The 72,089-nt window shown below is 41.2% G+C and overlaps 1 protein-coding gene across 1 annotated transcript; it reads left to right on the forward strand.

The window, feature by feature from the left end:
* The first annotated feature begins 14,358 nt into the window (after nucleotides 1–14,358).
* Nucleotides 14,359–28,186, forward strand: PCDH10 (protocadherin 10). Its single transcript, XM_086611982.1, has 4 exons — nucleotides 14,359–16,962; nucleotides 18,602–18,660; nucleotides 19,230–19,336; nucleotides 27,831–28,186. The coding sequence occupies exons 1-4, from the start codon at nucleotides 14,359–14,361 to the stop codon at nucleotides 28,184–28,186; spliced, it is 3,126 nt and encodes a 1,041-aa protein (XP_086468108.1).
* The last annotated feature ends 43,903 nt before the right edge of the window (nucleotides 28,187–72,089 follow it).

Here is a 72,089-nt window from a genome sequence, read left to right on the forward strand (position 1 = left end):
CCCTTCCATTCTGTAAAAACTTTAAATTCTCTCCCCACCCCAAATTGTTTAAGGGCTTTCACTTCTGGTTTATATCAGATAGGCTAAAGCTCTAGCTTTCTGTTTTGCTTAATCCTAATTAAACTTCTGGCCCACATACAAATGATGCCTTCTACCTCTGTGGCAGCTTTTGCTTTTGACTAACCTAGAAATACTCATTTTCCTATATATTTTGTTCTAAAGGAAGTTGTCTTTAAAGATGAGCAACTTTGCTCTTCAAACACTTAATCAGTGAATCCCATGCAGAGATGTAATCTGCTTTCATACAGCCCTCCCTGCATCAATCCAGGATGAGGGGTTTTGTACTACCTACCAACCAGAAGACTATTTAACCACGATAGGACATAAATATTCAGATTACAAAACAAATAAATGAATTGAGAAGATTAAAACAGAAAACAAAAACCAAGGTGGAAAATTAATCCTGATGTAAAGCCAGCTAGTTAAACTGTATTCTTGCTGTATAGCCACCATTAGCCAACCCCTGCAGTTTCCAGATGTTTATTACAGGATATGCCTGGACAAATCTTCTTTCATAAAAGCTCTTTGACACAAAGACATTAAACTTTAAGTACCTCAACACAAAAGCAGACCTTTTAAAGGGGATTTACTTGAACTTTTTATATACAAAAACAGCTGGAAAGGGAATAGAATGACAATGAAGTAAAACAATACTTGCAGACAACCAGTTAGTAAATCTCCATCTTCTTCTCCTCTAGGCACAAAAGCAAACTCCATGCACCATCAGCACCGCGTACACAATAGTCCTATTAAGCTCACCATTTTCTAGAAGATTAAGGGCCTGACCAAAAGAACACTGAAATCGCTGGAAATCTCGCTATTTGCTTGAACAACTTTGGATCTGGTCCATACTGACTCCATAAGAATAACTGCTCATAACAACCCAGCTTAAAGCTGTAAGAAAACAACTCTGGTTATAACCTCCATAAAAATACAATAAAAAGGAACACATGCTTTCTTTCGATTTACTTCGCTTTCCGTAATTTTTAAAATGGAAACTTCCAGCATTTTGCTCCACAATATAATCCAATTCATTTGGTCGAGGAAGCGAAAGGAAAATACAAGGCATAGAAGTTTGGTTCTCTATTCTGAGATGAATCATTATTCACAGTGAAAATGCCTACTATTTTATTCCTCAGTTTGATGCCGAACCAAAAATTATTTGCCAAAAACTGGGAGGACAGTGGGACATAACTTTTTCTTTCTAGAAAATGCTCTCCGTATTGTTGGTTCCAGGGTCCTGGTTTTGCATTTCTTCCATGTCCCAACTACCTACGGGGTTTTCATCACCATTCCACGTGTTCATTAAATGCAAGGTCAGACTTCTGTAACCGACAGTTTTACTCCCACTTGTATGTATGCGTGTGAGTGCATGTATATATATTGTAGAGCAAGGCCAAAAGATGAATATAGCATCAAATGATAAAAACAAGGAATACGATTCCAAAACATTTTAACTAAAATTTATGCTGGTTGGATACCGACCATTCCTAATTTCAGGCAAGGCTTCTACTGTTTGCAGTGGATGCCAGAGAAAATACGTTTCTATTGTTCCTATAAGAGAAAAAAGAAGAAAACAACAACTAAAACCCCCATGATCAAAGAACGGTTGTCCACTCGCTGACAAACACACACAGATTTGCAGGACAAGAAGCTGTGTCTACAAGCAGGATCTCATCTTACTCCAATTAAAAAGTCTGCATCAAAAACTCCTGTGATTTAAGGGGGACTAGAACAGATGCCAAAGTTATGATGCTCTTATACCCAGAAAGGTTAAACCATTCTGTAAATTTTTTTCTACCACTCTCACAAACTGAAAGCTGCTATTGCCTAATGCCACATTTGGCAACCAGATGGTGCTGAGGAAATCTCTATTCTAATTTTACAGGTATTTTAATAAATTTTTGCTAGGCTCTTTAGATCACTAATATATGATTAGCATCTTCTATACATGAGTAGATAGATCACATGTATGCTATCTGATCACCCAGCAATAACAAGCTGTATCAGGTTAAAGTTAATCAGAAAATCACAATCCTAGTAAATTAGACAAATCAAGCAATACAGAACATCTACCAACTTCTTCCAAGTCAAGACAGATGCTACCTATGACCCAGCATGCTGCGGACAGGCAGTAAACCTTGCCACCACAAAATTAACTTCTCTATTCTGAAGACATTTCAATAAGCCAAACGTGTTTATAACAGGCTGTATTCTGGTCAGGGCCCCAGCATTTTTGATGCAGCCCTGGAAGCTCTAACACTGCATTTTTCATACTGCCAAACCACACCAAGTTCCTACAAAAAGTTCCCAAACTTCTGCTGTTAAGATGCCCAAAGCAGATACTTCTACTTCTGTCTCATTTCAGTAAACAAGCTTACAGAAAACCCCCTCGGATTAGACTCATGTACAGTAATGAAGTCTAATTCCTGTATAGGACCTTCTTAGTCACGGATCTAAGTCGTTTTTTTCATAGGGGAGAAATAATATTATGCCCATTATACATATAGAAAGACTGAGGCATGGAAAAGTAAAGAGTTCTTCCAGATCGCCACCACTAGCAAAGCAAGAGCACAGTCCTGTCTTCTGACTTTGGTACTACATTGAATGGCAATTTTTGCCATTCCCTAAAAGCACATAAGCTCTGGAAATTGTTTTATTACAGCAATCGCCTCTAGAAATTTTCAGAACCAAATTATTACCCAGAAAGCTCATTTTGGCAGGAAAAAAATACAGTTAGATACAAATTTTTTTTCTAGCCCCATTTTTTGTGATTTCTCAGAACAGAATACCAATTAGGTATTATCCTCCCTCTTCCCACAGAGGCCACAACACAAGGCGGTTATTTATTACCTACTGAAAATTCTAAAAAGGGGCATTAAAATTTACAGTTTTATATATACAGTTCTGTAGATAAAGGACTTCTGATGATGCTATAATTTTCTGAATTCTGGTCAAGGATTTTCAGTTAATATTCTTCAATACTGCCCTGTAAGCCTATAGTTACATTGCAAAATCAATGTATACAACTATTATTTGGCTTTTCTATCTTTGCTTGCAATAAGAACTGCATTTCTGCAGCTATTTATTGGCACTTTGGTGATGCCGTAAAGGCTATTTCTTCCCTCCTAATTGTGCTTTTGTTCCTTTCTGTGCTGAGCAAAATATGGCAAAGGGTCAAAAGCATGTACCCTTTCTTTCCAGCAAATTGAACATTATAAACTAGTTTCCTGGGCACCTCGGGATTCTTAGAAACTACAGAGAGGCGGAAACGGTGGGACACAAGTGCACCACGGATCCCTACTGCCCAGCATTGCAGCAGCATGGGAGAGTGGCAGACAACATTTTACCATGTTCTTCTAAAAGAGGCTTTCCTAATTAAAGCCAATAGTAGGCCACAAGCAGTAACACCAATAAGCTGTTCCAAAGTATTCCCATTCTGCTCTTGATACTGCCTTTTACAGGAAGCGGCAATCCCCTTTCACCAAGTTTGCCCCAATTACAGGGAAATCTATGAGAACCACTGAAAACCAGCAAACTCCCGAGTGCTTTTCAAAGCTAAGAAAATCCAAGCCTTCCTCCAAGACTTCTATCATCTTCCCACTCTACCCTAAATCACATTTACATGACTCATTCTTCCATTTTACACTTCCCACAACTTAAGTCCTTCCTGTCTTGTCTTCCTTTCCCTCCATTTTCCTGCAAAATCTCCTCACTGTCATGCTTAGCTCACACGGAGTTATCACAGTGCCTGTGTTATATTTTATCTCCACTAAATTGATTACTCCTTGAAGTCAGCTCTCTGTCTTCTGGAGAGAGACACTCCTCTCGTGACCACTCAGCAGCGTGGATCACTACCCAACGGGACGCTGCATCGCTACGTTTATTTGTTCATAAGCAGAGCTCCTCTTTTTGCATTACATCGCTTTTTTGCAATCCAGCTGCTGCCTCCCACAGCTGCCAGGATTTGCCGGACCATCCCTTCGAAGCAGCAGTTGGCTGCAGCTCTCTGGGAGCGCCAGGCACAGCAGGGATGCAGAAAGGCTGCTGCTGGGGAAGGGATGCTCTCCCTCCCCGCGGCAGCGGGGCCTCGCGCCGGTTCTCGGCAGCCACCGAGGCCATCCAGCTCCATCACGGCGGGGTGACCCTGACAGTCACGGGGGCAATATTTTGCTGTCTTCAGTGGTGGTGTTGATCAGCCTCTCCCGAGAGCCTGGAAGCACCTTGAATTCAAAGGCATTGCCTCTTGCTAGAGGCAGGATCGGTTCTGTATTGGCCGTTGCTCCCGCCGAACTCGATCGCAGCTGCATTCCCCTCTCCCCCCACACACACATCTCGCAGTACTGTCATTTCTTTCCAAGCTCAACATCAAGGTTCATGTAATTACATATGTATATGTATATACATATGCATATGATTGTGTATGCATGTGTTACTTCAGAAAGATTTGCATAGTAAAGCCTGCAAAATGAGAAACCACCAGTATTAAAGGAAGCAAGTGTGATTCAGCAGCTTGTTGCGGGCATGTTAGAAGACAGTCACATGTGGCTGCAGACTTCTTTAGGGCATATGGTGCCAACCTTCCACTTCCTATAAAATTGTAGTCACCTCCGGAGCTGCTTGCATCGTACCCAAGTACTTCGCAAGTCTTCACCCATTCATGTCAAAATATACTCGGCAGTACTGTTACAGCCCTTCCTAAAACGGAGGAACTGGGGCGTATGTTACATATGTTGACACACAATAGCATTTAGAATCCAACACACTTGACTACAAGATCTTTCTTTTCCTTCCTCATACATTGCATGCTGTAACAGAAGCTGAAGTCCTGCAGGTACTGACCCGCTCCGGTTCAACAGCAGCAGCACTGCTCGTTGTGTATGCTGATCAAACAGCAAAAGCCTTCTTGGAAAAGCTCTTCTTTCAGAATAAAAATCTGGTACCATTTGAGTCCCTCGTTGCAATGAACAAGTTGCAGGACTGATGGGCAGCAGAGAGGGATCCCTTAGGAACGGATCACCACAACATACAGGCTCCTTAGGAGCAACAACACGAGCAACTTCCAAATCAAACATTTCTTGACTATGCAACTTGCATACTTCTTTAATAATTTCTTCCAAAGTTTTGCTGAGTGAGGCATACCATCCCTGTCCCCCATAGCTGCAAGATCCTGCTGATCAGAGCAACCTTGCAGCTGTGTGAGGCAGTGGCTGCGGGGCCCGTACAGCCCCCGGAGATCCTCAGCTTAGCACCGACTTCTGTTGAGAGAGACAACCTTTTGTTTTGATTTCTTAATTGAAAAACTGTAATTGTAGCAACACCAGGCCCCAACCTGCATAACGAATTGAGTGTGGACCTTTGAGATCTATAGCACAGACTACTCCTACTTTACCTAATTAAGTAACAGCTAGCAGTTGTGAGCTTTGCCATACGCATATGTAAAGCCTGCTGAAAAAAAGGGGAAGGGGAACTCCAACAGCTTTTGTTGTTATTAGGCTGTAGGAACTTAGGAAGCTGCTGGAAAGTCTGGTAGAGTATTTAGCTTTGCAGTTATAGTCTGATTGCTTTTGCTTTTAAGTCTAAGTGCTTTCTAAAATTTTTTCTCTTACCCTTTGTTTTGCTGCACTTACACTTTTAGTCATCTCTTTATACTTCAGTTCTTGTGACCTCCTTTTTCTGCTGTTCTATGTGTTGTTCTATGTGTACACTTTTTTTCTACTTTCTCCTGCTTCTCTACCACCAGTGGGAGTAGTAAGTATATAGATGATAAGTGTACACATGCTTTGAATCTATATCCAGCTCTACAGAAGAGCCTGCAGAACCCTGGAAATAATTATTCTGAGAAAAATGGTGTTCATCCTCCACAGCAATTGTGTGGAATATATGAACTTGCACAGTTTCTGTCATGCAGTCCAGCCACTGAGCAGGAGTTGTGAGAGGAGATGTCTTGTACAGATTTTTCAAGGACCAACTTATAAATTTCTAAGAGTGTGTAAGCTGAGGGTTTTTAAGGACTTCTCACTCTGGTGTTTCCTTCTGAGAATGGCAAAAAGTGCTCTTGAGACTTCCATCTGCTGAAGTCACTCTTCCAAAATGTGGAGGTGGTTAAAATTTCTGAATTGAACGTTGCAATATTCTCAGTATAGATAAAATAATGTGTTTTCCTTGATTATTGCCTCATAAATGGCTAAATTGCTTTCCAACTGGAACTTCTTCAATACTCAAACTGAGATGGGTTACACTGCAAAAAAGCTGGCACTAGCCAGCTGCAATGTGAGGAGAAAAAGCACCAGCACCTGAGTATAGAGTCTTTTCACATGAAGACTCAGAAAAATACAGTCTTAACTACCGGTAGTGAAAGTAGCTGCACCTAGAATAGTTATCAAAAAATTAGCTGTGCACTCTCTTCCCAAGTGACTACATAATTATAACATTGTTTTTCTCATCTTTCTCCTTTCCCTTCCTAGTCGGTGCTATTGTTATCTGTTGTGTAGTTGGTATGATGACTCAGATGATAGAATCACGCTGGAGATTATATGTCTATGGAACATCGAGGCCTAAGAATGTAAATTCTTCTGGGCAAAAAATCTAGGGTGGGTTTTTGTATTTATTCTTCCAAGCACTACACATACAGTATTATGAGGATAAGAATAAAAGTTTTATTGTTTTTAACTACTGCTTTCAAGCTGAACCTCAAAACAAGTTATGCTTTAGTTCAAGGCTTGAACTCGCTGTTGAAAAGAAAAGCAACAGAGCAATTTTCTTTATCTTGAGTAACTACATCTACCTATGGCTTTGAGTGTATAATGAGAAGCTTAACAGAGTCTAGAGCAACTGGAGTTTTCCACTGCAGTTTTGTCCTCGTTTGCTCTAGTAATCATTCAAGCTTAGCAGCATTTGTTAAATTCAGATACAGGTCAACTGTATTTCGATGAAGTTCAAAGAAATGGGTGCAGTTGATTGAGCCAGATCATAAAAAAGAAACTTATCCAGAAAATAGTGGCTTGATGATGCCTGTCTTGATAAATGTGATAATATTTTGCTTCTCAGCTGATGCAATACCAGGTTTCTATCTATGGAGTAAACTATCTTTCTGAAAACCTTAGTTAAATGATTAGTAACCTGCCTTATTAAAAAGTATTTTGTCAAGAAGTATCTTCTGTGAGGTAAGTTAGACGCAGATGTCATCTCTCTTCTGCCTGTAAACAGATGAGTTAAAAGGAATATGTCGTTTTGACCCATTACCTTGTGTAAAGTAATTTCTGTTGGTTTATCCGTCTGCTATCCTAAGTGTGGAGTTCAAGACTGTCAGATTTGTCACTAATTAATAGATTGGAACAACAGGACATGAGGCAAGCTTATAGGAATCGAGCCCAAGGTATGTATGGTGAATGTAAAGCCATGCATACAGAAGTGAGTGTTTCGAAGTGCCTGGGATGTTGGGTGCTTCAGTGTGGATGCTAAAAAAAGCCTGGTTGCTAGAAAATGTTGAGAGCTTAACTGGGGAAAAATAGAGTATTCTGACATTTGTCTCAGTGCAGACTTGAATCAGATGAATACACAAGTCATTAAAACAAGCTGGGATTCTTTTTTTTTTTTTTTGCAATAAACATTATGATGCTCAGAAAGCCGGAGGAGGTGGGATAATGACAATGGACTGCACCAATCTGCCACTTCACATGGAGCAGCCTCTTGCTGCTTGAGTGGTCTTCCTGAAGATCCATATGAATGTTTAGGGGCAAGGAAAAGGAGGCAGAAGCTGGCCTTAAGAAACCCCTGTAGGATGCATCCACTGTAATTCTGTTCTGGACTGTGGTGCATTCCCTGCAATTCTTATTCAGCAAGACTCCCAGCACCTTCTGGAGAGGCTACATCATATCTGATCACCAGTGCAGTACAGAGCATGTAATGAAGTAATACTTTATCTTCATTTATTAAAACAGCTGTCTAAGGCCATAAATACAACGAGTTGTTTTTATCACCAGGAGTCCTCCCATAAGCATGAAGATGATGATTAACATCGTATCTCCAGTTCTGCTTGCATTTGCAACCTCGCGGCAGATGCTTGGCTCCAGTGTTGTTTAAAACCCATCAGAAAACGTCTTGATCACTGGTGACCTCTGCAAGAACTTTGGTGGCTGCTACATCGATCTGACCCAAGGAGTGCTCCTCAGGCAAACACGAAGGCAGGCTTTTTTTTTTTTATTGATTAGCCAAATGGTCTAGCCTTCCTGTTTTGTCTCCTCGTTGGCAATTAAGAGCTGAATCCATTGAGGGAGTGGTGGCAGTGAACCTTTCCCTCTGACACAAATAACCTTAATCAGGCCTCTCAGTTAATTTCTGAAATTGTGCTGTATCGACCCCTGTTTGAAGCAGGATTTTCATCCCACGGCTCTATCAGTAAAACATACACATCTTCCTGTTAGCAAAGCAGGCTTTTTCTACTGGTGACATCTTTTACTTCTTATTTACAATCCTAATCACATCATTGATTCCAGTAATCTTTCCTGCACTAAGAGCTGTTATTAATTCTCTCAAAGGAGAACCTGGATGGGCTTTGTTGTGTGGGGTTTGTTTTTTTTTTTAAAACCTAGATAATTAAAATTAAACCAAGTAATGACAATCTAGGAGGGGGTAGAAGTCCAATGCTCAATGTGTTTTTAACATCCAGACAGTAAAGAAGCCACAATGTTCTCAGCCTAAAACTAAGACTGATGTCTAAAACAGAACTGGAAAATCGTTTTGGATAGTCAACTAAACAATAGGGATGAGCTTTCTCCAGCCAAAGCTATGATCGTCCAGGTTAGGAAAGTGATTGTTTAATCCAAAACACAGCATTCGGGCATTTCCTTATTTGTCAGACTCCTTTTGTGCCCGAACAATGGAAATATTTCACTTGGGTAATGAGAAATAAAGCATATTCTCACCTCTTCCCCAGTAATCACTGATTTAACGCCCCAGATGAATCCTTTATCTCCATCTTCCCCATCTCTGTTTTATACTTTTTCATGAAAGGCCAAGACTTGTTTGTCCTTCCTAATGTCGAGTGATGTTTTAGACTAGGAACCATTAAAATAATGGGGAATGTTCATAGTTTATGTCACTATGACTTCATCACTGCTCTGTGATGAAGGGCAAAAGAACTTGGTTTCGGGAGAGGGGAAGCCCTGGCCTTGGGGCACTAAAGCAGGCTGAATCTGGGGCTAAGCTCCCTCCCTGCCTGACAGCTCTTCTTCCCCTTATGCACGTGCACTCCATTTTTTGTGTCGATTCACTCTCTCAGTGAGCATGAGTTAAATGCAAAGTTTTTTATCTTTAAGAAAATCTGTGATATTTGGCAAACGGAAATGCTAAGGAAGTTCTGGTTGAGCAGGAGCGTTATTTATCATATGTTCTCCTTGCTGGAAAATGCCCGTTTGTATTTGGGGGTGCCAAAGAGGCACGGAAGGATTTTGGCAAGCAGGAAAGGTTTGACTTACCCAGGTGCCATCCCTGTCAGCACGGTGGATTTACAAACCTGATGTCATCTATTTACATTTCTAAATCGCAGCATGGAGCGAAAGGCAGCGATACGAAAGATTAGCCTTTATTTCGCGAAGTAACTGCCAAATTAAATGATGACAGATGGAAAATCTAAAAGCCACGGTGTCAGGGGTCCGACGGTAGCCCTCTGCTTTAGCAAGAGGTAAATACATAAACCTCAGCTGGTGCCTGCAGAAGATACGCGTCCGGTTTAAAGACAGCCCTCAGAGTTTTTATTTAATCGATACCCCCTATCGAAGGGAGAGGCGTACGGCACTAGAACTAAACCAGTGTTATTAGAAAATGACATACTGCACATTAGGATGTGTAATTCATGTCGCCTTCATTTGCTCAGACCGTCGCGAAAATCCATAAATCATTTTCTCGTTCATGTATCGCCCAAGTGCAATTTGTCACTCCGCATTAGAGGGCTGCCGCGCCTCCCGCCGCTTTTAATCCGCCGCTCGGGCTCCAACGCGGCGCGGAGCCGGCGGAGGAACCCGCCGCTGCCTGCGGCCGCCTCACCCAACATGGAGACCCGGCTGCGCTCGGAAACGCGGCGCAGGGGCGGGATGCGATCGCACCGCCGCGCTGCGGGACCCCCGCCGGGCCGCCCCGGGGCTGCGCCGTGCGGAGGGAGGGAGGGAGGCGGCTCCCCCTGCGCCTATACATGTATAGGAATATATATGTATGTTCCCGCGTGGTCACTGCCCCCAGCATCAGGCTTGACAAAAGCGTCGCGTGGGTGCGGCGCCTGGAGCGCGCGTGGGAAGCGCCCCGACACCGCGGCGGCGACAGCCCGGACCCCCGCCTCCCCCCTTACCTCCTGCACCCGGGGGTGGGCTCCGTCACGGCCCCGGGCGAGCGGGCGGGCCCCCCGCTGCGTCCCAGGTTCCCCGGGTTTCGCCCGTGGCGCCCGGGCTGGGCGCTTTCCTCGAAGGCAAAGAGAGAGCGCCGGTCGCGGGGCTCCGGCGGCGGGGAGGGTTTGGAGACGGGCCGCCTCGGTCACGGTAAATCAATCACTGGAAGCGACCGTTTGTCTAACGGCGGGTTAACGCACCGGCCCGTGCACCGGCGAGCCGGAAGGGCACAAACTCTTCGTGTTTTCTGTGCGCGAAGTTAGGGGCAGCAACGCCGCGAGCTGCCCACCCGCAGCCGACTCCCCGCGGCAGCCGGGGGTTTTTCCTGGCGAAATCCGTTTTATTGGAAAACACCCACCGAAACCGACCCGCCGGCTCTACTTAAGAGCTGCTATAGGCGCTGGGAGGTGGGCGCGGGGGAAGGACAAGATGGGAGTCGGGGCGGCATTTCCCTGCCTGCCTGCCGCGCCGGCGGGCAGCACCGGCGGCTCCCCCGCACACACGCACGGTTGCTGCTTTCCTGCCTTTGCCGCTCCCGCGGCGAGGCAGCGCCGTGTGCCGCTAGACCGGACTTCAAAGCGGCCGCAGCCGCACAGCCGCTTACGGACGTGAGCGCGGTAACGGGAGAGCTGCGGGCGGCGCGCTCGGCCCGCCGGCGGCGAAAGGGGTGGATGTGCGGGAGCGGGGAGGAAGGAGAAGGGTGCTCGGGGCCGGGAGGCGCCGAGCGCTGGGGCGCCGTAGCGGGGACGAAAGCTCCGGTCTCCCGGCGGAGCGGAGGCGCCGCCGGGACGCAGTGTGCCGCTGCCGCCGCTGGGGGGCGCCCACCGCCCGCGATTGCGGCCGCTGGCGGGGGGCGGGGCGGGGGCCGCCGCGGGCTCCCGGGGGCGCCGCCGCCGCCGGCGTCGAGGGGGGGGGGAGGCAGCTCCGGGCGCGGAGCGGAGCGGCGGCTGCCGCCACGCTGGACGCCGAGTCCGCTGTCCGGAGGCGTCGCCGCTGGCGGCCCGAAGCGCAGCGCGGCTGTGCCCCGCGGGAGCCCCGGAGGCGGCGCCCGCAGCCGGGTGCGCCGTAACCCGCTTCGCGGGGGCCCTTTGACAAACGGCCGCCCCGGCAGAGGCCCTCGGCGTGACGCCGAGATCGGTTTGGCCGCGGCGGCGTGAGCTTGGCTGCGTCCCCGCCTCATCTCACGGCGGCCGGGTGGCCCCGGGCCCCCCCTCCCCGGGGAGGGCGAGGGCAGGGGCGGGCGGGTAGGAGCGCACAGGGCGGCGAAGGTGTTGGCGATACAGTCACAAGTTTGGAAAAGTGAAGTCCCCCGTTTCCGCAACGGAAGGCTCATCTGAGCGCGTAGTTTATTGAAATGTATGGAAAGGAGCCACTGCTCACTGACGGATTAAAGACGGGCTCAAAGCAGAAGCGGCTCATATCTGCTCTACAGAATCAATAAAGTAACATTTGGCATGAAAAAAAAAAAAAGAATTACAGATGCTTAAGCCTTTTTATTCGTACTGTCTTCATTTTGTAAAGTTACGGACGTGGATCTTCTGTTGTAAAAAGCCCGCGGGCAGCACGGGACACGGGCGCACCGAGGGGTTACACCGGGGAACACCCGTCTCGGAATTCGCCCCTCGGGGCTCAGCCCCGCTCCTCGGTGCCGGCGAAGCTTCACACGCACACGCATCGATCGAAAACGTGTCAGTCGAGCGCCTGACGTGCTATAGACACTATTGGTAAAATCGACTTTATTGAGCACAGAGCTGTCTTCTCGCTGGCTGAGGGAAAGGGGGGAGGAAAATGTCCTGCTGCCGTGTGAGGCACGGCGGTGCCCGGCGTGGGGTACTGAAATCTGCGACAAGTCGCAAGCCCGAGTCCCGGCAGCGGCAGCGAACGCCGGCTCTGAGCCCTCGGTGCAGCAGAGCAGCCTCTGAGCCTCCAGCGCCGTTGCCGGCGTCGGCAGCGTGGCCAGCACGGGTCCAGCGGGCACCGGCACCCGCCATCGGAGCGCTTCGCTTGAAAAGAAGCAAATCGGTGGCTGTGAGCCTCGGCTGATTCTTTCTTGCTGCCTATCCCCCACCCCAGAGACGCCCTTCCGCCTCCCCAGGTACCCAGTGACACAATACACGCCCGGTTTCCCTCTTGCCTCGTGCCCGTGGAAATTCCACAGTCTATATAAATGGGGGGGGGGGGGGGGAAATGGGTGCAGGCTCATGATACTTTAAATTGGCTGGAGCTGGAAACACTGTACAGACGTATGATGGAAAGTTGCACCTTCTCCACCGTCCAACAAACTAATTAGCTACGGCAGCCCATGGGGGGGAGGGGGGGGGCGGAAATAAACATCTCAAGTTTCCCCTTGTTTATGCCGTTTCTAAAAACGTTACTGCGGCCGGCCCGGGGTAGGAAACTTCGTAGCGGGTGGAAACTCCCTCTCCAAGGAGAGGGTTGCTTATGATTACCCGTGCGTGCGCGCTGATGACGAGCGGTGATCTCCCTACCCAGCGGCTGCGGCGGGGGAACAGCCGCTCCGGGAGGCAGGGAGGGAGGCAGGGAGGGAGGCAGGGAGGGAGGCAGGGAGGGAGGCAGGGAGGGAGGCAGGGAGGGAGGCAGGGAGGGCCTCGGGAGCTGCAGGGTTAGCCGCTCTGCCTGCCTGCCTGCCTGCGCGCCCGCCTGCCTGCCTGCCTGCCTGCGCGCCCGCCTGCCTGCGCGCTACCCCGCGCTCCCATCCGTGACGCAGCTTGCTTGACGTGCGGCGCGGCCAATGAGGTGCCGCCCCCGGGGGCGTTGCTGCCGGCTGATTGGTTGGCAGGAGCCGAGCGCTGCGCAAAAACAGAAAAGCCGAGCGCTGCCGGCTCAGAAACGGCCGGCAGAGATCAGAGGAGCCGGGAGCGGAGCCGGGACGGGAGGCGAGCGGCGGCGGCGGCAGCAGCAGCAAGCAGAGACAGACACAGAGAGAGAGAGAGAGAGAGAGGGGCTAGACGCAAAAGCAGCAAGAGAGGAAAAAAAACTGATCAGCACATCCATAAAAAGCAGAGTGATGATGATGATGAACATAATAATAGCAATAAAAGAAGAAAATGAAAGACTGTTGATAGAAGAGAGAAAAATCTAAAATCTTTAAATAAAAAAAAAAAAGGAAATCCCAGAGAAATCAGAGAATGAAAGTTTTGGGTAGCAAAGCTGTTCTCTTCCTTTTTTGATATGAAATCTTTCTGCGGGTTATGATTTTTTTTCTTTTTAATTTCGCGTTTTTCTGCCTTTTTCTCGCATCTAAAGAGGGCATGTCCATCGGCTTTTCCAGCAGCATCTACCCCTCCAGCTCCCACCAGGAAGACAAACCGAGGACAATCTTGAAATATAAAAATTTCCTCCTTGGGATTTGCTGCTGCTGCTGCCTCCGCCGCCACTGCTGCTGCCGCGGTGCAGTGCCAAGACTCTCGGAATAAATAAAAGCGGGCTACTGTGTATCTCTAGATACAGCCAGCTAATAGCTATTATTAGTTGGCCATTTATTTCGAAGATCACAGATGAAGCGGGGACGCCTGTCTTCTTCATTTGGTCAGCGTGTGAAACAATAATACCCGTAACAAAAAGGAGGGAGATGGGGGAGAAAAAAAATCCTAACATGAATCAGAAGAAATAATACCTAGCACCCCCCTCTAAATCAACCTCTCCCCCCCTCCCCTTTCCTTCCCCCTCCCCCGATCCGTCTCTCTCTCTCTCTCTCTCCACACGCTCGCAGGCGCGGACACACACACACAGGCGCGCACACATACAGACACACACACACACACAGACAGACACGCACAGGCACACACACTGTACTGTGTATTTTCGGAGGAGGAGGAGGTGGTGGTGGTGGTGGCTTTTGGAAGAGGAGGAAGAGGTGGTGTTGGGGAGGGGGGATCTCTTTCCCCGTTTGGAGATGATTGTGCTATTCCTCTTTGCCTTGCTCTGGATGGTGGAGGGGGCCCTTTGCCAGCTCCATTACACGGTGCAGGAAGAGCAGGAGCATGGCACGTTCGTGGGGAATATCGCCGAGGACCTGGGCTTGGACATTACAAAACTTTCGGCTCGCCGCTTCCAGACGGCGCCCAACTCCCGCAGCCCTTACCTGGAGCTCAACCTGGAAACCGGGGTGCTCTACGTGAATGAGAAGATCGACCGGGAGCAGATCTGCAAGCAGAGCCCCTCCTGCCTGCTGCACCTGGAGGTCTTCCTGGAGAACCCCCTCGAGCTGTTCCGGGTGGAGATCGAGGTGCTGGACATCAACGACAACCCGCCGTCCTTCCCGGAGCCCGACCTCACCGTGGAGATCTCGGAGAGCGCCACGCCGGGCACCCGCTTCCCCCTGGAGAGCGCCTTCGACCCCGACGTGGGCACCAACTCGCTGCGCACCTACGAGATCACCCCCAACAGCTACTTCTCCCTCGACGTGCAGACGCAGGGGGACGGCAACCGCTTCGCCGAGCTGGTGCTAGACAAGCCCCTGGACCGGGAGCAGCAAGCGGTGCACCGCTACGTGCTGACCGCGGTGGACGGCGGGCAGCCCCAGCAGCGCACCGGCACCGCCCTGCTCACCATCAGGGTGCTGGACTCCAACGACAACGTCCCCGCCTTCGAGCAGCCCGTCTACACCGTGTCGCTGCCAGAGAACTCGCCGCCGGGCACCCTGGTGCTGCAGCTCAACGCCACCGACCCGGACGAGGGCCAAAACGGCGAAGTGATCTACTCCTTCAGCAGCCACATCTCGGCCCGCGCCCGGGAGCTCTTCGGCATCGCGCCGCGCACCGGGCGGCTGGAGGTGAGCGGCGAGCTGGACTACGAGGAGAGCAGCGTGTACCAGGTGTACGTGCAAGCCAAGGACCTGGGGCCCAACGCCGTGCCGGCGCACTGCAAGGTGCTGGTGCGGGTGCTGGACGCCAACGACAACGCGCCCGAGATCAGCTTCTCCACCGTCAAGGAGGCGGTGAGCGAGGCGGCGGCGCCGGGCACCGTGGTGGCCCTCTTCAGCGTCTCGGACCGCGACTCGGAGGAGAACGGGCAGGTGCAGTGCGAGCTGCTGCAGGGCGACGCGCCCTTCCGCCTCAAGAGCTCCTTCAAGAACTACTACACCATCGTCACCGAGGGGCCGCTGGACCGCGAGCAGCCGGGCGGCGACGCCTACACCCTCACCGTGGTGGCCCGGGACCGCGGCGAGCCGCCGCTGAGCACCAGCAAGTCCATCCAGGTGCGGGTGAGCGACGTGAACGACAACGCGCCGCGCTTCAGCCAGCCCGTCTACCAGGTCTACGTGAGCGAGAACAACGTGCCCGGCGCCTACATCTACGCCGTCAGCGCCACCGACCGGGACCAGGGCGCCAACGCCCAGCTCGCCTACTCCATCCTGGAGAGCCAGATCCAGGGCATGTCCGTCTTCACCTACGTCTCCATCAACTCCGAGAACGGCTTCCTCTACGCCCTCCGCTCCTTCGACTACGAGCAGCTCAAGGAGTTCAGCTTCCAGGTGGAGGCCCGCGACGCCGGCGAGGAGCCGCAGCCGCTGGCCGGCAACGCCACGGTCAACATCGTCGTGGTGGACCAGAACGACAACGCCCCCGCCATCGTCAGCCCCCTGCCCGGCCGCAACGGCACCCCGGCGCGGGAGGCGCTGCCCCGCGGCGCCGAGCCGGGCTACCTGGTGAGCCGGGTGGCGGCGGTGGACGCCGACGACGGCGAGAACGCCCGCCTCACCTACAGCATCGTGCGGGGCAACGAGGCCAGCCTCTTCCGCATGGACTGGCGCACCGGGGAGCTGCGGACGGCCCGCAGGGTGCCGGCCAAGCGCGACCCTCAGCGCCCCTACGAGCTGGTCATCGAGGTGCGCGACCACGGGCAGCCGCCGCTCTCCTCCACCGCCGCCATCCAGGTGGTGCTGGTGGACGGCGCGGCCGAGCGGCCCGGCGGCGGCGGCGGCGGCGGCCTGGGCGCGGGGGCGGGCGCGGGGAGCGGCGGCGGCGGCTCCGGCGAGCATCGCCCCAGCCGCTCCGGGGGGGACACCTCGCTCGACCTCACCCTCATCCTCATCATCGCCCTGGGCTCCGTCTCCTTCATCTTCCTGCTGGCCATGATCGTCCTGGCCGTGCGCTGCCAGAAGGAGAAGAAGCTCAACATCTACACCTGCCTGGCCAGCGACTGCTGCCTGGGCTGCTGCTGCTGCTGCCCGTGCTGCAGCCGCCAGGCGCGGGCCCGCAAGAAGAAGCTCAGCAAGTCGGACATCATGCTGGTGCAGAGCTCCAACGTGCCCAGCAACCCGGCGCAGGTGCCGGTGGAGGAGTCGGGCAGCTTCGGCTCCCACCACCACAACCAGAACTACTGCTACCAGGTCTGCCTCACCCCCGAGTCCGCCAAGACCGACTTGATGTTCCTCAAGCCCTGCAGCCCTTCCCGCAGCACCGACGCCGAGCACAACCCCTGCGGGGCCATCGTCACCGGCTACGCCGACCAGCAGCCCGACATCATCTCCAACGGCAGCATTTTGTCCAGCGAGGTAAGGCCCGGGCGCCCGCCACCCCCTTCCCCCCCCCGCCACCCCCTTTTCCCTCGGCTCCGCGCCCCGGGCCGTTGGGCGGCCGCTGCGGACCGGCCGTGCCCCGCCGCTGCACTGCGGGCTTTCCCCAAGCCCCGCGTCGCTTTCCCGTTGTCTCCCGAAGCTCCCGCCCCTCCTTTCCCAGCGGGGAAGGCGCTCGGCTTTCCCCTTCGGCCGCCTTTTCCTTTTAAGTCGTTCGCCCGCCGCCTCTCCCCTCCTTGGCCTCTAATATTTGGGAGGCTTCAGCGGCAGGTGAGGGAGAGGTGGCCGGTTCCCTCTCGCCCGGCCGCAGAAACTGTTGCAGCCAAGTGTCCCGTCCCGTCCCGTCCCGTCCCGTCCCGTCCCGTCCCGTCCCGTCCCGTCCCTTCTCCCCTGTTGCCTCTGGAGGAAGCTTTCCCGGCCGGGCAGCATCGGGATGCACAGATCCTCCTGAGCTGCTGGCTGCGAAGCGGATCGCCTGTGGTTTGGGGAGGGAGCGGAGGGGGGATCCTGCTTTTCGGAGAGTCCCTGCAGCTGGCAGTAACGATGTGAGGCGTAATCGCAGCGTTTTCTGAAGCAACATTTTACAACTGTGTCTTTTTTCTTCTTGGAATCTGTGCATGTGCAAGTAAGGCTTTGGGGGAACCCCCCTCTGGGACTGTGACAATCTCTACAGTTAGCGGGAACTTTAATTAATTTGTGAATTAGGGTTTATTAATTGACTTTTCTTTACTCTGAGCAGCTCTTCATAACCCAAAGCTTGAGTTCGCAAAGGAAAGCATCAAGAAAGAGCCTCCATGAAATTACAAGCTGAGACTTAACGTCTCCCCCTGTTAAACATGTTGCCTATATTGCGTTATCTAATGTGTAGAGAATTTCTATCAAAGCACATGCCATGCCATAATACTCCCCTGTTAATCATGTTCTACTGGGTTAGCTCATACACGCTCTCAGTGCCTCTCTGCCTGTGCACTAATGAAAACAACATGTTCTCTCTTAACATGAATACTGAAACCTGGATACTGTCTGGCCTGGCAAAGGTGGCTTGAATAATAGTACTTTCTAAAGCGTTAAATTTTGCAGTAAAATTTCTAATATTGGCTTGTAAGATTGACCTTTCCTCAAAACGCCTGCAAAACTCTGTCTTCTGTTGCCTTTTTAAGAACTCGAGGGTTATCTCAATGTATTTTCTTCCTTAGGGTGCAGTAACTGTACTGTGTCCCCTTGCTTTTACACACTGGAATGAAAAACAGGCTGAAAACTCGATTACAATAAGTTTTTTTTTCCTCAGACTAAGTAGTACACAACTCTAGAAATAGTTCTGTGGGCTTTTGTAGGACTCCTTGTGATGCTCAACAGCGTGCACAGTGAGAAAACGTGTCAGAATCTCATCACAAGACATTCAGGGAAAAAAAAATCCCTCATGCCTTCCCATCTGTGCGAATAAGAATAAGAGCTGTTTTTTTTTCCCATACATTCTAGAAATAGATTGTGTAGGCCTCCTTGCAGCTCAACATTACCATTTATAGTGAATATGGTGAGCTGCTCTGGTGTATTTTCTGATGCTGGTTACAGAAATATCAAGAGTTAAAATATTTCCCAATATTTTCTTTTGTTTTAGACAAAACATCAGCGTGCTGAGCTCAGTTATCTAGTTGACAGACCCCGACGAGTAAACAGGTATGAGCTCCTTAGCCTCGCTTTCGTAATGCATGCTTCAGCAAGTGTGAATGGGGTACAGAAACGTGTGTACTGCAGATGTAAAATAGTAGTAAAGCAATAGGAAATTGATTGTATGTAGATGTATTAAACACTGTCAACTAAATGAGTTTGAATTACGACTTTTCTGAACTGGTTTCAAAACCAACTGAAAAGAGAACAAAATCTTGTTTTGTGTTAGTCTAAAATGTACTTTAAATACGTATGAATGTTTATGTAGGATCTTCCACAAAACACTGGTCTCTCTGAGATAAAATTTAGCTATCTAGCCTAAGTAAACGCTTACAAATCATTTATACCAGTTACATGAAAACCAAGTGGAGTAATAATGCCTGCTGTCCATTCCTGCCAGACTACCAAGGTCTGAAAATGCCAGTTTTGTTTATGGTGGACAGAGCACCTCTGCAGAAGCAGTGCAGCAGGCAGGAGTGGGTGAATGCAGCACCGTGTTTGGCCATGTGATGGCAGAAGAATGTTTTATGAGTTCCTCTTTCATGTTTATTCTAATGTAAAGATGTTTCTGTGTCTAGTTCTGCATTCCAGGAAGCAGACATAGTAAGCTCTAAGGACAGTGGTCATGGAGACAGTGAGCAAGGAGACAGTGATCATGATGCCACTAATCGAGGTCAATCCTCTGGTAAGTCTGATAAGAGAATGGAAATAGTAGATCTTTTAAGTGAGGAGACTAGAAAGAACAGTTACTTACAGGAATATGATACAAGAGTGGCATTAATAGTGTGAGCATATTGTATGGGAGGCTGGGTTTAAGGCAGCTTGCTACTACAGTTACCTGGGCAAGGAGGCAATTTTGAACCCTTTTAATTCACGGGGCAGAGATTATTTTATTTATTTGGTTGGGGGAGTTGATACGTTTTTCTGCATCGTTTGCTGTCACAAAACTTCCTGCACATTAAACCAAAGTTGTTGGTATGTCTTATAGTGCATTTTTTTCAACAGCAGATTTGCAGAATTTCAAAGCATTAGGCAATTTTGTTTAGTAGGCACTTCAGCTGGCATGGCAGTGTGAAGTGCAGGGGGAGTTCCCAAGGGAAAGAATGAACCCAGTGATTGAATGACAGCCAGACTGGGAGGATTTTTGCTGAGGATCAGTGGAGACACACAGGGTGCTCTGAATATATAATACCTTAGTGGTTTTTTTTTGAGGATTGTTTTTTAATTCAAATTGAGGCACCATATAGTGTAAGTGATCTCCATGTTAATAAAGCTGAGGTACTCTTAAGTACATTTCTTTCAGTCCTGACAAAGGAAAGAAATGCTTTAAAAGACTATGATTTGGATCACCTAGAAAATACATGCATTGCAGTGCCATTCCCATGTGTACAGCTTACTGTCTTTGCTCTCATACTGTCAGTTTTCTTCTGAAAGGGACGTTTGTTTAGAGCCTATGCATTAGAATTCATTCTCACCCTCGCGCTGCATTTTAGCCACAAACGCTTGTGCTTTCTTCCCTGCCACATTCCTCCAAAGGTCTGATATGTCTTGATTCAATGCAGTGATTTCTTCCCCCTTGTTTCCTCCATGCCTTAACATGTATAAGGAATTGCTTACCCATGTGTCATACAAAATACTGCCAGAGTCCCCCCAGTCATCCGTTTTTTCCCCCTGACCCCTGCCTTAGAAGACACCAGGGCGAGGAACTCAGTACTGTCATAGCAGTGCTGCCTCACCCGCGTGCTCTGTTAACGTCCTCTATTTTCCGGCTGCTGTAGTCACTGTGCCCTTAACGATGGGAAACCCAGGCTCCGGGGGAAGAGGAGCTGCTACAGGGCCCCTTTATGTTGCTGCAAGTCATTAATATGCAGACCTAATGAGACTCGAGAAGAGCCAAGAGTCTCCGGAGCTCCCTGCTTCTTGCAGGGCTTCATGCTAAGTGAACAGAGTGTCTATTTTGTGTCTGGGAACCTGACAACAAACCAGGTCTTGCCAGAAGTTTACATCGGAACACAGAGCCTCTTTCATTTTTGGCCTATATATGGCGTATGATTTATTGTTGTTTTAAAAAGCCATGTATTTAGCCTCCCCCCACCCTTTCTTTCGCACTGTTTCTGATGCAGCAATCAGTGCTACCGAGTTATAAAAAGCTCCCTCTCCTCCTGCCCTCCCTGCATTCCATTTTTTTTTCCTTTTACGCATTTTACTGCAGCAGTCATCTCAATGAACATTTCAATCAGCTTAGTCCCTCAACATAATGAACCATAATAACCAAACAGGAGAGAAAAGAATAAACATCTGCAGAAAGGGCTGATGTTTGACTGATGGTGGGAATATAATCATATAGTTGCACATCAACTGAAAGCTATTTTCTTTTAGATGCATTCAGTGCTGTTATTGTTGTGCCTCTGCTCTTTATTCTTTCTCTCCATTTTAAAAGTAGTCTATCTCAGATATGAACACTGGAACTACTGTCAAACTTGGCCTTAGTCCTGAGCTGGGTAAATTCTTCATTTTCATAATTTCTATTTTATCAAACTCGGGGGAAAAAAAAAATCTATTCTATACTTTCAAAATAAGTTCAAATCATTTAAGAATCTGATGTGATTTATGAACTTCTGTGTCTTCAGTAGTGATTACATATGAAGCAATGAAAGCTGACAATTAGGTTTGGTCTACTCACAATTAACAGTTTGAACTGAGACCTCAAATATACAGAACTTCCAATTTAATATATTGGTGCTGTGATTTGAGAATAATTTGCATGCACGTTTTTTAAAACGCTAGTTCCAAATAGATATTTAAATACAAACCTCTGTAGAAACCACTTTAATCTTCTACATATGTATAAAATAGTTTTCCTGTAAGTTTTGGGCTGAATCCTGCTGCCATGATGCAAAGAACGTGCCCCTTGACCTCAGTGATGACAAGATATTTTGATATGAAAACTTCACTTTTGGTGATGAATTTTATGAAGGGGGAAAAAAAGGGGAGAATAAATCTTGTTTGATCTTGAATGGCTAGAAGAAATATCTGAGGGAATGCCTTCTCAGTTTTTCAGTCGTTCTGGGGCTCTATAATAAATTCTTTCTAAATTATTGAAGGAAAGCACACTGGTTGATTACATGGCAGAAGTTTGGGCTTTTTCCAGATGTTACCTGATACCATGCAGTTTCTTATTTGTTTTCAAAAGCATTGTATTTGCATTCAAAAATATTTAGTAGATCATTCACATTGACAAATGAAACTCACTCCCTACCAGTTTTAGTCAGCAGCATGTTCTTTCTGCTCACAAAACATCTTTTTACTGTTCTGTACATGGCTTCTGTTGCTGTCACCAGTGAACAGTCCTGTGGCACACAAGTAGCTATTCTGTAGTAGTCCATTGCTAGCCAAGCTGACCGTCAAAAGTCATGGTCCGTTATTAATTAGGAAAGGAAACATGCAAGATGAAAATCTGTCACTATGTCATAGATTTATCCTGCACAATTATTTAGTGAAAATTCTGAACGAAGCTGTTCTATGTATCATAAAATGTTTTATTATGGTTTGAAATAACTCTACTTCACTTTTTCACAAAATATATTTTCTTCATAGTGATTTAATCATGCTTTCCAATGTGCTGGAATGTATGTAAGGGATTCATATTGTTCCCATTAAAGTATCACCTGAATGCCTTGTAATTATCCACATTCTTATCTACCTTAACATCCATGAAGTACAAAAGTAGTGTCATCTGCACTTAGCAGGGAATGGCAAGTACTGGGATACTCAAGAGCCTAATTTTTATGGATTGGGTAGTCATTTCATTCTGAGCTTTTTGGAAAATGACTTTTCAAAGATGAAGAAGCGCAAGAAGCTTTTGGCAAACAGAGAAGGGGTTTCTCAACCCCCAAGTGCGTGATCTAATTCCTTGTGCCCTTCCTTGTCTGAAAATTGTTGAGGCAAAAGCTGCTCTTTGCTGTAGAACAAACGCAACTGATAGAACACTACTACCTTTTATTAACACACTGTATTTCAATCATGTTCTGTAGGAGTAATTTCTAAGCATGAGGTTAGTTTATTTCCCATGGTTGATTAAATTCTTGGCCTCCCTTGTGAAATTGCCGACTTGGGTGCCAATTAATACTCTGCATGTCTATACGTTTAAATTCTGTGATTAGACACCTGTCCTGTAAGATTTGGACTCATGCCATCAACTTATTTCGTATGGTTGCTCACTGGCTCCTCAGCTTTCTGAAGCTGAACATGCACAGTTCTTTGCAGTATTACCTTTGTTTCAGCTTTCTCACTGAATTGGCATGATCTCTCAGGTGCAGTTCAGGAAGGAATATCCAAGATGTGAAGCTCAGTAAATGTCCTGTCATGTATATACTATAAAATGCATCGTCTTTTTTGTTACAAAAAGCATTACTGGACAGTATGCACTGGTGACCAGTTGAGATCTAAAATTAGGCTTCCACTAGTGGACTTCATGAAGGGAATTGCTAGGGGTCTAACAGAAAGGCACAGGGTGAAACACTGCCTCACCCCTTTTCGGTACAGATTAGGTGAACCCCAAAAGAGTTAGTATGTGTTATTGCAGAAGAGCTATGGTATTTGAGTGTTTGTAAGGAGAAGATTTGAGAAGTCACAAGAAGAATGTTAGTGATAAAGGGACAGAGAAAACCAGTATTTCTTCTGAGCCTGTGCAGAGTGACAGCTAAATCCTGTTTTGAAGATCACTTGGGCTAAGAGTCTATCTCGGATAAAGTGAGAGTGAACATGAAAATGACTTAGAAAAGTGCTTTGACTCAAGCTGAGGGCATTTTCTTTTTCTTTTTTTTCTCTCCTTTCCTTGGGCTGCGTGCTTAATAATGTTCACATCTCAATGGTCCACATAGAGCTTTGAAGTTGAGATTTGGAAGAGCTGAATTTTGAAGATGCTTGAGTCTTTATTCATGTTCTCAGGCAGATGAAGTCAGTTTCATCCAAGGCAGCACACCAATTACTTAGCAAGAAAGAATCATAATAGCTCTGTTTCATAAAGTCCAATTCTTCAGTAGATAGTCTTCTACAAAGGAGGTTAACATTATTATCCTTATTTACTGACACAAAACATGAATCATAGGGAAATGAGTAACTTGCTCAAGGATAATCTAACCAAATGGATAGTTGTTCTGGTAGTGGAGCTCTGAAAAACAGGCCTGGTTCTCTACGTCATGCCTGTCTCACATCTAACTAGTTTTTTAAGAAAAACTACCATGGAAGAAATGGAAAATGCTATTTGCTATTTAGTTCCAAGTAAAAGCCAAAGTTATGAAAAAATTACACATGTTGGGGGAAAAAAAGCCCTTTCAATAGCAATACTACAAAAATACTTTGTCAACATTTAATTTGTATTTTTGCTTTTTATTGCATCATTTACTCAGTAATTCATATGAACGTGTTCACTCATCGCTCTGCAGGCTTGGTGTATGGTTCTTTTCCCTTAATTAAATTAAGAAATAATATATTATTTAGAAATGGTTTTAGGCCTAATTCTTTCTTTGATCTTAACTGTCTTTCAAACCAATTAGAATTCATGCACGTATAAATTTTTATTTTCTCCTTTTGAAATGTGAAAAGGAAACAAATTGCCAACGAATATGCTTCAGAAATGCAACACTACCAAGTATCTGATTCAAAGCACCTGAGTTCAGGAAATTCAGATGCAGATATCAGACTTAATATTTAACTCCTTTCCTGGTTTTTGGTTTCCTTTGAGGGACGAGTGGGGACCTGTTTTCCTTCAAAATCTGCAAAGTTAAGGTTGTGTAAGACCTTATATTGCCCTCTGAGCTGTCTAGTAAAAAGGCTTGAGCACATAGGAATGAACAAGTGGCCTTTGCCATGAGCTATTATATGTATGCTGTATTTGGAATAGTGCAATGCTTATCTTTTTCCAGCACTTCAGTGCACTATACTATCTATTTGCATCCACAAAGGACATTTGAAATTCATAATTCAGAGTCACCTTTAAAATCTCAGTTTATCTGGATGCAAGGTCTAATATGATAACTAAATGAAAAATATAAAGCATTTTCCTTTAATGTGGATTTGCAATTATGATGGATAGTTTAGTTCTGAAGGATCATATATATAACCAAATTTATGAGGGAGATGAGATGGAAGTGTTATACTGCTGAACATTTCTTTTTGATATAAATCAAGAACAGGATTCTTGGTGTATGAAGGAGTTCTGTGCTGAATGTCGTACTTTGTTTACCATGATATATCCTTCCTTCTTGGAAAATAGCAAATGGCCTTACCTCCATCCCCACTTTTAATGTTTTCCAATTAGAAACAGAGAATTCTATACCATGACCCACGGGAAAAAGGTGGAGGAAGAATAGCCAGTATTCATGTCATAATCAGGGTAAACATACATAGGTGCCCAGGGATTTCAAAATCAGACTGCTAATTTGAATTTATTTTCTGTCAAATTACTAAAACTGTGGGAACTGAGGGCTTGTTTCTGCACCCATTGAACTCTTAAGGAATGTTGCCATTGATTCAAGTAGGGACAATACCCAGCCCAGGCCTCTCTGAACATTTTGTTCCCGTCCTAAACAAGCATTTACATTCTAGCTGTGTGTTCCAGCAGCATCTATTAAAATTCAGATGTATATGTAGATACTGTTGGGGTTTTTTTTGCAAGTTCTCATCTTCAAGGGGGGAAAAGTTTATCATACAAGCTTAGATTATATATATATATATATGTATATATATCTCCTACATTGATTACTTTGTTTATTCAAGATCCTGATTTATAGTGGCTATAACATCTCTTTTATAATAAGCTGTTATATAATGCTATTCAGTGCACTGCAGTAGACAAGCAGTATTCAACAGGGAACTAAAAAAATAATATTTGGATAGAGATATTTTGCAGTTTAGCAGCTGATATGAAAACAAAATAGTAAAATGGAGGGTAATTTTCCAGGGGAAATAATAAAAATCCATGAAGGGAAAAAAAGGGTCCGTCTTTGAATATATATCTTAAAACCAATATTATTATAATATCTTCCTCCCCACTGACTAAAGAATATAACTTAGTATTTATTTGGAAGTTTTTCTTCCTCCTACTGTCAGGAAACATTGAATGAATATGGTCACTGATACCCTATTAGCAAAATGTAACTGCAATCATTTTCCTGTTAAACGTAGGGTTATTTGTTGTTTACATGTAACTTTGCTAGGAAGTCTGAAAATTGAAATAACCATTTTGTGTTAATTGTCACTTAAATCCTCTGAATGGCAAAAAGTTAGATTCCTGAAATATGTCTTTTCTTGCGTAAGACATATTTTTGTGCAGCCGTTTCAATACATAAGATACACACATGGTTTTATAGACGTTGTTGTATGTTAATTTCTTGCTGGCGAGCCTGCATCTAAATCTTTCTTTTCAGTCTTTGATAGCTACTACCACCATGGAATTTAGAACAATACGATTTGTACGCCTTGCCTGATCTTCATCTGATTCCTTAATCATATCTGCAGTTCACGTTTGCATTCTTCAACAGTTCACTGATCAGTAATTTATTTTCAGAGTCTGCATGCCAATTATCAATGCGAGGTTCTAATCGAAACTGGACCTAGCATTGTATATTACTTAATTTAAAATTAAAAAGTCATTATAAAGTGAGATTAATCTGGAATAAAAAGCTTTTTTTCTTTCTTCATATTTTTCCTTTCTAAGTGACTGCCTTTAGTGCTGGAACACTTGTTGATAGCTCAGAAAGATTCTTGCTTGCTGAAGAGATTGTTTTTTGCAGTGTGAGATATCCCATAAATATTACTAATATAGTTAGTATTGAACAAATTATGGTTCAAAACAGTGGTAGAATTCTTAATACTAATCCTCACATTGGAGATCAAGCTAATCCAGTTCTTTACAATGTTGGCTGGTGAATGAGCTACATTACATGAATCTTATTACAGCTGTTCAAAATTTTTTCCTGTTTCTCTTGCAGGTAGTGTCATTTTTTGTAATTCTAATGCAATGCTTGTAAATGCGATGTTTATAACAGATTTAGTTCAATTTTGACATACACCTATTCCAAGACACTCCGTTCTCTTTATAAATACAAGAAAAAGATCTTTCTTTACTGTTCTGTTTTTCTGTACGATGTTGAACATCAACTTGGAGACGCTGCTATTTATTTTCTTCTATGCCTGTGATTTCATACACTATTCCTCCCAAAACAAGTATAATCCAACAACTTAGTGACTCACAGTCAGGAAATATTCTTTTGGAAGGCTGATCTGAAGGCAGTCAATAGAAGCATAGCTTGTCGTTTGAAAATCTTAATAGCATTAAAGGATTTGTAAGCAAACAGTTCCGTGTTGGCAGGGACAAGTGTTTGCTTATATAGGGGAAGCATTAACAATTTTGTCAATAGTATCCACAGCCATGTCACACGGGATATGGCTACCTTCGTACCACTAATTACAGTAATTTATTATAGGATTCTGTCCCATTACTTGGATGACTTGATGATAGTAAGGAACGCTGCAATAGCGCTGGAAACTTTCTCTGAAAGAATGATGTAACGATTGATTAAATAAGCCATCCTGATCACTTGAAAGCTGGATTCCTACTTTGTAAGATCTGCTTTTAATATCAATAGGCTCTATCTGTATACTAATGTATGCACAGATAGTTCCTTTATAGGACTCATTAATATTTCATTTTCATAAACGATTTAGTGATTCCTCAATCAAGACATTTCATTTCTTTGGTCAGAGACACATTTACGTAGAAACAATTCCTTCATGTTCTTAAACAAGTATTTTCAACTGGTGAACCACAGACATCATGCTACAAGTGGAAGTGAACTTTATTTGAACAGGTTCTAAACAGTGAGATCTGCAAGTGATTTTGTGAGATAGAACTACCAGTACCCTTCTTCTTGTGACATTTTTGTGTATGTGTGACATTCTGGCATTTAGTTATGCTTACTAAATGGTGTCTGTGACTTCGGAAGACTGGACAACCAGATTTTTTTTTGTTGAGGATATGAAAGTTGTGGAAGAAGTTCTTATGACATTTCTCTTTCCACTTCTCTCTTTTCTCGGCATAATCTTTCTTATCTGTCAGCAGCTGTTCATGATGCTGAAGCTTGTATCTGTAGTTTCTTTTTCTCTCATGCTTGCAGGCATGGATCTCTTCTCCAATTGCACGGAGGAATGTAAAGCACTGGGCCACTCAGATCGGTGCTGGATGCCTTCCTTTGTTCCATCTGATGGACGCCAAGCTGCAGATTACCGCAGCAATCTGCACGTACCTGGCATGGACTCCGTTCCAGACACTGAAGTGTTTGAAACACCAGAAGCCCAGCCGGGGGCAGAAAGGTCCTTCTCCACCTTCGGCAAAGAGAAGGCCCTTCACAACACTCTGGAGAGGAAGGAGTTGGATGGACTGCTGTCTAATACACGAGCGCCTTACAAACCACCATATTTGAGTAAGTACTATTCAAAAAGCTGTATGAAAGCGTTCCCTTTGAGGGAATAAAAATTAGCTCTTTCTGCTATTCATAGTAGGAATAATACAGACACAATCTTAGGAGCAGTGGGGGAAAATGGCTTCTCTTGGATTCGGGCACCGCTGAAGAAGGCATTGTTCAATGCTTTTAAAACAGACAAAACCTTGATTGTTTTCAGTGTGACATGACTGTCAACAACAAAAGTATCAGCTGATATTAGTGGAGGAGTTGTTCAGTTTTGTTTTCTGATGCTGGATTATTTTCAAAGTTTTCTTGGATAGATGACAATGACATTGACGTTGCCAGGCTAACATTTTTTAAGGCTAAAATAAAGTCAAGAGAACTGTCTTAGGAGCCTCTTTTTATGGTTGAGCAGTATCTTGTGAATAAATAGTATGTGTATTATTTTGAAGTAACTATTTACGTAGTTAACATTAAGGGTTAGGAAGGAAGAAACAAAACTTTTTGCCTTCAGTCTGATCATCTTTTAGTCTACAGGGTATTGACTTTTGTCAATGCTCCTTCGTGCCTTCTGTCTTGTTCCAAAATCTTGCCTCTTTCTTTAGTCACTTTTTGACTATGGTTAGGTGACATGAAAGACTGTGATAGATCTCAAAAAGACCTTCATAATTCCTTTTGGAGTCTGAGTCTGTAGAACCCTTGAGTAACACTTTGATCTAATATGTCTTTTCATTCTATTTAGCAGCCTTCTGTGTTTTATTAGAGACTGTAATCTCCTTGACTTCGAGAGTTTGTGATGGTTATCTCATCCAAATAAGCCAAAGACATTAACATTGCAATACCGATCCTTTTTAAAGCAACAAAAGTCTTTAGGACAGCAGATCAGAGTGAAAAAAAGAATCTCATTGTATGGTATTAATTTATTTATTTTTATAAAGCATTTAGTTGTTCTGAAAGGTGCTATGATGGCAGTCCTGGCGTGTGGAGATCTTTGCTACAGATCATCCTCCGCACAGAGTGCTCAGTTCTCCCTTCTTAATTAGTTGTCCAGGTATTTCAGTCCTTCAGAGAGGTCTTTTTGCCACTTCACTCTTTAGATTTACTTTACTGAAAGCTTCTAAATTTGGATGCCAATTCTGATATGTGAAAGCAATTCCTAAAAACCTGTCCTGAGACAATCAGCTTCTTTAGTGTAGGCTAAAATGTCAGGTGTCAATCATCCGGTCATACTCTAAAGATCAATGTGAAATTTCACTTAGCTATGACCTAATGACTCATGACTCTGTCATTTCCTAACTGGTCTTCCATCATTTACCTCTAAGAAAAATTCCTTGCTGCTAAGCTGTAATCTATCAGTACTAATTTCATCTCTATCACTTCAGTTAAAAGTTCGAGTTTTGTAGCACTGATGGTCTAATCACAACAGAGTTCTGATGCAGTATGTGCATTACAATGATGATTATATCTGGTGACACCACAATGGGAGTTCTGTTCTGTTTTGTTCTAGGCCTGGGAGTTCTATTTCAAATAACCATGAAATATGTATTTTATGGAAAGTTTAGGGATTTTAAATTTTGTTCAGCTAACATAAGTAGTATTGTTGAAAGATGTGTTTACATATAGACATTGGTTCACACCAACGTTTTAAGTGTTGGAAGTAAACAATATAAATGATTGGCATTACATAATCCACACTTGAGAATCCAGATTTAATTTTGCTTTTATTCTTTGAGCCTCAAAGCTAAAACTGCTACAAAACAAGAGTAATGTTTCTCTGTTTTATTTTCCCTTATTTAATATTTTCTTTAGTAAAATTTTAGATTGTAATTGTTTAGCAAGTAACAGAAGCAAAGAAAAGCAAGTGAGCACAATAGTTGTAGCAATGGGTAAATAGTTAATTATTAATAATGTATTCAATGAATAAGGCAAGAGGAATGCATAAGAGGAAGTTGATTCAGGAAGGAAATTTAGTTGAGCCACTGGGTAGTTGCAATTGTAATAAAATGAAATTCAGCTTCTTAACAAAGAAGATATATCAAAATCAGTTTGCCAGTAGAACGATTTTTTTAAAAGAAGTGATTAAAATGTATGAAACAGAACCTTCATATTCAGCAAAAATACTGTATAAAAAGTTGCAGCATGTATGAAAACGGCTATATGAAAAATCAGTAGCAAAGAAGAAAAAGTATATTGCAGAATACAAAAGCTGTTTGAACTAGAAAAGTCTTAAGAAAGATTCTTAAGCAAAATGATCAGAAAAGTCCCTAAGTTCTAGCAGGTAAACTTTAGGATAGTAATTAGTGAAGATAAGAAGGACATCTTAGAGCAAATAGCGAAAGGCATGCAAATAAATATAAACAATTTTTAAAATGTCAAGTGTAGTAACCTAGGAGATAATAGGTGAGTCTCTTGAGCTGCAGTTAGTGAGGACAAAAATGTTGCAGAGATTCTGAACTGTTTCTTTGCATTTGTATTTACTAGAGGAGGGACAGAGAATGACAGACAGGTATATTTAGGAAGCCACTCATCCCAGGTAACCGTTTCAAATAAATGTGCAAGACCGAAGAGGATGTTGTTGAAAAATTGACTAAAACAAATAGGAAGAAGTCAGAGGATGATGTGTTTCTTTAAACATCAGTTTCTAACAAAAGCTAGTAACAAAAGAATGTCAGAAGTTGTGTTTATCAATAAAAAAGGTACTAGAAAATCTTGTAAATTAGAGACCAGTGAGAAACCTTAGCATAGGACGTAAAATTGTAACTCGAGGGCTTAAGGAATAAGGTCGCTGGTACCTGCTCAGGCAAACTGTACAGAAAGATTGTCAATCTGTTAGAATTTTGGTAGGGTTTGTGAGAAATTAATCAATATAGTGTACTGGAACTGTCAAAAAAACTCTTTAGCATAGCTTCTGTGTAGTTGAAGAAGCTACTAAAGCAAGCGTTGTCACAGAGCAAAGCATTTCCAGACTCTCTGTGCCTAAGAGAAAAAAATCATAAGGATAAATGGAACATTTTAGCAGAAGCAGAGTTCCCAAGTGTCTATCAGACATCCGTGGAGTTTAAAAAAATTAATTATCTGGAAACGGAAATGAGAAAAAGGGAGCGGTATCTGCAGATGTCATAAAATGGTTAAGGTCAATCAAGTCTCTAATAGACCCACATTGCGCAGTGAAGCGTGGTCCAGAAAACTCAAGTCTGCTTCTGACCTAGCTCACTCTGGAATTGAAAGCTGCACAGCAGCATCAGCATGGTGGAACCACCGAGCAAATGTAGTCGCTTAAGCTGTGCCGTTAGCGCAATAGCTACAAAAGTAAACTGGTGGCTCTACGTGGAGCTTTCACTGTGCCATAGGGGCGTATCTGCTCAAGTTTGTGTCTGCTTGGTGAGTCCTGCACTGTCTTCCAACGGGTACGTTCCATGCAGAACCTTAGAAAAGATAAATGAGGAAGACAATGTATATTATTAACTCTTCTTGAGAAAAAAGACCATGGAATAATTCCCTGAAAGTGTCCCCCAATGTACAAAGCCAGAAAGAAGGAAATAAAATGCCAGATTGTAAGAAGGAATTGAATTGAAAATACGCTTAAAAAGTATTACAAAACCCTTACACAAAGCATACCGCTATGTTGCTCTAGCCAGTCTATTCATTCCACAGAAAACATAGCATAACGGCAAAAATACTGCAAGTATTTCTATGCAAAGTCATATCAAAAGCTTAGTACTAATTAATTTAGACAAGCTGTGACAGGGACATGAAGTAGACAGGAGACTGCCTGGAAACAGAGAAGGTAAGCTGGGCGCTTTCGTTTGCCGTTCTCAATAACAAGAGAGCAGCAAGGCAGCAAAACAATCGGAGGGCAACCAGGTCATGAACTGATAAGATCATACACGTTCGATAAAATGGTACCCATTTGACACAAAATAATACAGTAATCTGTCAAACTTATTATCATGGGGTATGATTGAAACCAAAGGCTTAATAGTGGGGATTTGGGTGTTTGCTGCTTTGTCGTTGGAGGTTTAGGTCATTGCATGGCTAACTGAAAACAGCAGCAGCTATATTGCAAATTATAATGTAGAAAAAGATATAAATCCTCATACTTGAAAGGGTTCTTTTATGTCCCATTATCAAATTTTCACCTTACTGATGTAAGCCATTGGACTAATTTGTACACCAACTTCTATATAAACATACACATTCCATATATTGTTCTGAGCAGAATACACCAAAAGTAGATCTCTTTGTACTCAAATAGTGTGTTTTGAAGAATGTATTTTTTACGTGTTTTAAGTATTTATTATGAATACATGGGATCAAAAAATCATAAGAGTTTTGAAAACAGTTTTCTCATAGAGTGACTCCAGGATTCTTCTAACTTGCGTGTTCTTCTTACTGTGTAATTTACACTTATTTCTGCTTATTCATCCATGTGATTTGAACACTGCCGTTCTGCAAACAGTTAAGAAATTTTCATAATTGCTTGAACATTCCTAAAATGTGAAAGAGATTCTGAACCTAACTGGAGAAAATAAAGTGAGTGAAATAACACTGGTGAGGAAAAGCAAATGTAGTTTTTGAACAATTTCTATAGTTTTAAAATAGATTCTAACCATTTTTATATAATGTTTCATTCCGTGGTGGTTATATTACCTGTTATTTTTATAAATATTTTTACGGTAGTGACCAAAAACCCTAATGCAAGTTTCAAACTCTGTTATACCAGATTCTGTAGGATATTTAACATAGACTATCTTCACAATGAATACCTGGTCAATCTGATTCTGATCTATTTCTAATGCTTTGGACCAGGTCCTGGGATGGTAGCAGTGGGAATAGCACCATTACATCCATCTCAGTAGTGTTTTGGTCTGTAATTGATGATAAGAAGTAGCATTATTTTTTTTTTTTCTGTAATTGTGGATCATTCTAGATGTGCATTTTTTCATGATACTTTAGAACTTTCCTGAAGTTGCCCACTGACAGTGATAGAATACTTTTTTCTTCCTATTAAGAGATTAGGTTTTTTTTTATATGTGAAAACAGTCCAATATTGCCATAATACCTTAACTTTCTATGAAGAAAAGCTTGTTTTGCTCTAAGAAAATGACTTTTGCATAGCTTAAACTGCTTTGGAAGAAGGTTAAAATAAACTACATAAAGGCACAATTTACCACACAGAATAACTGTTTATACAAGGAGACATTCTGGAATAGTAATTGTGTTCTAAAGTAGCCCCCTAATTAGCTCTGCAATATTTTCTACATACACGCAAGCATCTTCATCTTCACTGATGAAACTGTATCTTTATCATGGTAATTATTGCCAACACCATCAACATATTTTATGTATGAATCAGGATTTTATCATGTTTGGTATGACATATACAGAGAGAGAATAAAAATGCTGGTCTCTTCTCTGAAGAGCTGGCTGCCTAAGCAAGGTGAATTGGAAGGGAAAAAAATCCCTTTCTTTGGCTAACTGGTTTGTTTTGTGTCACATGGTTACTAAACATTGGCACTACCTTTGATAGGTGCCCATAGGTCTAGGCTTGCAGAGTCAAATGATTTGCATTTTGACCTGTTTCTGTCACTCAAAAAATTTAAAGGTAAGCTTGTCCTCCTTCCTGTGCCTCTGTTTCTCAGCCTGGATAACCATTGACTCACTCTGCAGTGGAGGTACAAGGAAAGTTTGTGCACAGTCAGGGAATTTGGGCTTGGATGTGAGCACAAGTCCCTGTGTTTATGTGAAAGTATAGATCTAGTCCAAGGTTCTCCGAAATATTTGTCACCTGCTTAACTTGACCTATCCAAGTCAAGTACGTTTACAAATAAAATTAAAAAGCTTTCAAAAGTCTTTGCACAGTTGAATGTTTAGGAATTGGACCATCAATTTATTCCAAATAATCTGCCACAGAGCTAGCACAAAGAACGGTTTAAATTACAATCATTATCCATCTCCCTGAATTAGATTAGAACAAATGACCTAGAGGAGAAAAATGTTTGTGTCTTTATACCAGGACAAGAAGTGTCTCACAATCCTTTGATTATTTTTCAAAGGAATAAAAAAGGTGCTTGTAAATATTTTTTGAGTATTTTGATCTAGTTAGGATCATAAAAGACTATTTCTGCATGGCAGGATGTGTAACACAACATGTTCTGCTGATGTTTAACACAGATATATGAAATGATGTTTTAAGCAAGTGGTCTTTACTGTTTTGGAAAAGCTTCCAAAAAAAAAAAGGAGGACATTACAATTTTGTATATTTAGGATGATGGAAGAAGAATTTCCTTTGGTTTTTTGTTTAGTTCCATCTCATTTCTGGAAATTATTTATGTAGTTTTATCACAGCTGTGATAGACATTATAGCATTACATTTGCATAAGCATAAATAACAGCTATTTTGAATGGGACACTTGAGTAATTTTTAAAAATGAGACCTGTCTACATTTTTGCTTTTAAAATGAGCCTACTTGATTTCTAATACAAATCAAGTAAACTTGTGAGCTGTCTGATCCCTTTATTAATCCTTTTTAACTGAATTTGTGATTTTCACACACTCTTGAAATAAAAATGCACAGAAGTAAAACTGAACAGACTAGCACCAATAAGTTGCAGGTACATACTACAGTTCTTGGGGTAAGAAGAAAGAAAACATTGCCATGTTGGATTAAAAAAAAAAAAAAAGTTGCTTTGAAATGCAATTTTTATTGGTGTGAATAAACAAATGATGTGTGCATAGTAAAAGAGTTGCTCCTCTGTGAATAGTAGAGTTCTGTGCTCAAAAAGAATGTTAAAATTGTATCTTTCAACTTTAAATCTGATCTGCATAGCTGAATATCCTGTGTATCCTGTCACAGAGAGTGGAACTCTTCACTTATATTCAGGAATTTATCTCTGGGACAGGATACAGTTCTCATTTCTGCACAAACAAGAATGACTTTGTACCTGCAAAATTGCTCAGCAAAATTGCTCAGCAAAAACGGAGGCTGAGTTGAAAAGCCAACATCTAATAATGCTAAGAAACCTAACTGAATACTTTTGTAAAAAGTCATATAGAGCATTCCCATTTTTGCTGTATCTGAAATGCTGAGAGATTTATTCACTTATACCTCAAGTTTGCCACATCACTTGCATCATCTCTGTTAGGTAAATAAAGCTTAGCAAAAAAACCCCAAACCTGACATAAAACTTAACCAGGTAATACTAACTAAAATAAAATAAAGGGAGAGCAAGACTATGATGTATTTTTACTCATTATTGTAGGTACTCGATGATCTTGAGTAAACCACTTATGATGATTCGCTGTTCCATGATTATTGCATAACTTCTGAAAGGTATTTTTATCTTACGTTCATGACTGGTTTGCATTCTTCATCTGAACGTATTCCTCTTGCAGCTGTCGCTCAAAGGGAAGATCACTTCCAGAGTATTACTGCAATAATAGAAAGGAAGTGGATAATTCAGAAAGCAAAATTAGAAAGGAATATATAAATATGCAAAGATAACTTGGCTATAGCCCAATAAATACCTATAAATTACGTTATTTTTTATGAAAAAAATAAATATAAGAAAAATGAACAAGCTTTCTTCTTTTAATTTTAAAGCCAAGTGTTAGCTGTTGTATTTAAATACTCTTTGCTTGAATCTCTTTATGTAACTGTGATCTTGGATAGAATTAACAGTACCCTGTACTGTATTAAAAAAGTACCCGTTATTAGGTTTACATAGTATCTTTTATCTTAGGTGACTCTAAAGCTCTTTGCAAGTACAGTGCAGGAAAATAATTGAAAAAGTGAAAAAAACTTGAGTTACATTTATTTGAAAGAAAATTATATTTTTAGCTTGTCTTAAAAATATATCATTGCCACTACTTCTTTTCCTCTAGTAGCTGTAAAAGTCTGTATTTGCCAGTTCTGACTGGAACACATAGAAGTCTTGTGTATCTAACTATCTCAGACTGGTGCTGTATTTATTAATTTATGTCAGTTTTGAGAGTGCTTATGTCTGCTGTGAATATACCATCTTTTATTTTTAAATAAGGAAATATGATTTTCTGGATTCCTAACAGTGGAATATGAAAAAAAAAAACACCAAAAAAAAACCCAGCAGAAAGATTGCTTGAAACTTTAGGAATAATTTTTGAGAATATTGTGTTATGTTGTGCTGGTTTAAAATTCAAAAATGCCTCTTATGCTATAAATTTAAATTCTGTGAAAAAAGTAGCTTAGCCACTTGGAGACACGAGTCTCTTTGGAAGGCAGTAAGATGTTTGCAGTGAAAATTTTCAAAGGCACTAAAGTTATTTATTTTTCATAGGCAAATTCTATTCATTTTGAGTAAATGCTGGTCTTAAATGTACAAACCTCCTTATTGTGACAGTCAGATGCTGGAGAACTGAATGTGTGCCTCGTCTTGGGTCTATGCACAGCAAAGTCTTTTCCTCTCTGCCTGCCTCTATCTGAGGAACTCCTTGGCCTGCACAGCAGAGGAAATTACTCGTTTCTGGCTTTTTCGCTGCACACAATAAGTTTGACTTTCCACTGTTACTTCCACTGCTTTAGTTTTCAAGGGCTTCACTTCTTTTTTTTTTCTTGGCCAAAAGAGGAAAAATAGGGAAAACCGTTTAAAGAATGCAACAAATAGCCAGTAAGAGAAGGAGCTGCATCTATTTATCGTGTTTGGACAAGCTCACTATAGGGATTGGTGTTGCTATTTATCCGGCAAGCCTGTAAACAGCTCTATTTGTGCACCAGCCACCGAGAATCCACAGTTTCATGCTAGCAGTAGGATGACTGCTGCTGGGAAGTAGCTGTCAATATATTTAATTTGTTTTAGAAACATAGTATGGTGAAGTCAGAAGAGTGAAAAATGATGTATTTGGTACCTCCTTGTAAGAAAAGAAGTAGGAGATACAGACAATTAGAATATATTTTTTAACTTCAGTACTTAATAAATTGTTGGAAGAACTGAATACAATGATAGCAATCAATTTGGATTCACTGAAAATCCAAACTCTCCTAAAGCAATTGAATTTTGTTCTTTGATAGGCTAATGGTCTTTATTGGTTGAAGAAAATATTGTGGACATGGGCAAGCAAATCTTCAGAACTTGCTTCCTCCTGCCTGAAAATTATGTGCATGTTTGAGTTGCAAGAATAAATCTGCATTTCTTGCATACACGTCAATCTATTTCATATGTGTAAATGATGTTATTTTACATGACATTTTCACAGGTTATCAGGAGTAATGTGGATTAGAAAGACATAAAAATGGATGCAGAGTAGCTTCACCAAAGAAGTTACGGGGATGACAGACTCCTGTTTTAACAAGTGACCTGAGTCCTCGCACTTTATCTTTTCACCTCCTGCATCATGGCTGCATTCAGCACTGGAAAAGGATTCATTATGAAACTGCTGAATGCAACCTTTCTTTATTCATAAGGAATTTTATAGATGCTGATATTGTGGATTCATCTTATGTCAGAGTAAAATTCTGTCACTTTGTGACTTTTTTAGTTGCCTACTTGTGCTTTAATTTGACATCCATCTATTCTCAACTGGGATTTAAATGACAATTGAATGTAGCCGCACACAGCTGTGGGTCTTGATAGGAACTGAGATCTAAAAAAGTTCTTGCTCACAAATGAGATGCAGTAATAACTTTTATTCTGCTCTACTTGAGATAAAGTGCTGTGTGCTTTGTACTTGCAATATTCTTTATGTCCAATATGGCTACATTGCTTCTAATTAATTAAACAGGATCCTTTCCAGCACTGGAATGTTACGGTCTGTACTTACGCTCTCTGGCAAGCCTTTAGCCTGTGACAACTAGCTTTCTTCCTTAACAAGTCCTGGATACAGTGCAGGTGTCCGAACATAGGCCAGGGACCATTCCTGAAGGCAGATTGAATACAATCACACTATATGGCCCCCATATATTGCTTAATAGGGCTGAGAAATTTTAATAACGTGGATATAAATCATTCTGTTCTGGTAGTCTTAAGTGACAAAGAATGGTCACGGGCCAGTTTCATTCTTGGATAGGAACCGAGCTAATATACCTTTTGGAGTGAGAGAAGTTTTGAAAGGATTGTGCTAAGTTTATATGACACACTTCAGTATGTTATCTTGGTAAACTGGGAAAGACTCTTTGAAATCTGAGTGTATGTTACTTGTGAAAAAACGTGTTACATACTGTGCTTTAGAAATGGAAAATAAAATGGTCACAAAAGAGAAGGGGCATTCCTGGCAGATCCTAATGCCACCTAATCCTGCCAGGAGAGAGGGGTGATAGAAAAAATGTTATGACAAAGATGAATTGGATAGGAATACACAGTGTGATGCTGATGTAAAACTATGATGCATGTTACTGTGTGTAATAACAAGTACATTTAATTATATCAGGCCAAATCCAGCATGATTAATTTAGGCACCTCTGAAGGCCACCAAACTGTGACTTATACATGTCTGCTTCTCCCTTGAATCTATAGGGAGCTTAGACACTTAAGAGCAATTTAGGAGGAATGGTTCGTATCCTTCCTCTTCTCCCCGGGGCACTGAAAATCTTAAGTCACGTTGTAGCCAGCGTTTAGTGTGTTCTGCATTGGTTAACTCTCAAACTGACAGGTTCATTTTCAGGCTTGTCAGCTTAAAGAGATGTATATTGTAGATTTTAGAAGAGTGCAATAAAATGTTGAATTGTGAAAAAAAAAAAAAGCAAAACCACATGGAGGAAGAATAAAAGAAGATTGAGGAGAAGAAATAATTGTTACATACAAATACATACACATTTTTTATAAAAAAAGAAAGGAATCGAATATTGGTGTTACTAAGGATAGTACCAGAATTATTAGTTTACAGTGAATTGGGAAGAATGTGAATTTGCTACTAGAACATTTATGCAATTAGAATAAGTTGCTGATGGAGGATTTGGAAATATTCTTAGGGAATATGCTCTATGCTAAGTTTGACATACATCAGGAATAACTTAGGAGTTATTTAATTGGTTTTATTGCAGTACATAATTACAAGAACTCTAGCAAAATTAAACAATCTGTGATTTTCTGCATATAACAGTGATGTCATGTATTATCTTCAGTGTTTTCAGGTAGATAATACTGTTATAATAGTACAGAAAGACAAAAATGCTTTCTTCTGCTCGCTGTATCTTGTGGGAAAACTGTCTTTGGTATTTTTATGGTACATTATAGAATATAGCTTAGCACTGTCTGTGCTGAATAGTAGTAACTAAAAAGCAGCGTTCCTGTAGTAAATAATAGCAACCAGAGATAAATCAAATCTGACGTGTACTATGCCACTGGGCTGTTGCTGGCAGTGAAAAAAAAAAAATGTCAGCGTTTAGAACAGAAAATCAAATACACATAAAAGTATCTTATGTGCCAGAGAACATTTATGACAAAATCCAGGACTTGATTCAAAAGAAAATCCTTCTTAATTGTATATTTAATGTAAAGCACATGTTGATTAAGGTCAGTGCTTAAACTTAAGCCTATGCTGGAGGATAGCCCTAAACAAAGAGAAATCTTATCTGGTGCTTACATGATCTGGGACTTGGATGCTTGTTCTTAAGAACTCAAATACTTTTTTTTTTCCACCAGAGGATCAGCTAAGTCCAGGTAGAATATAAAACTCAGAGCACTCAACAGCACCAGAGAAACATTATTTCAGTGACTGTCATGATGTGTCAACATTGGTTTCAGGTATCCCACTTGCCATATGAAAATATTTACCAAGGCATGTCCCAAACATCACAAATATCTTTTAAGTATGTATTTTCTGATCTTGATATGAAGCTAACAGAAGTGGCAATACGTGTCAGTCATCAGTCAGAAATTTGGTCAATAAACTTTTTTCAAAAAAGGATGAAAATCTGTTTAACTTGTTGATACTGAATTCAACACTATGTTCAAATTTGAAAAGTGGCACTTTTGTACTGAAGTGCGAAGGACAAGCCTCTTTTCCCCCTTTCATGGAGTAGGTAATGCTGTTTTTCATGTTCACTAGGTTATGGTGCATCCAGTGTCCACCACTATCAAATTTTGACTTGGCTGGGAGTCACTGTTTCTTGAACTGATTTAAATGAATATAGACATGGAAATGTATGCACTTAATGCAAGACAAAAGGAAAGGACAATATATATGGTTACATTGTTTGCTTTATACAAAAGATAGCTTTTTGGAATAATCATTTTTGTTCCAGAAGTAAAGATGTATTTTCAAAGGAAGGAAAGATTTTAATGGTCTGTGGTTTTGGTTTTTTTTATTTAGCTAAAAGCAAGTCTGTTTCCAGAAAAGATTCAGTGCAACAATTACAAACTTTTGCATTTTGGCCTACTTTATTTATTCACAGCCTGGAGACCTAATGCTCAATTATTATTTTTTTTTGTTTCTCATGAAATCTGGGTGATTGTACCCATCAGTCCAAATGCTGTTGGTGTATTTTAGAAACAATATTTATATTTTGGGTTTTGCAGATCCCCGAAAGAACATTTCAGTCATACAAAATTCCATGGCTATTAGGGACAAATTCTGCCTTGGTGCAACTTACATGTTCACATGCAGGAGCTTCTCCTGCCTTCCCTATCTTGTCAAATGTCAGAAATGGCCAGACAGAATGTGGTCTCATTCTTACCTAACTCCCTTGGTGGCCTTCAGGGGTCTTCAGAAATAGACATAAGCACATAAACAATGGCCACCACAGCCAACTGACTCACTGACATTAGGGGAGAGTTGGCCTCTTTTATTATTTTTTTTTTAAAGTACAACAGTAAGTATGTTTCATCTTTCTTTTTTCAACTATTTGATACAATGCAGAGTTAATAAAACCACATTAAATGTGTAAAATGTACCATGGGCAGCTGAAATGCAAGCTATTTTGTCCAAGTGTGCTCTACAGATTACATAGATTTGAAGCACAAAATCTCTTGACTAAAGCCTTGAAAGAAAAGAAAAAAAAATCCCTTAAACTAATTAATGAGGAAAAGATATGAGAAAAATATTATTTTCATATTTGTGTACTAAAGTTTATCGGACTGGATAAGACAATCTCTTTTTGTAATGCCATTAGTGGAATTTTAATAAAATATTTTTAGCAATGCTTTAAAGAATTTCTCTAAGTAATAGCTCGTTAAAAAAAACAAAAAGACTTTATGGATTGCAAAAGATACTGACTTGACACCTGCAATGACTGGAATACTTTTTTATCCACAGAACATGGGTGGCAGCAGAGTAATCCCCATCCTACATCCCCCAGCCCCAGCCCCAGCCGTGTGTCTCACCCTTTGCCTGGATACACCACTACAAAGGGTGAGGGAGCTATTGTAGTTTACTCTGCATTCCCATTCACTCGTTGACCTCTTTCCAAAAACATAGTTGCTGATAGCTGAACTAGAGCTCCAGGTTAACTGAAACCGCCAGGTTATTTCGTACAGAACACCTTCTACCACTGCTTCAATCCTGGTCTCTATTCAGTTGGGCTGAGTTAAAACAAGAACGCTGAATTTGCAGTCTGTTGGTTGGCACCAGAATTATCCGTTCCCAGCTCTGTCCAAAGCTAATGGGACTTAGGGAAGGGCAATATTTCATCTGCTACAGTTAACGTATAGACTGTAAAGCAAACCGTAAAAATATAAAAAGAGTTAAAATGAATAATGCAAATTTAAAACTAACATTGCCATAATGTGTATGAGGTAATTAACTCCTTTTTACCTTATTGTTCACTGCAAGTGAGAGGCATTCCCTGTAAAGCCTGAAGAGCTGGGCTGTTTCTGAGTGGAATGTAGGAGACTGCAGCCTCCCGTAATCTCTGTATCAGTTGCCGTGTTGCGTGGGGACCACCTGATGGCCATGAACATGGCATGGTGAGGCATTTGCTTTTTACAGGGGACCCACAAGAGACAACATAATGCATTGAGTGCTTGCATAGAAGCCCGTATCTGAAAGCCCATCTGAAGGAAAATATTACTTGGATATTATGCTAAATTGCAGAATTGGGATCTGAAATAGCAAGATGACAGTTTACGTCCTGGCTTTTCCCCTTGTTCTCCTGTTGCATAGCTTGCTTTGATTTAAAAGAGAGTTTTTTAAGTTCTAATGTCTTTCTCCTAAGTGGAGGAAGATCAGCATCATTTCTTTAACAGCAGCAGCACGCCTGACATTTGATACTCTTTGGAGATTTTATTATCCAGGGGTTCGTTTGGATCTTTAGACTGTTGCTACTTGGGGAGACTCTGCAGTCATTCCGTTACAGCAGATATAATGCTGTGGGAGTTTATGGAGCTCTTAAATATAGTATAGAGTGAAAGTGATGATAGTTACAAAAGGTATAGGATGTATTTTCCTTTGCTGCTTGGGTTGCCAGCTGTGGAGGGACGCAGTGGGCCTTCTCTCCGCCCTAGCTGGATTAGCTAGCAATGCTAAGCAGGAGAACATTTTTATTCAGAGTTTGAAGGTCTTCCAAGTACAGGCAATCCCTTCCAGGGTTTGCCAAAAGAGGAAATGTATATGACTGTACTCATGGCTGTAAAGTAGTACTCTGACATCGAGTTTGGATGATTCACAACAGGGTGAAAGGAAGATTTATTAAAGAGAATACAGCTTTACAGTATTTCCTGTTCATTTCTGATTCATAAGCTAGAAATAATCACCGCATACGTTATTTTCTCTTTTCTGTTTCTTACGTTAGTGTCTTTCATTTCTTTTTCTGTTCATCTACCACTGATGTCTTTACATGTCTTCTCTCGTCAGTCTGCACAGAATTAGCTCGCTGTGAATGGGAGCTAACTTACAGTACACACTTACTGATGTGTTCTGAGGAACAAATGCATCTCAATACATTTCTGCTGATTTTTATTTCCAATTTTTATTGCAATTCCATACAAATTTTATGCATTAAACGCTCTTACTGTAACACTTAAAATCTTGGTTAAGGTCTTTGGGGAAGGATCAATACTCAGTACAGCACAAATTGTGTACCCTAAGAATTTTAATTGGAATACTTGTGATTCATAATCATCTTGGTCACCTCAAACACTATTAGAATGTATGTACAAATAGTATAATTACATTAACGGAATTATGAAATTGCTTGTTATTAAAACCCTCTTTCTAACTAGTACCTGTACAAACACAGACTTGAAGCTTCCCTGTGCACTAGTTTGAGAGTTCGGAACAGGAGATCTAATAGGGATCAAAGAGAGAGCTGTGATCTCAGAGGAGATATTAGGCACCAGAAATTTTGGTGTTCTTGTTCCAGCTCTTACACTGACTCTGATACTTCCATTTCTATAGCACTTGCCATCTCTGGATCTCAAAGTGGATTATAAAGAATAGTGATTTAAACCTTCCTGCACCTCTAGGAGATAGGTAAGCAATATTATTCCCATTTTACAGATGGAGAAATTGTGACACAGAGAGGCTTAGTGTTTCTTGCTAAAGTTTATTTATGAACACACATGCATGCACACACACAGAGCCAGAAACAGATGTCAGAACTTTCATTGCCTTCTGTTTTAAGCAAAGTCCATCCTCCTTTCCATTTAACCTCTCTGATTTATATTCCCCATCTGTAAAAAGACGGAAACTGGTATAGACATGGAGAAATTTGCTTGCACATTATTTTCTATGCAAATACAGAAAAAAAAAGTTGCCTTTGAAATTCAACGCATTTGATGTGTTGACAGAGGCTATTTTAGGATTTGGGACAAGGATTTTTGTAAGCAGGGAGAGTTGCAGGTGTTTTGCACCCTAATATGTAATATTTAGTTCTTGCTATAAAATGGCCCTATTGCTTTATAATATAAGTGTATTAACTGAAGTTCAAAAATTAAAAAATGCACTCATTTACATGGCAAAGGACTAGACACAGCCAGTAACTCAATTCTTGTATTATTTGAAAGAATATTGTAAACGTATTTTGCTGTGTATCTCAAGTGCCACATCAAGACCACCAATGCACTGTGTCAGACAGGAGTAGAAGGACAGTGAAAGCACCAGTTGCCCCAGCTACATATCTGTATAGTTTTCTCCCATGAAAGTCCTACTGTGTCTGTCAGTACAAAAGAATTGAAATTGTTAGTGAACTTCTGGAAAAAAGTTTTGAAGATCACATCTAAATCTTGTTATTACTATTATTGGAATGATTGTTTCTTGTAGTATTAAAAAAGATATTTTAAAAGATGTCTAGAAACGTGATTGGTCTGATCATGCACTGCACCAAAACGTTGTGAAGATTCTGATCTCATTAGTCTTAATCACAATGTTAAAAAGATATCTTGCAGAAGCTTTTAAAAATCCTTTCTAATTCTACTACTAATTTGCTACAGAATTGAAACATCCCAAACATAATACATTAGATGTTTTAATGTTAATAACACATCTGGCAATTGTCTATATGTTGAAGATATGGGTTAGAGATAAATGTTTTTCACTTTTTTCTGCGTGCATCCTATGGCAACGAGCAGGCTAGATTAGACACTCATACAACACCCATGTTAGCATTTTCCTCTAAGTAATCTAAGTTCCCTGTGATACAGTATATACATTTCATATGTTTACTCGTGAATATATATAGTGAATAAGTATGGCTAAGGTATATATTTATGTTAAATGGAACGGAGACTGGATGTGTTTGTGTGTCACCATGCAAGCATCAACACGTATATATGGATGGCTTGATTCAAAGATTCATTCTAAAGTTAAGATTCCTTTTTGTTTTAGTTGTAACACTTCATGCACAGAAATACACTGAATTTCAGGTAGGGGTTTAGTTGATTTGGAGCTAAGGTAAAACCTGATTTTATCATTACAAGCTTTACTAAACAATAATGATGATGAGGATGATGATGATAATAAGAATAATACTTCAGCAAGGGAGTTAGTTCCTTGTCTCAACTTCATGTGTGACAGCTCAGAATTTAACCCAGGGTCTTTCTGAATGCTCGTACGAATCATTTGTTACCTTTGCTCCCAATTACAGTTAAAATAGCCTGTGTCTTGAGGTAAGAGAGCTACCACAGCTGGTGGATTAGGATATGGGTTTGCTAATGCATTGACCTTCTTCATCTATGTAACAGAGTTAATTTCCAGCCTGACAGTAAATGCTGAAATTTGAATTGTAGCACTAATGCACCATTTTTTTGTCTCTGTCAAACCAGACTAAAGGGTCATTTGGTGATGAGGATAATGGTTCACCTTGAAACAGAAGGAAAACAGGCTTCTGAATCTTTGGGAGATTCTAGATCTTGCTTCAAATAACAAGCTGAACTAGGAAAAAATAGGCTTGAAAATTTCAGTAATATTGAACCTGCAAGTCTGACTATTTGCCTTGTTCTTATACTGATTCTGTATAGGCACATTGGAATGCTTGCCATGACATGTTAGACAGAATAATAAAACAGCATGTGAAGTTTGGTTTTCAGGCTATCAAGCCTCAGAAAGACTTTTCTCTGAGAAGTGAATCAACATTAAACTGTTTGCTACAATGGGAATTTTAAACGACAGTATGTGACAAGTTTTGATTGTTTCTCTACACTCTAGAAATACTAAACCTAAGAACTGTTGGAGACTGATTTATTTTTTTTTTTCTCTCAGAAGTGTTTTTCTTTCTTTCCTGCAGCACGGAAAAGGATATGCTAGTCACTTCTACAGGACTTACCTGAAGCAGCATGATTTGCACAAAAGCCGACCAACAAAAAGCATCAACTTTCAACTTCATTATCTTGGCCATCCAGTTCTGTGTAACTGAAGGATTTGTGTGCTGTTGGAGACATCATGGCCAACAATAGGACCTAATTGCTCTCAGCAGGCCTGAGAAATGAGTTGAAATGTGTAGAACTGTAGAAACTTCAGAGGCAACTGATCTTGCCTCTCTGATCAGTGTGTGCCTGTTTACAGCACTATATATCTTTCTCTCTCCAAAATGTCACTGAGCCCTTTAGATGTTTATATTCACCACAAGAAGCCAATCGTACAGATAAAAGAAATGTGCATTATAAATGCAATATCACTGTTTTAAACTTGACTGTTTTATATTATTTTTGTGTGATCAAGTGTTCCCCAAACTATTCCAACTTTACAAGAGAGATTGTGATCATGTTCTTTTCACCTGTGGGTCGTAAAAATGTTGTTAATCTGAAGACCCACAAAATTATCAAAGACATTCTGTAGTTTATACACCGTGTTGCAAAGTGTTTACTGTACTATTTCAAAGCTTCTAAATAAATATAAAATATATATATATTATATTATATATAATTTTCCGAAAAACGTGGTACAACTTAGTTGATTTTTAAATGGGTCCATAAAGTCTACACCATACACTAAAGCGAGAAGGTAATTCAGGGTTCCTAACATATCCTTGCTAAAAACAAAAGTAAAATAAACCTTTAATAGTACTTCCCCAATATTCATATTTTGGTCAATCCTGTTTTTCTTGTTTGAAAAAAAAAAAAAAGCTGTTAAGCAACAACATTTTGTCTAAAAGTTGTAATGAATTTTCAATGCCAAAGATGCAGCTGTCAATATTACCAGAATAAGCGCTATGTACTATCAGAGGTATAAATCACTCTCCATTATTTTGATTATATTTCTATGGTTTTTAATTTGGAATCACAAAATCTTTTATAAGGCTCTATAAACTCACCTGTATATGTTGTTAAAAAGAACACTGGGTGTCTGTACATTTTGCAATGTAAGATATAATGTAAGTGAAGTTAAGTATTTTAAGAAAATCATCCCAAGCTCATAAGTATGCATACATACATACATACATATGCACCCACAAACACACACACATCTCTCTTTGACATAGTTTTGTGAAACTATACAAATATATTGCCTAAAAATATTTCTCTTGTGGCTAGGAATAGTTGTTGATAGAATTCAAATTATCAAGGCAAAGTATATGCCAAACTATTGACTCTTTTATCACAAAGGAGGTTCGCAATTAGGAACATGGCACATTCTCAGCTGACCCTTCTCCCGCTGGAGTTAGAAAGGGGTTGGCTTTCTTTGTCGGGAAAAGGATTAAGCCCTTGCGTATAACCTTTATGTTCTGTAATAATTCTGTGGTCTGAACTGGTATCTTAGAACGTTTCTTTTCTATGAAATATTGAAAAAGTTAAACTTTCAAAGGTAAAGTTTAAAATTACTTTCATGTCCATGGAGTTTAAGTACCGTTTACTAAATGTAAAAATCTAGTAAAATGGTTTTTTCTTTTTTTTTCTTTTTGTATTGTGTTTTTTTCCCCACTATATCTTAATACGTCAAATACTGAAAACAAATGAGAGAACACTGTGTTATCAACCAATGTCTAGCCTAATTTGAACAAAGTCCTAGCGATAATTCAGTATTAAGTAAGACAAGAGAAAACCTCTCGTTAATTGCAGTGGAATTTGGATCATATTCTTACTTAGGAATTCTGATATCCCCACCAATACTGTCACTGGATGAATGTGTGAGAACCTGAATTTAACCACTACTATGTCATAACAGAGTTTGGGTTTCTTCCTTTTTTTTTTTTTTTGTTTTGTTTGTCTGTTTCTTTGTTTATAAGGACAGTTTCTATTAGATAGAAGTATGTCAATCATCTGTGTGGAAACCATCCTGCTATGGATCCAAACAAGATTCCTGATCAATTTGCAAGAGCTCTTTGTACAAACAGCTACTGGACCGAGCCCTGAAGTTATTAATTTAATACTCCAACAAAAGATGTCCTTATTAAACACTTCTAATGCGGACATCTGCACATTTGTGTAACTGCAAAATATTTTGTGGAATCCTTTTTAAAATGTCTATATTATACAAAAATTAATCAAAAAAAGCACCAACAATAGCTATTGATTTGAGCAAACACTACAGTGAAATGTTTCTCTTGCTGTAGGTAGCAGGTCTTTGAGTCACCTACACGCTTTGTTAATTTTATGAAGAAAAGCAATGAAATTTGTGACAAACATTTCATTTAAAGATATTACATTCTTGTTTCTGCTTTTAAAGCAAGAAAGCCCTTGCCAGTCTTAGAACTCTTTTTTTTGTTTATTTCCAAAGATCTCTTTAATATTAGACGTATACTGTAAATTAAGGTTGTTTTCAGTCTTTGGGAGGAAAAGGAAATGTCTTTCCTCTCTATTTCCTGGACAGTTGGAGTGTTTTTATTTAATGAAACTGTCTTCACGTTTTGCATGCCATTTTTTCTGAAAAACTGAACCATATCATACCGTCATTCATTTCCATAACTGAACTCTTTCCATGAACAGTGTATGTGATATAAATACTCATTCATTTTCTTTTTTTTTTTTTAATGGTAAATAATGTAAAGATTTGTCCCTGTATGCACAGAAATCCTTCTGAGTTCATTGGGAGAGTCCCAGAGGGAATCATGATAGGATGCAGAACTGTTGAGGAAAAGGAATTTTTTAAGTACTACAGCCTGGGCTCCCAAGATATTCAAAGATGTAGCTTTTGCTGATTTCCCTAGCTCACTGTGAATTTCAGTATGATAACCTTCGACAACACAAGCTTTAGGACACATTAAAAACCAGTACATAGCTGCTGTGTCCCATGAGAAGTGCTGAGAAGCATATTTGGCAGTTAAGAGGCTCAATTTCTCCCTTGTTTCTTTGTTTTAGTGGGGAAGATACCTGTTGCATCCAGCCAACTCCCATTGAAATTGACTTGTTCAACATCTCCCATAAATTTCATCATGCTACTAGGTGCCTATCTGCAGTGATAGGTATGTAAATGCCTTTAAACATCAGCTTTTGTATTTGCCTCCTTCAAGCGTATGTGATGCAAATGTGATTTGCATATTGGATGCAAAAGTAAACTGAAGTAGTCAGAAAATGTTTAGATTGGATATTAAGGGGGGAACAGCTGTACCCAGAAGCTGGGATAGGGAAAGGTTCAGAAATCTCCTTCATTAAATGTTTTCAGAAATAGTTCAGAAAATACCTGTCAGGGATGATATAAGTGTACTTAAACTTGCCTCAGAGAAAAAGCATGGACTAGCCTCTCAGTCTCAGTGTTCTGTAATGTTCCTCGTAGGGCGTGCTAAGCTTTGGAGGATGTGATCTGTACACAGCTGTAGGGATAAGAATGTTCTATCCTTCAATTAGGTATCAGAAGCAATATTTAATGTTTAAATTTACAATTTATGAGCATAATAGAACAAGCTGTCTATGTGAAGAACTGTCTTTGGAGTAAATTAGTGTTCTAACACAGAAGACAGGCTCTCATAAAGGATAAGAAAACTGAAACAGATCTGTAAATCTTTCTTTTTTTTTTTTTTTATTCCTGATTTAGATATGTAGCAATGGCTTGCTAAGGAGCTTGCCTATTCAATTTCTTCAAAACCAGAATCTAGTTTCTTCCAGATGGATTCTTCCGAAATTTAGAAATACTAAACTACTTCACTACTTGAAATAAAATTCCAATTATTTGATGCAAGTTTTTGCTAAGCTGCCTATTGAGAGAAAGAAAAAAAAAAAAAAGAGGTAGTTCCATTAATATATTCTCAGCTGATTTGAACAACATGTAGTAATTTTTCATCCGTATTGTTGCAAAATTAAGTGGAATGACAATGCACAGATAAATAGAATTTGTAAAGATTATGCTTCCTGCGCTATAGTCACTATATATGTGTGTGGGGAGGTATGTGTGTGTGTGTATATAACTGTAGTTCAAAATCTGGTAAATTGCCACTGGATTTTTTCTCGCAGGATTACGCTCCTATCAGTAAATGCAAACAGAAGGGTAGAAACATATTTATGACACTACAAAGTTAGACTTGTTCCTTAGTGTAGAATGGAGTTTTGCATTCAAGATTTGGATTCAGCCCCTTCTTCATGCATTATACCCACAACCAGGCGCACATTTCAGTACTTGACTTTCCAAATTTTACCTGCTCATAGTAGGCTTTTTTTAAGTATTTATTTTTTTAAGTACTATCATTCCTCAGGGTAAAGGGTGGATAAATAGATAGTCTTCCTAGGCTGATAAATTGTCATTGCAATTTTGCAAAGCTGTTAACTATTTGTATGTCTTATATGGAGAAAGCTGATCATATCCTGCCTTTGTTCCATGTTCAAGTCTCGAGTTTTATGGCAGTGGGACTTTTGAATTAAAATCTATACACAGGCGTAGGGCCCAAAATAAGCATCTTTGCTATACGTTTAGGTACTGCGATTTGATTGCAAAACATTGGCATCAGATGTCTATACAGAATAGAAAGTTGTTTATTCTATTTGAAGTAATGTAAACGACAGCCAGTAAGACTTTGTTATAGTATTCTGCTATGAGAAATTCTGAAACTGTGAGTTAAATCCATTGCACTGATCCCTACAATCAGAGCTCAAATTCTTCTTAAAGAGCTCCTTCGTTTTATTTTGTCTCTAATCTGGTAATCTGTCTTGGTATGAAATGGATACATATATATAAACAAATACACAAATCCATTAAAATCCATTGTTGAGCATCTGTGTTTTTGTAGATATCCTCATATGTAAGAAATGAGCAAGGACTAACTTGGACAGCTTTCTTGAATTGAAATTGTTTTTGAATTTGTATTTGTTAATAAAGTTCATGATACTGACAGACATCAGGAAAAATGAAATCTATGTGGGTGTAGTTCTCCAGAAGGCAAATGCTTCATTTAGGACGCATCCTGTCAAAAAATGTATCCAAGTGAGTGCTGGAAATCTTGCTGAGTCACGATGAACCATACTGTGCTAAAGCTTTCTTGTTCGCTGTGTCAGCAGTGATTAAAGTGTCTTCTGGATGGTAACCGCTTTAGTCAGTCAGAAGATATCAAAAATGGCAAACAGGATTCGGATAAACTTTACCATTCTTACTGAAGAGAGCCGCAGGCGAATAGGTGCATATGTACTCGAATATTTATGTATATCATACAATACGGAAAATTCAGTTAATGCAAACAATTAATGAAACTATACTTCCAAATGCATGCACTTCAAAGATTAAAGTTCATCTGATGCTCAACTTAAAAGCATATTTTGGATAACTCATCTTTGAGTTTCACTAACAGTGAAGAGTAACGTGTTGTGTAACAAAGCCTTATGACGACACGATAAAGGGAGTGTAACCAAACCAAAATCAAGTTTTAGAAGTCTTGGATCCAAACATTCAGGCTGCAAAACTGAACAGTACTTTATATGCATCAGAGCCTAATTCCATTAAAGGCAATGGCCCAAGCTACAGTGCTTTGAAGGAGAGCACAAGGAAGTTTTCACTTCTTTCTTTATGCGCATGCATTTTTAAGCAAGAGCAGCCTACAATAAAATTCTTTGACACCAGAAAAAGGGAAATTTCACCAGCTCTGCTTTTAACAAGCTGCACAATCAGGTTTGGAAATTTGGACATGGCTATGTATCAACTTAAACAGACATGTTTCTAACCATTTTATCTCAAAACAAAAAACCACAACAAGTTAAATGATATCACTGTTCAGATTTTCCAAGAAGACAAAGACATAAATGCAGTCCTGAAAAGATATATTCATGTTTTTACTATGCAGAAAGGCAGAGAATTAAAAATTCATTGGAGCAGTGTTTCTACATTGCCATAGCTGCGTGGCTGAAAACGTGAGCAAAGAAAATACCAACCTCAACAATGAATGTTTTGTAAAGTTTTGCTTTGGAAGGTAACAAACTAAGCACTTTGTCTCCCTGCAGACCTAAACTGAAACACATTTCCTATAATCTTTTCCGGTCAAACCTTTACTTGGAGTTTAAAAGCAGTCCTCTGAAGGGTATGCATGTTCACCTCAGTGTGTGTGGAGTATTCTCATTTGACGAGAATAAAACAGAAAAAAGACTTAGATGAAGTCTGATGTCAAAATTACCTAGTAATTCCATCCCCATCCCCACAGCTTTTCCAGATAGGTATCAGAATGTTTAAGGCAGAAACTTTATGGGATGCTTACGGAAGAGCAGTGGTGTGGCACTGTTCCACTATGAAGAAGAAAAAGAGAGAAAAAGAGAGAGAACATTCTCTGCTTTTCCTAGTCTCACAGATGACATTAATTGGTACTTAAATAGTGCTTTGTTCAGGAACATAAATATCATGAAAGAGAAAGATTTCACCACGAGAGCAATATATTTGTTGTGGCTTATGCTATCTGCAAAAAAATGATGAATGCAAGCAAACATTCTCCTGCTCAAACCCCTGAAGATGAGGCTAAATGATGCCCTTGGAGCTCACGGCCGTTCAGTTTTTTGTAAGAGGCTTGGTTTGATTTGTATTCTGACTGTCAACAAAGAAAGAGAAGAGAGACAGAGTGCTGGAAGTAAAAGATAGTTAATTAATATAATCTAGGGAGAAAATGCAATATACCTTGTAATGATATCATTAAACCTCACTGAGCTTCTGGAAATGATCTGTTAAAAACTAAACAAACAAACAAGCCCCCTCAAATAAAAAAATAAATCTGCTCCTTGACACTCCAAGTACATATTTAAATTAGATCTATCACAGCTAAGTTGAAAAATAATACCATGTGAAGCAACACAGTCTTTCTTACACCTGTTTCCAGGGGACAGCCCTGGCATCCAGCACCTCCCTGGGATCACAGATGGGCTGATACAGCTGTTGGCCCACGAGTGGTGGTCAGGATCAGGCCCAGTGCAGGGGACCATGGTCAGACATGGCCCTGGGACAGCTGGGCTGGGGTGGGCCCTGGCCACGGCCGCCCCATGGCATGTCAGGGACCCTCTTCCCACAGCCCCTGCAGGATGGGGCCACCCTTGGCTGTGCTGGTGCTGAGCCAGCCCCGAGCCCCCAGAATCAAACCCCCAGGAGGGTTTCTCACCCTATTATGAAAACTTAACAGTTTATAAACTTGTTTCCCAGATATACTATTATATTCCGCTTCAAATACTACTTTTTAATGGATGTTGCTTCATTGTGCTATTAAGGTTTCTGGGTTTAATTTTTCTACTTTAATTCCTGTTGTCACTTCCTGTGTGACAACACAGGAATTAATTTTGGTTTATTATTCACGAAATAAAACTTTGTTTTATTTAGTAAATCTGATCCAAGAAGTGCCACTTATCCAGAAAAAAATCCAGGCAAAAGCAGGCAGTTTACCTTTCTTTTCTTTTTTTATATAAATCTTTTCCAAACCTCCATTGTTCAGGGATAAGGACATGAAATGCAGTAACAGAAAATATTTGAAGTCTGCACAGTGTTTTACCAGATGGGGGAAATTTATTTCCTGTTTCCATTCCATCTGGAGTAAACTGGAAACCACCACTTGCATGCAGACTTTAGGTGTTTAATTCCTTATTTGCAGAGTGAAATCTACAACTTCACTAAACACATTTCCAATATTCACGGATCTAAAGCTTCACAAAAATAAAAAAGAAAAATCTGTCTTGCTGTTCTCATCCAAAAAATAACCTTGAGCCCTGGAAAATCTATGCATAGCTGGAAATTGAAAAAACATTTATTTCAAAGTTAGATTTCTATTGACTGCTGTTTTGTGCACTTTATATCCTTTATTAATAAGCAAAATATACTCCAGTGTTACGACAGATGCCTATATCACTGTCCTTGTTTTACTGAAGCATAATTGAGAAATTTCATAATGCAGTTTATTGCAGAGGTGGGAATAGAACCTAGTTCCTAAATCAAAATAATAAGAAAAAAAAAACCACAACAGTGACAGCGATTATAATATAAAATAATGTAAAACCACATGGGTGCTACAATACTGAGATCTCCCCACATGCAGGTTAATGAGCTAACTAGTAGTCTGGAGAGCAATATGTAATTTGGTGCCCTTGGTCTCTCTGTCAAAAGAATGTATAATTATTCTTTGTAAAATGGGACAGCTTCAAAGAGAAAAATGAAGAACTCTTCATCTTTCCACTCAGAGCCTAAATCTTTTTGGATCTGATGATTAGAGAGGGTTGGGAAAAGAAAATTGGGTCTAGATCCCATTGTAGAAAGAAGCATTTTCCCTCAGCGGCCAATATCATGGGCAAATACTATGACCAGTATGGTATAAAAAGATCCTCTATCAGCATTCCTTTCTCTGGTAGTTTTCTACTCAATACATGTCTTCCCAGAACACCTAGAAAGAGGATCCTATTTTGCTAAGATGTTTGTTAAGATGTTAAAAACTAAGTACCTAAAATTTCCAGAGCAGATGGTATGACTTTTGGAATATTTTTTTAGGATGTGAGAAATCTGTATTCAGTTCTCCATCTCAGATAATTTCTGCATCCATATCCAGCTGAGAAGAGTTTCTAAACAGCAAGTTGGAGGATTATCTCCTGTTTTTCTGCTCCAGTCTACAAAAGCACTTGAAGATCTCTTGGTGCAGGAACTAAGCATGTGTGCCACCTTCTACAGCTAATCCCTGACTAAATAGAGACTCATTTGCTGGCTCTGCAATGAGTATTTAGTATTGTATAAAATTTTTTTCTCTGTAGGTATTTGTAGATGATGCAGGGAGTGACACTAGGCTTATAACAGAACTATTAGAGAGCTTGTCCTCTTGCCAAAGGGAGAGATCAAGAGAACAAACCACACCTGACATGTTATTCATATAGATGAATGTACTGTCAGAAAATGCTCAGATAATGATGGTGGCAAGGACAGCCTAAAAATCTTACACTAACGGAGTGCATTACTGGGAAAGACTTACCTGGTATTTACCTGGCAGATGTTGAAAAGTTCAGAGATTCTGGGCAACTGGATAAATTTCCAGAAGGTAAGTCTTATCCAAAAAATAACCTTGAGCACTGGATGACTGGATGAATAAGTCATCCTATTGATGACAATAAAATTACAATACCAGTTAAGTTGGGAAACAATACTTCTTCGCTGTTTCCCTGGAATGAGTACCCGCGCACTAGTATTAGAAAGTGGGAAGATACAGAATAAAAATAAAATAAGAATGTTGCTTATGGAATTGCTGATATAAAATGAAGATTTGCCCACTCCTCTGACTCCCTCAGGCTATTTCAATGGCCTCAGACACCCTGGGGCTGCATCTCACCCTTGTTCCCTTCACCGGGCCTGATGCTGACCTCCACCCGTGGGCCAATGTTCCAGCTCTTCCTTGGCCCAGCCCGGTCCCCAGGGAGGTGCTCGATGCCCAGGCTGGGGCTGTCCCCAGCCACTCTCTGCCTGTCCTGCTCCTGGCTGGGTTCGTGGGGTGGGCCCTGTCCTGACCCACCCCAGGAAGCTCTGAGTCTCGAGGGAGCCCCCAGCCCCTCAGCAGCCTGACACTGGGAGGTCATCATTCCCAATTCTCCTGCCTTGCTGCAGGATCAGCACTTTGAATGCTACTATCTATATATGTTTAATATATAATCTGCTCTTACAGACTGTACTAACACCAGGCACAACATGCTGCCGTTGTAAAACAGAGATTCCAAAGAGCATGGAAAAATGAATACTTCATTTTGAGATGGAGTTTTGTTTTGATAATTTTAGTTCCTTGCTGTTATGTCATTGTGAAATACGGGAGTATTTAGATTGCAGAATTTCAAATAAATGAAACAAGAACGTTTCCTGTGCATATGTTGTCAGTAATGCTACTCAAGGTCCTTGTTTTATCTTCTTGGTCTTGGTTTGCTCTTAGAAAGAAAAACCTCGCACCTGTAACAGTTCTGTCTCTCCCTCTTTCCCCAATCTCCTCCCCTTCCAAGACATTTAAATTGGCCTGACAGTACCTTGAACAAGTAAGATAAAAAGAGAAACTGTAAGAGACATATGAAAACAAATTCATTTGAAGAATTTTGTACACTTGGTGGTGCACAGGTAAAATCTTACTTCAATTCCAGTTTAGACAAAATAAACCAAGGAGAATAAAGGCAGGTTCTTAGCGTAGTGTGCATTTGTGTAATTCCAGTCTACTACAGGTGAACACCTTGGCCTGATGAGTCCATTGTGAAGAAGGTAAACTGACCCAGTAATCAAAATATCAAACATCCATGTAGAACTACAATGTTATAGTTGAGTGAATAAAAGTAAATAATCAGTGAATCCAAACTGAATTAAAAAGTGAGATACAGGGTTGTCCCTCTCAAAGTCACAGCATAGAATTCTCAACTTAGAGAAAAAGAAATGAGGTAATATAAACAGCGTCTGAATTAATCACTCTGCACTCTCGATATAAACTGACTATACCAGAAGTTTGTCAATTTTTCAGCAGCTGTCCAGATTATATTGCCTCCAGAGTATATTGCTAGAAGTGAAGATCTCTCCCTGCTCCCATCCTATTCCCGGGATTTGTGTTCCCCTAGGGCTTTTGAAGAAGAAAGAAGAGGACAACAGAGACTGTTCTGTCTTGCTGCTGGTGAGAATGCCTCTCTGGATTGATCTTGTGTTTTAAAACCCTGTTGTATCACCCCTGCACTTTTACTCGACATACAGAAGCTAAATTGGGAGAAGATAACTTGCTTGAAAGATCAAAATCTCAGAAGGCTTTGAATCCTTAAATAATATGGAAGATCACAAGAAGCCCATTCAAGTTAGAAGAATCTGTTCATCACCTTGAATTATATCAGTACCATTCTTCTCTTTACTGCCCTTAGAGCGTGCGGAGTCAAAGACAAAATGGCATAACAAACGACGCTCTGTGGCCCGCTGATTTCTGGCTGCCGTTTGTACGTTAAATCACCAGCTGCTGTCACGATCAGAAAGGGTGGTAGTCAGTGGTGGAGGGGATAAACATACACACAGGAAAATGAGGGGCTTCATTCCTCAGGGGAAGAAAGCAAAACGAAACAGAAGCGAAGTCGCACAGACAATACAGGTGGCGAATGAGTAACTCACCATGTTGTGAAAGGAATACAGGGCAAGTGCTTTCTAGGCATCATTTACATATCTCAGTACTTCTGTCTGAACTTATTTTGTGGGTTGCCTCTCAAAAAGTGAATGGAAAATGCTTTCAAATGTCAGGCATTTTCATTAGGATTGTTGATGTGTGCTTATGTTATACAACAGTTACTGTAATAAGCGAAAGTTTGGAGTTTCAGAAGGTTACAGCTAACTCATATTTGGTGAATAACACCATCTGCTTCTTAGCACAGTGAGCTCACTTCACTTGGACTTTAACGTGGAGCCACGTTTTGGTTACCTTTTTTGGATGAACTGGGGAGCAGGCATGGAACCACCCTTGGTCCCTACTCAGGCTGAAGAGTGGTTCCTTCGCAATTTACAACTGAAAAGAAATAAATTGTCGAATGTATTTTTTTCTAAGAACACTTCATGTCTCCAAAGACTGATGTTAAAAATTTCTGAGTAACTAGAGCTCCTGTTTGGGTCAAAGCGTGCCAGGTATACTCGATGTTTTTCAAAAGTAAGTTAGTACATTAAAAAAGAATCTGGCTTTCTTTCTCCCACAATTATGGATGCAGTATTGCCATCATCTTTATTTCAGTGTTAAGCGTTCCTGGTTCAACGAACATAAGATGCATTTACAAATGTCTGCTGGGAAGGTACCATGAATTTTTCTTCCTCCCTTAGCTGCCTATTTATGCAATCCATGCTGAGCACTGTTTTGCAGGTAGGAACTTATGCATGAAAGAGTGCCGAATTCCTCTTGTTTGTAGATTGGGTACCTTTCAACTGACTGAGTCTCACCTGCTACATCTGTTAGCACTTCACTGGAAAGTGTCTTTCCGTGATGGCCTGTCACTCTTCAGGAATGATCCTTCCCTTTTGTTCCTAATCTCTGCACAGCATTGCTTTCTCTTTGTTAGATGGATCACTTCTCCGGAATTCACAATCTTTAATAAACACATCATCGACAAAATGCTTTCATCTATTCTTCAGATTTTTGTAACACCTCTAGAAATTATTTCGCTCCTTCTACGTGTTTTGCATAAACTTGTCAGCAAACCTGTTTACCTCACACTCGGAGAATTAAAGTTTTGACTTTTAAAAAATCTTTGTTCTTCTCCCAGCTCAGTAACTATTCATCAGATGGCTCGTGCTCTTTGGGGCTGATTTTTTAACTGCTCACCGTGACAATCGAATTGATCGTACACAAGCCCAGGGCTCAGGTGTCCCTCTGGTATCAGCGCAAAAGAAAAATCCAAGACACAGATTTTTATTGTATGTAAAATACCTGCAGTGGAGTCTTGAATTTTTGAGTTGCAGTTTTGACATATGTTACAAATTGACACCATCCAATGTCCTCATGCAAATATACTTGACATTCTTTATTATATATTAAAAAGTTGCTTGCGTGTATCATAAAAATCCTGCTTCGTATTGCATGTGATTTGCTGATTAATGAAATGCATGCAACGTATCAGTACGGGGACAAAATACCTTTTCTTACTCATTCTTGAGTGTGGACATCAGGCTTTTATTTATCAGTACTGATCAAACAATGGCACATAGGAGACCCACTCGTAGGCAGAGCTGCTTGTGTTAGTGAATGCACAAACACACTGATAAAAGATGCCCCCACCATACTGATCTTACAGTTTAATTATTAACGTCAACAGAAGGATTTAGACACACAAACAGAGGACCACAAGGGAAAATACCCAACAATGAGAAGTGGGAATCTAATCTATACAGTACTGAAATTCAGTGGTACTTCATAAAAGATGTGTAGGAAAGATGACCTGCTGGCAGAGGATGAGCAGGGATGAAACAAGTTGAAGATTAGAGCTTTTCTCCACAGAAATATTAAGCCCAGAATTTCAGTACTTGTGTAAGACCAGAGATCTGTCCAGGGACTCATAGCCTTCAGAACTAATGAAGACAAAATGCTGAAGTTGAGGTGTGGCTGACCTTTTGGAAATTCACAAGTTTGAGTTGTGCTTGCGTGTCACAGCTCAGATCCTTCCCATTCAAGCTTAGACATCGACATTAGGTGACCTCACTGGGATGTAACAGTAAGGTGCTAAATAATACAGGGAAAGAGAGAAGAGACTCAGGGAAAGTCAAAATTGAAGCAGCACTGAAATGACTGCTGGTGCTGCTTGCCTCGCCAAGAGCCAGCTAAAGATAACTACGCTCCAAATTTTGACACTTCATTTAAGTGCCAAAATTTCAATACAATAAACTCAATCGTAGGAGCTCCATCTGAAGTCCTAAGGCAGAGAGTCCTCTTCAGAAGCTGTACATCGACCAGAGAAAGCTGCATTTTTTAAATCTTGCCTAAACTGAGCAACTGTGTCATTACACATCATTCAGAAATTGGTGCCAAAGTTAGAGCTCTTACCTGGGAAGGTAATGCCCATCGTCATGCCCATCGTCTCTCCCCATCCACAGCCATGGCTGGTTTCCTTCACGTCACTGTCATGTGCTCAGGACACATGAGATGAGAGTGACTGCACGCTGGCCTGTTTTGGAGATCAATGAAGTACATTTAATCACTCTTTTCTCTTGGGACATAATCTAATACTAGTCTCTCAGATACTAACTAGGCAGCCAGTAGCATTTGAAACTATAATCTGTTGTGGGGCTGTTAACAATGAAGATGGAGCCTTTTTCACTAGTATTAATTTTTTATTAGTTTTTTTTTTTTACGTTTTGATTGCTGCTAACCATTGTTTTAAAATAGAAGATAGCAGCTAAAGTTTTAAATCAACACCAGAAACTCAAATAGTTACTGCAGTTCATTATTAGCTTGGAAGAAAACAGAGCAGCGATTATTTCCCTAATTGTCCTTAAAGTCATTATTACATATGCAAGTACAATTTGGTACTCTCCAGAGTCTTTCCCTCATTACACTGTGTGATTCACTAAATTACACGATTGTGATTAGTGCGGCAATCGGTGTCCAAGTGGTATCAGGCAACTACTGGGCTCCTTTTGCGGAGGTCAATTTAATTACATTGTGCATGACAGAAACCAGGCCAACTGAGTATTGCCTTTGCCACCAGCAATTGACACCTGAGTGTTAATGAGCTGGTAATTAAGAGTTGGCACAGACAGGCACATTTTACTGTTTGGGACTGGGATTACCATATGCTTCAATGCCTCTATGCTAAAAGCCTGAAGTTATCAATTTGCTAAAATATACAGGATTTCAAAATAAAGGCAAATTACGGCATTTGCAAATAATAAGCAAGAAAACACTTTTAATCAGGACTGAAAGCTGCCTCTCACGAACCTCTGAGAAATCCTCTCTTTCTACTTATAATCTTTTTGCCAGCATTTTATTTTTTTGTAATACATGTTTACCAATACCTGCTCACACTGGAGTCGCTTATAATCCAAGGGATGTTCTAAAGTTTGTTTCAAAGTAAACAATCGTGGTTATAAATTTCACTACTGTAGCTTGGCCTAGAAAATTTAATCAGAGCTGAACCTGTCCTGAAAGTTCTTACAATTTAAAGATCAATGCAATAGCCTTCTCAAAGAAGAGAAAAAAAGAAAGTTGGTAAACATTAACAGACATGTGTTTTATAAATACAGAAATGCTAGTTGTATGTTTCCTATTTTTTTACTGATTTCCCTAAGTTGTTCCAGTATCTTTGAGGGTCTGGAATATTATCACATGTTATTATTAAAATGAAATCTTGTGTTCCAGCCTCTTCACAATATAGCTTTATAGAAAAGTCACATACTTCTATTTCTAAATAGCCAGGACGCAAATTCTCTAATCTTTGGTATCATTGGTAATTTTGGGTTTAACTTTTTGCAAGGTGATGATTGCAAGAGCCTCAGCCAGATCATGATTACCAGGCTCTTCCTAGAAAAACAGAAAGGCGTGGGTTTGTCTGCAGCATGTCACCTAGGGAGGGCGAAGCGGCTGGCTGCTTTTGCAGAAGGTAATGGGAGATGCAAAAGGCAACTCTGCTGGAGCTACTTTCCCACCGCCTTTACGCTCCTTTGAAAACAACCTCTACGTACTCGCTAAATTTATGAAGAAGAAGAAAGCTGAGGAAGGAGACTGAGCTTAAGGAGAACTGAAAAGTGACTGGCATGAAGGAGAGTGTGATGACAAGTCAGGGAGGGGAGAGGCGGGGAAGGGGACTGGAAAATTAGAGAGAAGGAAAAGCTGTATGATAGGGAAACTACCTCTGAAACACAATCCCAGAAACATAAACCCCAGAAACTTAACTCCCAGAAAACATAATCCCAGGAAAATTAGAAAGAGGGAGAAGGAGAAGCTGTGTGGTAGGGAAACCACCGCTGAAACATAATCCCAGAAAATCAGTATTACCAGCACTCTTGATTATGTTGCAAATATTCCAATTTTAGTTTATTATAATATTCCTCAAATCCTGCGACTATATGCGGCTCAACTATAAATTTTAAAAAATATATATTTCTAACTGTCAGAGACATTTGAAGGCAAGTGCATAAAGAGACTAAGGTAAATCAAAAACCCTCCAATGACATTTAGCATTTTTGTGAGTTTCATAAGGTTAACTCTACACGTTCAATGTAATATTACAACGGGCTGATTTCTGCGATGCAGCATGTAGAGCATTTGTGGCTATAATTCCTATATCTCAAATTTTGTTATATAATAGGGTGACATGATACAGTCAACCTCCAAAAATGTCATAGATGGGGAAAATTTCTTTTCTGAAGACGCCTTGACAGAGGTATCTATTTAAAAGCCCTCTTCCGCTGCCTCTTACCTCTTTCATGACGTCTTAGACACGTAGCCTGGCTACAGCCCCCTCCTTGCTCAACAGCTGCCACAGCCCCTGGCAAGAAAGGTGCTTAACATCTGGGAGGGTCCTTCACAGCTGGCTTCAACAAACCCACCTTGAGGGGCACCTTGAGGTCAACGAGGGACCCGCGGTGCGCGCGCCCCAGCCGGCAACGAGCTTTGAGCCGCAGGGCCCCCGGAGCAGCTACTTTTTGTTGTTTTTATTTTTTTTTAAAAAAAGCAGACTGACTTGGTGCAATGGCTTAGACAATTTTCCGGTGGCTTTATGAATCCACAGACTGTTCACATCAGATGAAAAATGTATTAACTTTACTCAATCTCAGTTGTGGGATTTACTCCTAATTTTCTTCTTTCGAGGAGTTTGCTTTTTTCTGCTGAGCCCTCCGTAGGACATATAGCCTTTTATATGCAGATTGCTATAATTATGCTTTGAAATAGCTTTGAATTCCCAGTGGCTTAAAGGGAGAACATGAAAGGGCAAATGTTACGCCGAGCTGAAGGATATGAAAGTGGCACGTACATCCGTCTAAAATGAGATATAGGGACGAACAGCTCTTTACACAGCCACGTCAGCCCTTGACAGGTTATTGAGGGATCTTTGCAGCCGCAGAGGCGGTCTGGGGCAGCGTGGAAACGCTGCCTAGGGATAGCTTATCAGCTTACATTTTTCTTTTTTAATGCCAAGAGGTGAGTAGGTGCTCAGCAGGGCAGGAGAAGCGGACTGTGGGGAAAGCCGCCATTCTCCCCACCGCAGGTCCCAGGGAGACATCGGGGACCCCGGGCCGGGGGAGCAGCCGGGCTGCCACCACCCCCAGCAGCCCCCCGCCATCACAGCTGGTGTATTATTCTATATAATATAAAAATCTATTTTTAATACTGCTGCAGCCCAGCGGGAAGGCTGCAGCCTGGGACGCCCCGTAAGCCCAGGCCTGGGGGCAGCCCTCGCTGTGGTGAGGGGCTGCAGGAAGGAGAGGCGGGAGCCACGAAGCCACCCACCACCTTCCGGCTTTGTTTGCTTATTTTTTACTTTATGGTTTTGTTTAGAGAGATTTAGAAAGATTACTCGTGGCTCTAACAGACAAGAGGTGTTTAAAGCCATCTTGTGACGTGCCGCACGCGCCGGCGGGCACCAGTGGGGCTCTGTTCCCTCAGGGAGGAGCGTGCCGCTGCCTCCCAACATGGCCGGCACTGGGGCGGCAGGGTAGAAGAAATGGGAAATGTATATGCCCTGTTCCACATGATGCTGTTTTAGCAGCCTAAGAACACTATTTGGGGAAAGCAGCTACCTACACCGTTACGGAAAAGCCGTGCAAATTCTTCCCGTGAATGGAAATACGCCAGGTCCCTTTGTACGTAAAGTGTTTTCTCATGTGGACGTTATAGTGCAGCCTGCTAGATTATGTGCATATATAGTCAATTTTTGTTTAAAATGTGTTGTCTGCAGAATTGCTAAGGTGCTTTTTGCTCTCATTCATGTTTGCACAAGGCGGATTTGCATTCAAGCCCTCTAAAACACTCGCACGCTTTTTTTTTTTTTTAAATTGTTGAGTCGCACAGAAGCGTGAAGTGTTTGGTTTGGAGCTTTTTTTAAAAAAACACTTATTTTAAGTGACTTTGTTTCGATTAGCGCCTAAAGGCTTGAGCCCAGGTCCTCGCTTTGCTGGGGAAGGGGGTCTGTGTGTGTGGGGTGAGCCGCCCCGTCCCGGCCGGGCAGGGGAGGGGTAATGGCGGCGGGTGGAGCCCGGACACACCTGGGAGCAGGGACGGCGCGGAAGGGGCGCCCGGCGTCGGGAGGGCTCTTAAGGCAGGGCGCAATGCTGGGCGGAGAGCTGCGGCTGCAGCGAGGTGGGTTTAAGGGAGCTGAGCGAGCATGGTGCTGGGCGGGAGGAAGGAAGGCGCCGGGGCCGCCGGCTGTGCCCTGCGGCCGGGGCAGGCGCGGTGGGGCCGTCGGTGGGAGCTCGGGCTCCTCTGCGAGGTGGAAATATTCCCAGGCGATGGAAACAGGTTCGGCAGTAGCAGTAGGAAAGCTGGGCTCGAGCAAACAGCCCGTCTGGACGGGCTCCCGCCGCTGGGCGGGCAGCGCCGGGCGCGGGAGGCTCTCCCGGGGCTGCGGCGCCACGTGCAAACGCACCGCAGGGACCTCCGGTCGCACCGAGCCCTCGGAGGAGCCTTAGAAAACACAAACCCGCAAAAACTCCTCTGAAACCCCAGCGAAGTACTGTAATTAAGGGGCTGGTGTAGGCTTGGAGCTATGTGGGACGGTGCTTTTGTTACTTCAGATGCTTTCCTGTTCCAGGCTGTATCAGCTGTTGGACCTCAGCATTGGGTTTTTTCTTTGGTTGATAGGCAGAAACCGACCTCTGTGCTCTTCTTACTGGTATTACTCTAAAAATGGAGACATAATGAATAATGGAATAGAGCTGAGTAGAAAATAACTACTCTGGAGGTAATACTTTCTGAATCTTGAAATTATTTATGTATATTGATGAAAGCTTTTTTCATTTTTAAAGAGTGAAACAATAGGAGGAGGTTTGCTTTGACTTAGCACAGGCTGAAATCTAAGAACTTAAACTTGCTCTGTCTTGCTCAGGTGATGATGGTTGTGTACGAGATTTGGAAGTACCTCCCCCTTCCACCTCCACATAAAGCCTCTGCCTTGATCTAGCTGGTTTGAAGACTCTAATAGGTAAGCCAGTTGAAAACGTTCATTTTCCTTCAGTACTTGAAAATGGACTATCTGTGTTCAGAGGTTAGAAAGTAACAAAGGGAAAACTGAATGCGCACGAGGATTTGGTTGTGTTATAGTGAGATGTATTTAACTGATGTTATTACTGAATTGTATGTTGTTGCTTGGTATGGCTTGGAGATTGAACAGAAAACTGTGGTAGTTCTGGATGTTTGAGAAGGATTTAAGTACTTTAAAAATATTAAGAATGTTGCTCTTGGATGGATGTGCCGCTTAGAGCAGCTCCCCAAAACTTTTTGATTGCACACTTCCTAACAGTAAAAAAAAAATGCACATCTAATATAATATGTGAGTTTGTATTTATAAATTATATACATGTACTACTGTGCTAATATATTATGGACATTATAAAACATATATAAAAATAGAAATTTAAAAATATGAGATAAAGATGAAAAAATATAATTTTATTTATTAAGAGAACACTTTTTTTTTTCCTGCACCCCAGTGGATTGTCCTGCATGCTCCCTGGGGTGTGTGTACCTCACTTTGGTGATCACTGACTTAAAACATGTTTATAGTTGACAAAGTAAAGAAATCAACTCTTGGTGCGGTAGAAACAAGCGACAATGTAAGTTGAAATAAGTGCTTTTGTGGCTGTAGAGTTCCTTGTCCTATTTCTTACACTTTTTTCCTTCCTTTCTTTGTATTCAAATTCTTCACTGCGTTATCAGTGTCATGAGGTCAAATGTCCTAATTCAAATTCACTGGCAGTGAGAAAAGAATTTGGCTCAGCTGTGGAAATACTTAATGAACTTAGTTACAACCTTTGCTGATACTCTTTGCTATGATTGTTATCTTACAACTCTTTCCAGAGTTCAAGTTTTGTGAAGGCAAGGGAAGTTTTAATGAAGTTCTTAGGTTGCAGCAATAGCTGAAAACTTGGTTATTTAAAGTTTTTTGAAGGGATCTAGAGATCAAGACCTATTAATTTCTGGGAAACCGGACACAAGTTAGTATATTGAAGTTCAGTCATATGTTCTGCTTCCATTTTTATGTGCTAGTTTTTTTCTCTGCTGGAAGCTGTTCTTCTGCAATGGAAAAAAGTAGTGAGAACACCAGTATGAACAATACATTTTCTTCTCTGTAACTGACAAATTTCTGGCAGTGGGAAGCGAGAGGGAACTTGAGAGGTCTAATTTATCTGGTAAGATCTCAGAACTATTTGGTGTAAGAGTTTGTCTTTTGCTTTTAATGAAGAAAATTATTTTAAAAAGAGGTTGACCCACCACTTCAGAAAATTGCATAAAATCCTCTTGGAAATGAGAAAGCAGTAGGACACATCTTCCTTCTAAAGGTGAATCCTTGCTCCCAACAGGCGTGTAGTAACTTCACTCACCCTGTCAAATGAAAAAGCGCATATTTATTATTGCTTTTTAGGAACAGTTATTAAGAAGGTTTATATTTCCTTGGTAAGGGGGCTTGTTCAGCAGCTCGTTGGTCCTATAACCTCACAGAGAACTGATCTGGCCTTCAGCGTGTGCTTTAAAGGTCTCAACTCAAAGGGAGAGATAGTACATGTCCACTCTTTAATGTAGCACGATGCAGAGATCCTTGAACTACATCAGATGTCTCCAGCATGAAATCCTGCCCTCAGTAAGGAGTTTTCCTGCTCGCCCCCCTGCCACTTAAGGTAGGTGCAATCCTGTGCTGTAGTCACCATTTCACTTCTGGGACCTGTACTGATGTCTTTGCATGACAGCACGCTACGCTGGCTTTTATTAATCTGTTTGCTGTGAACTGCAATGTACGAACTGGTGTGTGCAAACATTATGGCTCCCAAAAGTTTCTGTTTAGTTGGATAATCGTTACAAAATCTTCTCGTAGTATATAGACCATGATAGATATTAAAAGCTGGATTTGAAGAAATGAGTGCACTGAATGCAAGACCTCTCCAGTTAAGTGGCAGGGAATGCCGACTGAAAACAGATGCTGGTGTCCATGTGAATCTCATTTTTGCACTCATGACTTAAATGTTATTTATTCATTACACAGGAAGTCTAGAAAGCAAAGTTCTGATTTAGGCAATTATCACACAAACTGTCATCGGGTTCAGATAATGTGTTTTAAATTGTAAGAGGTGAAATATTCAAAGAATAGGTGCTCAGTGTTTGGAGCAGCACATTCAGTGTATGACAAATATTTTGCTGATGAGGCAAGCTGGACAGTGTATGTTATGTTAAGCTGTGGTTGGACAGGGTGGAGAAACTGTATACGATGGCTGCTGCTGTGTTCTTGGCCATGTTTTACTTTCATCAGAAAGTGAAAGAGGGAAAAATTGCTCCTTTTGTAGTGTGCTCAGACGGGGGAAGGCTCTGGTGAATGGGGTGAAATGGTCAACTAGTGAGATGGGCCACAAGAGGAGATCTTGCTTTCAGCAGGGAGCTGCTGGCCAAGCCTGACTTCAGGAGTGATGACAGACTTTACAGAGACCTAAGAGTTTTCTGATGTCTGCTCAGCTTGAGAAAGTGCTGAAAGCTATTGGGCTAGTAATCAGGACTGGTAGGAACCTCTCCCCTTATTTCAGAAATGCGAGTAGGGAGATGGAGATGTTCCCTCTACCTCAGCAGTTTCTTTAATCTGATCACCTACTGGATTTAAGATATATATTTTTTTTTCCTGCTTGTACATTCTCTTGCAAAGCTATGTCTTGGTGCGTTGTAATAAAACACTGTTCGAGTCTGTAAGCCTCCTCTCTTTGAAGAGGCATAAAAAGAATAGGCAGCCACCCCTCCAAGTCTTGTTGAGCACAAGTCTCAGTATGGTTCTGGATTTTGTTTCAAACTGGATTCGTTCCTTTAATGTGGAGAAAAAGTTTGAATGGAGGAGAAGATGACTGGGAGATAATTGATTTAAGTAACTTAAATGTCAAAGTTTGCATCTTTCGTGTAGATGTTTGGCCATTTACTATTTGATATATAGGGTGATTTGTATCCTCTGGTGCATAAAAATCTTGTTTCTTTAGTTAAGAAAAAGACTACTTTGGGAAAGAGAAATCTGTAGGCAATTTAATTCATAGAGAGCAAGGTTTCTGAACTTGTCTGATCAACATAACCTCACTTAATTTGAAAGAAATTGCATTTCATACTGCAGTTTTTAAAGTACCTGGTTATTGTCACTGCACACAATAAAACTGCTGTTTAAAAGTTTTTTTCTGTGTATACTCCTTTAATCATGCTGTGAAGAAAGTAGTTTTCTTAGTGCTATCTTCTTGCTTAGTATATATCCATCTTCCCCACTATATTTGTGAGTTCAGATATATGTGAATAGACAAACATGCTGTTGGAAGATTCAAGAAGTGATTAATGATTACAGTCCGTATCCACCCTTCTGATTGTTGAGACTACTTTATATTAGGCTTATTTTGGAGATGCTACACTGATGGCTGTATGGGCTACTATGTTGCATTTCACTATCCAGTGAATTCCAGTAATTTCTTTGAAAATCCACCCTTAAAAACTGACTGTGTAGAAGAGAAGGTAGATGCAAAGACTGTCTTAATTGCTTGCTCTTTTGTAAGAAAATACAAACAGGTGGTCTGGTCAGTACTGCTTTTATCTCTTATCCTTGTTTGCTTTTAGTAAAACATTGTTCCTTTCACTTTGACTTATAAGACTAGGTCAGCTTTGACATGAGCGCTGTGTGTGTAGTGAGAGGCGAGGGTCAGAAGGCAGCTCCATGCATCCACTGATCCGCAAACCAACATTCCTCTTGAAATGTAACTTTGTAGGTGAGCGAGGTACCCTCTGCAGGCTTGCTCAGAAGCATGCAAGGTTGTGAAATGCCCACAACTTGATTAGTTCCACCCTTTTATAGATTGGAAAGCACCAGTTTTGTTGACTTCAGTATCTCAGGAGGTAAACTGTGGTCCTTAGTGAATCAGATCCTGGGTTACAACTGTGTGAAAGAATGTACATCCATTTGCATGCAAGTGAGAGATGTATTTTACAATATTTCATTCATACCTGTTCACCGAAGAAACCAGAATAAAATCCTGTCTTATGCACTAGGAGACATGCTAAGATTTGTACAGCTCTCGGAACAGTAGAGTCACCCAGGTGCTGTTAGAACCACTTCTCATCACATTGAACCCTGATTCTCTTGGCAGTCATAGAGCCATCACATGCTTCACATCCAGGAAAGATGGGCTTCCATGAGTCTGTTTTGTCAGTCCCCAAGCCAAGCAGCCCTGCCTGATACTCCATGGTTGCTGGGGATTAAATCATCCCCTGCCTTTTCCTTGAGTCTCTCACATGTCTGCCTGTGGTGCTGTGGTGCCTTCGAGAGATGGCACTCCTTTGAAAGGCCGTCGTTTCTCAGCGTTTCAGACTGGTGTATGGTGGGATGATGATTGCTATTTGGCTCTTCCTATGAAGAGCTGGGTTTGTGTTGATGACCGAATTGACTTTTCATGCACACATTTGGGCATGACAGTGAAGAATTACTTCTAAGCTTTGCAATAAATATGATAATTATAACAATAATTATCATACAGATAAGAGGGAATTGGAAGAAAATTATTAGGCTGGATGGGGAAGTACTCTCTGCTTCCTCCTGTATTGCTACAGGTGAAGTGGACAAGTAGTATCTGCCTGTGGATCACTTACGTTCTTTGTTTAATCCCAGGAGCAAGGAGGACTGGAGAAGCCCATCCAGCAGTAGCACAATTTTTGAGTCACAGTTTCTGTTCAGGTTAATAGTGGTGGTTTGAAGAGTTGGTTTGGTTTTAAGTAGCTTTCTTTTCTATGCTAGATAATGTTTCAAAACTCTCAGTTTTCAAAGAAAAAATTTATAAAACAACTTGAAAAGTGAAGTTCTTCACAGTGAATATTCCAGACAGACTTTAAGGGAGATCTGCAGAAAACATGAAAGCTAGCCAGATGAGTGCTAGATAAAGTCTTTTTCTTCGATTTCTTTACATACCTGGTGAAAACTGAGACGATAACACTTGTCTGTTTGATCAGCTGGATTTTGCTTAATGAAGAGTGGAAGGAACTAAACCTTCGAAATATTTTTGGAAAGTTGCCCTTGAAAGGAGGAAAAAAAAAAAGTGGTAAACTTTATTCCCTGCAATGTTGAACCTGGAGTGTAACTAGCAGCGTTTGCAGAATAGTAAAAAGGAAAGAGATGAGAAAGACAAGAATAACCTGTGTAATTCAGTAAGATGTGGACTTTCAGAATGTATATGCACATATAACAATACAATATTTCTTAAAAAGGAAGCAACCCAGCTGTCTTACCGTTATTCACAGTTCGTTCTTAGCTCTGAGGTCTGAAGAACCTGATCCTGTGTACTATTACTTTGTATATTAAGTTTGGAGTTCAGTGTTTCATTTCGGATGTAACTTTGGATTACAGAATTGTTTTGAAATAAGATTTAGCTGAGTATGATTTGAGCTGCATCACTTCTGAAGAGCAAAAGAGATGATTACTGTGTCTTAAAAGTATGAAAGACTCGTTCTGGGGCAAAGAAGGAGACACTAATGTGCTCAGAAGTACTATGTGTGTATATACACATATATCTCTCTGATGTTGCAGAAGTATTATAGAAGGAGAACAGTTAGGAATTTGTTTATGCAACTCTAAACCACTTCCTGTCCCAGAAAATGTGCTGGTTTGAAAGAAGTTGCGAGTTATTTAATGTGACAGAACAAAAATCTAGCTGATGCTGAAAGCAGAAGGTGAAAATACAGAATGGACGGGTGATATTTAATGAACAGTAGCTGTGTATTATCGAACATCAGAAAAGGATCTATATAGCCAGATTAAAGACAGATGACCTTTTTAGAGTTTAGTTAACCTTTTGGTCACTTTTGAGAGTTATCACTTATGAAGAGAAAGGTCAAGCCGGAGCTTGGTCTTCATATATTATTTTTTTCCTGCGATGAAAGGTATGCCTCTCTGTTCTGCCTTCTTAAGGAGTTATAGGAGTTGTTCAGTTTAACAAGAGTAGTGTATGGAAAGCTGTTATGTTTTTTCTAATCATTGTCAAAATGATTTTGAAGGGGGAATCCTTTTGTATTAAATGAATGGTCCTCGGTCTTTAATCTGTTCAGTATCTTCCTGTTAGTCTCAAAAAAACAAAACAAAACAACAAACTTGTCAGAGGTCAATGCCTCGTATAAATTGATGCCTTACTTTTGAAATCAATATAATTATGCGAATTTGGACTGATAAGCTTTGTTTTTGAAAGCAACTGTCAGTGGAAAGAGAGACAAAATATTGCAAGAACTCTGTAATAAAAGCCACCAATAGTATCATGGTTATTAATGGATTAATATACAGTCAAATTAATAGGCGTAAAATTGGAAGCCTACTGCAGACAGCTGCTTGACTAGTTTAAGCATTCAGATTATGGATGGGCAGAATTCTTTCTAAATTTTGTGAGACTTCTTTACTCTTTAGCTGATGTAGTCAGAATCAAAATGAAACGAAGTTTTGCATCACACAGAAAACACATCCATATATGACGAGGTATCCAAGTATTTGTCTTGGTGGCTTCAGTGAAAATTTAATAGCTCTCTTCATTCACCAGAGCGAATTTCATACCCAGGGATGAGGGGCTGGAGGTGAGAGATACAAAGGCTGCTACTCATGCTTTCCCTTCTACCTCTCATGAGAGCAGCAGGGAGGGAAACTGGACTGATTCTTAGAGGACCGTCAGTGGTTTTGAGCATATAGAATTTGTAGAAAATAAATGACTGTTCTGTAAGTGCAAATAATGAAATATTTGCCAATGACCAGTTTTCTTTTTTTCTCGAAGTTCAACTTTACGTTTGCAGTTATGAAATAAGTATTATGCTAAAATTAATTTTAGCGAGTGCCGTAGGAAGATTTGAGTCGAATAGGAAAATAACTCCTCTTTGGACTCTTCCTTGGAACATTGCTCAGACCGGACTTCTGTGTTACACAAGAACTAGCCAGTGAAATTGTTTCTAGGCCAGCTTGAAACCTAAAAACCCCAAAACAAACCAGACCAAAAAAAAATTAAAATCTGAACCACGTGTAATATATGTAACATGAATAAAATGGCAGTTTTACAGGCTGTGTGCATGTTGACTCTTCACAGAATTGGAGAGACAACGTGTATCGTGTGGCTACTGAGTAGTAGATTAAGAATGCAGAAAGGGCTGAGGGCTACTTGCTCTTTGGTTCAGTCAGTCATGAACAGGGCTGACTACGGCCTGATCGTTGTATCTAACCAGTGGCTGTACCAGGTGTAACCAAGGGTCTTTCATCCCTGCAGCCTCAGAGCTCGCAGCATTCACCAGGGAGAGCGCGAGGAGATGCAGTGTGTTCATCGCGTGCGCCTTACGCTGTGACGCTTGGCCGACATCTGGCCATCTGGGAGTTACGTCTGGGCAGTCATGTTGTGGTGGTCGTGCATGGGACTAACTCTGCAAATTGAGCAAATCTCAGGTTGCTGTTCTTTGGCAGTGACTTCCAAAATTTTGATGGAAAATTGCATGAAAAGCAGAATTACTTTTAACTTCATTTTAAACCTTCTCAGTGATGTCTCTACTGAGGGCTACCTAGTTCTTTCCCCCTGCCCTGCAGTAGGAGAGAGTAATCTCCTCTTCAGCTTCCTTA

Source organism: Tauraco erythrolophus, chromosome 5 (genome assembly GCF_009769465.1).
Source record: "Tauraco erythrolophus isolate bTauEry1 chromosome 5, bTauEry1.pri, whole genome shotgun sequence".
Taxonomy (NCBI): Eukaryota; Metazoa; Chordata; class Aves; order Musophagiformes; family Musophagidae; genus Tauraco; species Tauraco erythrolophus.

What these genes read in the sequence shown, in the direction of transcription:
- PCDH10 (XM_086611982.1), top strand. Translation starts at nt 14,359, where the DNA reads ATGATTGTGCTATTCCTCTTTGCCTTGCTCTGGATGGTGGAGGGGGCC. An exon ending in GCAGCATTTTGTCCAGCGAG is followed by an intron (nt 16,963 to 18,601) that starts GTAAGGCCCGGG and finishes CTTTTGTTTTAG; the next exon opens with ACAAAACATCAGCGTGCTGA. An exon ending in AGACCCCGACGAGTAAACAG is followed by an intron (nt 18,661 to 19,229) that starts GTATGAGCTCCT and finishes TTCTGTGTCTAG; the next exon opens with TTCTGCATTCCAGGAAGCAG.